At 26.0% G+C, this 55,684-nt stretch overlaps 9 protein-coding genes across 9 annotated transcripts; 4 read left to right on the top strand and 5 right to left on the bottom strand.

Annotated features, from left to right (window-relative positions):
• Positions 1 to 7,139: 7,139 nt before the first annotated feature.
• On the bottom strand, positions 7,140 to 9,098 carry OCT59_010324 (uncharacterized protein; the record flags this gene model as incomplete). Its single annotated transcript, XM_066132936.1, has 3 exons — positions 7,140 to 7,352; positions 7,566 to 8,642; positions 8,787 to 9,098. The coding sequence occupies 3 exons, from the start codon at positions 9,096 to 9,098 to the stop codon at positions 7,140 to 7,142; spliced, it is 1,602 nt and encodes a 533-aa protein (XP_066000531.1).
• Positions 9,099 to 11,003: 1,905 nt separating this feature from the next.
• On the bottom strand, positions 11,004 to 11,787 carry OCT59_010323 (uncharacterized protein; the record flags this gene model as incomplete). Its single annotated transcript, XM_066132934.1, has 2 exons — positions 11,004 to 11,467; positions 11,739 to 11,787. 2 exons carry the CDS (start codon positions 11,785 to 11,787, stop codon positions 11,004 to 11,006), a joined length of 513 nt encoding a protein of 170 aa, XP_066000530.1.
• An 8,368-nt stretch (positions 11,788 to 20,155) lies between these two features.
• Positions 20,156 to 20,789, top strand: OCT59_010322 (uncharacterized protein). The gene is made up of 2 exons (XM_066132933.1): positions 20,156 to 20,335; positions 20,428 to 20,789. The coding sequence occupies exons 1-2, from the start codon at positions 20,245 to 20,247 to the stop codon at positions 20,601 to 20,603; spliced, it is 267 nt and encodes an 88-aa protein (XP_066000529.1). The 5' UTR covers positions 20,156 to 20,244; the 3' UTR covers positions 20,604 to 20,789.
• Positions 20,790 to 22,877: 2,088 nt separating this feature from the next.
• On the bottom strand, positions 22,878 to 24,353 carry OCT59_010321 (uncharacterized protein; the record flags this gene model as incomplete). Its single annotated transcript, XM_025324983.2, has 2 exons — positions 22,878 to 23,810; positions 23,910 to 24,353. The coding sequence occupies 2 exons, from the start codon at positions 24,351 to 24,353 to the stop codon at positions 23,283 to 23,285; spliced, it is 972 nt and encodes a 323-aa protein (XP_025183367.1). The 3' UTR covers positions 22,878 to 23,282.
• Positions 24,354 to 27,931: 3,578 nt separating this feature from the next.
• OCT59_010320 (uncharacterized protein) lies at positions 27,932 to 29,202 on the top strand (the record flags this gene model as incomplete). Its single annotated transcript, XM_025324984.2, has 5 exons — positions 27,932 to 28,135; positions 28,242 to 28,517; positions 28,612 to 28,705; positions 28,940 to 29,000; positions 29,097 to 29,202. 5 exons carry the CDS (start codon positions 27,932 to 27,934, stop codon positions 29,200 to 29,202), a joined length of 741 nt encoding a protein of 246 aa, XP_025183368.2.
• Positions 29,203 to 30,510: 1,308 nt separating this feature from the next.
• On the bottom strand, positions 30,511 to 31,992 carry OCT59_010319 (uncharacterized protein; the record flags this gene model as incomplete). The annotated part of the gene is made up of 2 exons (XM_025315182.2): positions 30,511 to 31,178; positions 31,263 to 31,992. The coding sequence occupies 2 exons, from the start codon at positions 31,990 to 31,992 to the stop codon at positions 30,511 to 30,513; spliced, it is 1,398 nt and encodes a 465-aa protein (XP_025183369.2).
• A 2,592-nt stretch (positions 31,993 to 34,584) lies between these two features.
• On the top strand, positions 34,585 to 37,232 carry OCT59_010318 (uncharacterized protein; the record flags this gene model as incomplete). Its single annotated transcript, XM_025315183.2, has 6 exons — positions 34,585 to 34,773; positions 34,887 to 35,268; positions 35,349 to 35,701; positions 35,774 to 35,926; positions 36,120 to 36,640; positions 36,734 to 37,232. 6 exons carry the CDS (start codon positions 34,585 to 34,587, stop codon positions 37,230 to 37,232), a joined length of 2,097 nt encoding a protein of 698 aa, XP_025183370.1.
• Positions 37,233 to 39,004: 1,772 nt separating this feature from the next.
• On the top strand, positions 39,005 to 41,172 carry OCT59_010317 (uncharacterized protein). Its single transcript, XM_025315184.2, has 3 exons — positions 39,005 to 39,472; positions 39,557 to 40,483; positions 40,566 to 41,172. Exons 1-3 carry the CDS (start codon positions 39,170 to 39,172, stop codon positions 40,899 to 40,901), a joined length of 1,566 nt encoding a protein of 521 aa, XP_025183371.1. The 5' UTR covers positions 39,005 to 39,169; the 3' UTR covers positions 40,902 to 41,172.
• A 12,540-nt stretch (positions 41,173 to 53,712) lies between these two features.
• Positions 53,713 to 54,109, bottom strand: OCT59_010316 (uncharacterized protein; the record flags this gene model as incomplete). Its single annotated transcript, XM_066132932.1, has 2 exons — positions 53,713 to 53,816; positions 53,899 to 54,109. The coding sequence occupies 2 exons, from the start codon at positions 54,107 to 54,109 to the stop codon at positions 53,713 to 53,715; spliced, it is 315 nt and encodes a 104-aa protein (XP_066000528.1).
• Positions 54,110 to 55,684: the final 1,575 nt, after the last annotated feature.

Below are 55,684 nucleotides of genomic sequence, written 5' to 3'. Positions count from 1 at the left end.
TACACAACCCAAAAAGGCAATTTTATTTCTCATAAAAATCGGGAAATGAGTTACACAATATTCCAAAAAAGGCAATTTCTATGTCGATCATTTAATTCCGGCCAAAATTAAAAATCACGTGACACCGGCGATGATCGCCACCGGCGATAAATAGCAAACTCCTAAAATTTATAATTTGCGGTATAATGTATTGATTGTAAAATTTATTAAAAATGTATTTGAAATATTTATTTGACGCATTAGATATTAAAATACGGTCACTTATATATAAAGTTACACACTTTCCTTAAATAGTAAGATGATGAAGGGAGGGGGGGGACAAAAATTCCAAAAATTAAATGACGTCATTTAGGGCCCTCCCTTAACCTTGCAGTGCATTATTTTGTTTTAAAATGGCACTCAACCTGTTTGTGATCATCTTTGTAAAGGTTTTCTGAAAACAATCCAGCAATCAAAGCAATAAGTCAAGTATTCCAAATGTTATATTTAAAGTTGGTGGGCTTAGATATAGGGAGAATTACCGATGTTTTCCATGCCATAAGTACAAGCCCAGTTTGTATTATTAAGTTTCCTAATCTGATTAAGAGGAGGACTAATTCTTTAGGTAATTGTTATATTATTTTGTAGTTAATGCTGAATAACCCTGCAGCAGATTTTTCATTTAAATCTTTAACTATATTATTCCACTCTTTCAGGGTGATATTTTTTGTTGTAACTTCCATAACCTCTTTGAACTTTCCTATAAGTTCGTAAATGTGTTGCCAAAACGGTATCAATGTGTTCAGTTGTGTATTTCTTTTCTTAAACATGTTCGCGAAGTCATTGTCCACTGCTTTTTTAACCTCTTCTGGATTTGTAACCAGTCTCTTAGTCGTGACTCCTGGTTTTTCATCTACTAATACCCTATCTATAACAATATTGGTGTGGATATTTTTATCTAATATGCTGGATAGCCATGTAGTTTGATCGTCTCATATAATCTCTACAGACTTCACTTCTAAGGCTTTATATTTTTTGTAATTGGCTCTTAAACGGCAATTCACTTTTGTTTTAAGTGCGTTAAACCAATCCTTCAAGAAAATATCGTACATGGCTATGTTACACTTATTATTGTCTTCAGTTGAAGTAACATAATCTAGATTATATTTGATAATTTTTCTGGTCCATCTAGATTTGGCATCCTCATTTGTTATTATCTGTTGGTTGCCATGGCAATACTTTACAGAAACCTTAAATTTTTAAACAATACCGAATTGATATAATAATGATGTTAAATAAATATCATGGCGATATCGATTTGCAAATGATATCATTATGATATCGCAATAATATCATTTCAATATTAATTCAATATATCGAAATAATATCATAAAGATATTTGTTTGAAAAAATATCAGATCAATATCATTTCAATATTGTTATAACAACAATGAATTTTTTGAAAAATGGGAAGTAAATACGATATTAATATGATATCGTTCCAACATTAATTCAATATCAATATGATATCGTAAAGATATCACTTTATAATTATCTAATCAACATCATAACGATATTGACAAAACATCAAATCGATATCATTTCGATATTTCGATATTGTTATAACAATAATGAAAAATAGAAAGTAAATACGATATTAATATGATATCGTTCTAACATTAATTCAATATCAATATGATATTGTAAAGATATCACTTTATAATTATCTAATCGACATCATAATGATATTGACAAAACATCAAATTGATATCATTTCGATATTGTTATAACAATAATGAAAAATAGAAAGTAAATACTATATTAATATGATATCGTTTCAACATTAATTCAATATCAATATGATATCGTAAAGATATCACTTTATAATTATCTAATCGACATCATAACGATATTGACGAAACATCAAATCGATATCATTTTGATATTGTTATAACAATAATGAAAAATAGAAAGTAAATACGATATTAATATGATATCATTTTGATATAACGAAACGATATCATTTTGATATTGTTATAACAATAAATGATTTTTTTTTAATAAATGCAATATCAATATAATATTATTTTAATATTAATTCAGTATCAAAATAATATCAAAATGATATTATCTATAAATATTGAATTTACCTTTAAAAATATCAAATCAAATATCGTTAAATTCAATTTTATAATATTTTAATAATTTGTAATCTAATTTAAAAGTTAATTTCAATAGATTTAAGTTACTGGTTATTTATTACAATAACAATTTTAATTACAAATAAAGTATACATTAGTTTAAATATTATATAACAAATAAAAAAAAATATCAATAAATCTATAATAAACTAATTCAATAAATTAGAATTATGAGTTAAATTGGTGATGTAAGTCAAAACATTATGCCTTAATACTCCAGAATCATAACTCATCAACCCAAAGTTGAGAATTAACCGGGTATCTTGCTTTAGATTCAGCGACACTTAGTGTTCCAAAAAAATCTGATATGATTCGTATCCGCGGATCTGATCCGAAATGGATCGGAACGGATCAGCTTTTTTATGATCCGTGATCTGATCCGAATCAAAAAAATTTGATCCGTTTCAGATCGAATCGGATCGGATCAGTTATTCACTCAAATCGGATCGGATCGAATCAGATTCGAATGGCTTCAGATCGGATCCGAATTGGATCCGAATCATAGAAAATAAAAAATGTTTTGCGCAATGTTTTTTATTAAGACAATAAAAAACCGTTGCGAAATGGTTATTTTAGTTAAATAAACCATTTTGCAACGGTTTATATTAAAACAATTTAAAAAACTGTTGTGCACCAGTTTTTTTTAGTTAAATAAATCATTTCGCAACAGTTTATATTAAAATATTTTAAAAAACCGTTGCAAAATGGTTCTTTTTAATTAAACAAACCGTTTTGCAACGGTTTATATTAAAACAATTTAAAAACTGTTATGCAACGGTTCTTTTTAGTTAAATAAACCGTTTCACAACGGTTTATACTAAAACAATTTAAAAAACTGTTGCGAAATGGTTTTTTTAGTTAAATAAACCGTTTCGTAACGGTTTACATTAAAATCATTAAAAAACCATTGCGAAATGGTTTTTTTAGTTAAATAAACCGTTTCGTAACAGTTTATATTAAAATCATTAAAAAAACCATTTGAAACAGTTTTTTTTAATTAAATAAACCGTTGTGAAATGATTCTTTTTAATTAAATAAACCATTTCGCAACGGTTTATATTAAAACAAACAATTAAAAGAACCGTTGCGAAATAGTTCTTTTTAGTTAAATAAACTGTTTCGCAACGGTTTATATTAAAATCGTTAAAAAAACCATTGTGAAACAGTTCTTTTTAATTAAATAAACCGTTTCGCAACGGTTTATATTGAAACAATTAAAAGAACCGTTGCAAAATGGTTCTTTTTAGTTAAATAAACCATTTCGCAACGGTTTATATTGAAACAATTAAAAGAACTGTTGCAAAACGGTTCTTTTTAGTTAAATAAACCGTTTCGCAACGGTTTATATTAAAATCATTAAAAAAACCATTGCGAAATGGTTTTTTTAGTTAAATAAACCATTTCACAACGGTTTATATTGAAACAATTAAAAGAACTGTTACAAAACGGTTCTTTTTAGTTAAATAAACCATTTCGCAACGGTTTATATTAAAATTGTTAAAAAAACCATTGCGAAATGGTTTATATTAAAATCGTTAAAAAAACTGTTGCAAAATAGTTCTTTTTAGTTAAATAAATGTTTTGCAACGGTTTACATTAAAATCATTAAAAAAAACCATTGCGAAATGGTTCTTTTTAATTAAATAAACCATTTCGCAATGGTTCTTTTTAATTAAATAAACCGTTGCGAAACGGTTCTTTTTAGTTAAATAAACCGTTTTGCAACGGTTTATTTTAAAATGATTTAAAAAACCGTTGTGAAACAGTTTTTTTTAGTTAAATAAACCGTTGTGAAACAGTTTTTTTTAGTTAAATAAACCGTTTTGCAACGGTTTATATTAAAATATTTTAAAAAACCGTTTCGCAACAGTTTTTATTAAATTCGTTAAAAAACCGTTTCGCAACGGTTTTTTTTGTTTATATTGAAATAAAAAACATTTCGCAACGTTTTTTATTAAATAAATCTTTAAAAAAACGTTGCGAAACATTTTTTTAACTTCTGATTTGGATCGGATTTGGACCAGATCAGTTTTATCCGAATTGGATTCAGACCAAATCGAATCAAGCTCATTTCGGATTTGGATCAGATCGGATCCAATTATTTTTGATCCGAATTCAGATCGGATCAAATCCAACTTTTTTTGATCCGAATTCAGATCAGATCGGATTCATCTCAAATCCGATCTGATTCGATCCGTTCAGAATACTAGCAACACTGCCCAAGTTGGATGGAGTGTCACAGGTACACTTTAAGAAGACTCGCTATGACTCTATTGCAAAAAGGATAAGTATATTCAAAAACACCAGACATAAATTCACCTCAGAAGTTTGGCGGGAAACCCCTGTAAACAACTGCAGTTTTATCATTACCAAAATCATTGAACTTAGGGATACAATGAAAAAGTTTATGAGAATGACGGCTTTAAAAAAAAATATAAATATATTCTCAACTTTGACAATTCACCCTTATTCTTTGGCCTGGAATTCTCATATGACTGCATTATTGTTGTTTGTAATTTGATCCATTAAATCCACCATAAATTGCCTGGCAAAGCGAACTTTTATTAAACAACCATAGCTTCATCAACAAACATTGCAATGTGTTTGGACGAATGACATCCTGTTTAATAAATTTTAAATGGGCAAACGTGGACCTAAAACCCATTAAAGATAAGCTGCAAGAAGTGCAAAGCAACCTACCAACCCACGAGTGGGTCTAAGGGTTAGGGAATAAAATATACGCCAAACACACACAAGTTGGTATGGAGTTAAAGTCTTACAAACTAAAAATTATTTTTGCCACTTAGTAATTCTCCAATAATCAATGTTATAAAAAAGTTACTTACGACTTAAGCCTACTTAATTATATATAAAACAACACTTCGAACAAACAGAGCTCATGATATATGAGAATATCCCATCATACTTATTTTAACCCTTGATTAAAGGATTTTCATTACGTTAATTATATAAGCTTTACGCCTATATAACATAAGCTTACACCTATATAATTCAAGTCCGCCTTTTCCTATAATACACTATGTACGATGGCAAACGGTATAGGAGGCAAACTCTACTTTCAGAAAGAAAGTTTTTTTTTTAAAAAAAAAAAATGTACAAAATAAATAGTCTTAAATAAAATAGTGGTTAAATTAACTTTTTAGGAATTAATAGGCCTTATAGCCTTATAATATACGCGATCATTTAATATACGCGATTATTTAATCAGACAATTTATTAAATTTGGTATTACATGAACTTGATCAACCTGATAATTGTTTAGTCTTTTATAGGTGGATATTTCTTGAATTATCACCTGAACTTTTCAATTTTTTGCAGAATCAATGATGAAAACTGGAAAAGTATTCTGATTCAGAATTTTTTTAAGAAATGTGTTTGTTATTTTGTAAATTACCAGTCAGAATTGGCTTAAACTTTAAAGTTCTTACTTTACGCAAATGTTACGTAAATGTATTCTTTTTGATCTGTATAAATTCTTTTTGATCTGTATAATAACGTCAAATATATAGAGATATTTAGACCGTATACATTAAAGAAGAAATGTCACATAATAACCATTCCATTTTTAACAAAACAACAATTACTTTTCAAACTTGAAAGTGTTATATCTTAGACAAACATTTTATAGTTTTATACATCCATTTTATTTTATATTATTATCACTCGACATTATGGTATAATGTTTAGAATTATGATGTTTCATACATATTGGTGGATTTATTTTATAATAAATAGCTATTGATTCTATTATATAAAATAAAAAATAACAATTCAAAATTAAATGCTTGGTACAATGTGCATATGAATTTAAAAAAAAATTTCAATTTATCAAAATTTTCATTCCGGCTAGAATTAACGTAATTTCAGCCAGACTTTACATATCACGCGATTAACGTAAAATTTGATAAAAATTTTTTTTTTTTAACATGATACAGTAGTATTAATATTAAATCCAGATATGATCGGATAATCAATTCAATCTGAACAAAAAAAAAATTTTTTTAATAAAAAAAAATTTATTTGGTAAGAACGCCAGCTTTTAACCAATTTGTGAATTTAGTCTAATTGAAGAACAGATGAGAACAGAATACGTATAATTATTTGTTTGTTTGAGAAACATAGTAATGTTTCTTTTTCTTCTTTCTTTTTTGTAGGGATGCCAGCTTTAACGAACTGGACTTAAAATTAACTTAATTGAGAAATGGGCGTGTATGTTTTATAATAGGCGGGATCTTTTTTTTTCTTAAAAATGTAATTACTTCTTTTGTAAGAATGCCCGCTTTAATAACTGGACTTAATGAGAGAGCGAGTGAGTATAAATAGAGGTGATTTATTTTTGTTTAAGAAGTGTATTAACGCTTCTTTCTTCTTTTTTCTTGTAGGAATACTGGCATTAGGAAACCAGACTTGGGGTATTCTAAATGGGTCTATGAAACTAGCATCCCTACGCGCAATTTAGTTAGAGAGGTAACTGGTAGGGATAATGAGATATGGTCTCAACAACAATGATTAATTTTCATGTATTAGTTAAGATTTTCTTTGTTATAGATTTCTTTGTATATTTTTTGTATAGCATCAATGCGTCATTATCTTTATTATAATTTTTCTTTCAAATTAAAAAAAAATTGTATTGGTTTAACTTTACTCTAGTCTGAATTTTTTGGGAGCTTCGAAAAAGTTTGGAGTTTCATTTAATGCAAAATATAACTGCCGATTCTCATGTTCTAACATTTCCAAGATTGCAGATTTTCGTGAATTCTCATGTCCCCCATCTTTTAATGTGTTTTAAAAATAAAGACATACTTGCATATGGTTTTTTTTTTCAACAGCTGAACATGAAAAGGCAGCCAACCCAAATTCCTGATGAATTTCAAGAAATTCTCCTACATGATTTACCAATACGTGAATATATGGTGTAACATCTTGAGTACGATACATTCATCTAACAAAGTTATTCTTGTTAAGGTGGCCTGTGGAAGGGGCTAAGAATTCATCCAACCACGCTTGAGATTCATGGCAAAATGTTTCTTTTGTTGTTGTTTTATCCTGCATTAATAAATACAATTTATAAAACTGGTTCCATAATGCACGAATTTGTTCAGCTCGTGTTTTTGATTGAAAAACAGCTGAAAGATCAAATTCTTTTAAAATCTTTAATTTATCAGGGCCCATTAACAAAGTATATGATAAGTTATTATTAGTTTTTTCACGCCAAAAGTAAAATGATATTTTAAGCCTTTGCATTTCTGATAAAATTTTTATTTTCCAGATTTCTTCATCTCTAGTTTCACGTTGAAGATCTGAAAGCATCAACTCCTATAATCTGTCTGTGATTCGCAAAAAAATGTGCAACTCATCACATACCCAATTTTTTAATGGTATCATATGGAATAATGGTTCTTTTACATGACCGTTAGTTTGATTATAGTTCTTTTTGATATTATCCATTGATTTATTTATTATTTTAGATTTGGTATTTATTTCATCTTTTCTACAATCGCACCATGGACAGAAGTACTGTGCATTAGCAGCCTTTATCCCTAAACAGATTGCCAAAAACTTCCAATCAGAACTAAAGTACAGTTCTACTGGCCAGTGATTACCATCTATTTGATTAAAACCATTTTTTTTTAAATTACAGAGATCAGAGATTAAAGGAACTAAAACATTTTTAAGAGATTCATATGTTTCAGCGCCTAGGTATAGGACTAATGTGTAATAATTTTCCAGTTTTTGTAATCCACTCAAATTATTTAACAATGTCATTACTATCATTACATGCTTTACTTTTCGACCAACGTTCCTTCCATCTCCTGAAATTTGAATGTGTAAAGTTGAAACTTCAGGGATCAAAATTCCTTGCTTTATATATGATGGAACAATATAATTCAAAATATCTGTTACACGTCTCTGCCCTTCCTTTCCAATTGATTCTAGCATATTTGTAATAATTATATTATTAGTGATATCTGGCTCTTCTGTAATTGGATCAAAAACAGTTGGCTGTGATAAATTAACAAGAGTTAGAGAAATCACTTTCTTCATTTCTGAATTTATTCTTTGCCGGGCATCAGATACTGCACCTTCACGTGGAATGTTTGGTTCAATTCGTGCTAAAGATCGATATGCTTCTCTCGAAATATGACCTTTATCCAAAGATTTAACTACTGCTTCAATTTTTTTTCTTTCTTTCATTTTATCCAGCTGTCCAAAGTTAATCTCATATAAACCATTGCAAGTTTTAAATTTTATCTGATTAAGTTCTATTTGATCAGTTGGATGAAATTTGTTTTCCTTTTCCGCTTCAACAATATCTAAAATATGCTGTGATAAACTTAACATTTTACGGCGTTTTGTAAAATAGTTAAGTTCATTAAATGGACGAATCCTAGAATTAATTTCTAAAGGTCTTATTTTACGCTCTTTTTCAATACTAAGTAACTTAAGGCCAAAAAGTAAAGGACCTGATATTTTCCCTTTATTTGTAGTATTTTAATCTTTCATTAATTCCTGATTATTTAATTAATTATTTAAGCATTTAGTATTATGATAAGAGAAAATTAGCCATACTAAAAACAAATATACTTGGTAGTATTTGCAAGCAGCATCTGTTGAGGTTTCTAAAGAATATACTTCTCTTGAAAAATTTGTTCCAAAGCGAATTCTAAATAAAGGTTTTACTTCTACATATTCAATTGAACATTCAACTATATGTTTTTTTGTATGCTGAGTTTCGACGATGTACCCGTGTGGAATGGGATGTTTTGGGTTTTGAGTATAACAAAGTTGTTCAGCAGGAGGATATGTCCCTTCTTTTATAATTTTGTAATTAAAGCTTTTTTTTTCATCAAAAAGTTTAATAAAAGGACTCTTAGGATAATTACTTTCTTCCTTCATTTTAGTGAAATTTATTTGCTTTGTTAAAATTCTGTTCACAGTATAAATATCAACTCGTAATTTAAGTTTTATTGTTTATGGCAGGTACATGGCAAGGTACCTACTATATTACGTAGTATTATAAATAAACAGTACAAAAATAACACGAGACTTACTATTTTTGGAAAATTTTATTTTTAGATGATATTTTTTGTTTACAAAGAATTGCTAGTATGCTACACAAAAAAAAATTAGATAAATAAAAAAAAATGGTAAATTTAAATTTATTTTTTTATTAAATAATTTTTTTGTATAAACATTAGTGGTATACACGATTAAAAAAATTATTTTTTCATTAAATAAATTTTTGTATAAACATAATGCCATACACAATTAAAAAAAGCACATTCTTATTGTTTATTTGATTTTTTTCACTTTTAAAGATGGAGAGGAGAAACTTGTGACAGCATAGAAAAAATTTACAAAGTTTATTAAATACCATATATATTTTTTCATATAGAGTTAAATATTACTAAATAAATATCAACAAACTTTAAATTATCCTCCAAATTCCAATAACTTTCGATTTTTATAGAGCGATTGTTAATTGTTATTATTTATGATTAAGTGGATGTGTAGAAAAATGAAAATTATAATGTAAAAAGTAGAAAATAATGAGTAAAAATTATAATTTAAATAATAATGTAAGGATATTATTCTATTATCAAATCTACAAATCGGGTTTTATTAATTCTAAAATTAATTTATAATTATTAAGGATTTACGAGAAATAAAGGTTTTAATGTGAGAGAATTAGAATATAAGATAAAATTTTTAATGTGGGCGAGTGAAAAGAATATTGTTTAATATCAAAACATTATTATATGACCAAACTTTGGTAATAAACGTGAATAGAGAAATTTTATTTTGAATTTTTTTTGGAGTATATTGTTTTTTGAAATTATCCTATATTCTAGGATTGCATTACCAACTGAAGCAGAAATTCAAAAGTGAAATGCAGGATCGGTAAGCATGAATAACAAGAGATCATTGTTCTTAAATATCAAAAGGCAAAAATCAGAGCTCAAGAAAAGGTATTAATAGTTTTAAATAGAAAGACTACTCAGATTTGGAGGTTGAAATGGGTTAATGAGCGTTAAAATGAAATATTATATATATATGATTTATAAATAATATTAAATTAATGCAGTAACGGTAATAATAATTCTGTTTATTAATGAAAATTTATATGAAAGATGAAAAGTAGTGATGGGACTATGGGAGACAAAAAGGAGTGATGAGAGATGAAAAGAAGTGATGAGAGATGAAAAGAAATGATGAGAGATGAAAAGAAATGATGAGAGATGAAAAGAAGTGATGAGAGATGAAAAGAAGTGATGAGAGATGAAAAGAAGTGATGAGAGATGAAAAGAAGTGATGGGAGACGATGAGGAGTGATGGGAGATAAAAAGAAATGATGGGAGAGATGGAAGATGAAGAGGACGAAAAGAAGTGATAGGTGCAATATGTTTATATTGGTAAATTTTACAATGATAAATTTTTAATGTAGGAAAATTTAGAAAATACTAAATGAAATTTAGATTATTTTTTTTTTAATTAGTTATTTAACTAAAATTAGACGTTTATTTATTTATTAAATTTATTAATAAATTTGTAATTACTTTACGCAAAGCTTCCTAGATAATTAAATTATTATTATCTTAATTTCTTTTTAAAAAGGCAGTAAGTAATAAAAATTTGTTCAATTAAAGAGTTCTATCATTTTAGTAAATTTAGTCTGATTTTTTGATTGTTTTATTATTTAAATTTTGCCATGCGTCCCCAAACATATCTAAAAAAAAAATTCACAAGGAAATCTTGCATAATTTAGTTCTATTATTTTCACATTCCCATATTTAAGATATTTTAAATTTGACATTGATCCAAAAAAAAATGAAATTGAGCAGTACCCGCTTCAAATTTATGATTTTCCTTGTCTACACCACCCATCATCTTCCATGTGATAGTCATCTCGCCATTTTCTGATAACTTTGCTTTAGTTTTCCTCTTGTTACTAATATTTGAATTATCAATTTCAGGTACATGTAGACGAACAAAACTTAATTGTCCTTGTCCATAATTACGTTCCTCCCAGTTCTTATCATTCAGTATTTTTCCAATTTCATCAAATGCATTTTTTCTCTTGAAACTGCAAAAATAATAAGATCCACACGGAGAGTAACGAGTTATATGTGACCTGAAAATGCCAATGAAAGCATCCTCACTACAATGTATTGAAAAAGATTGTTCTCCTATTGCATTATGATGATTCTTGAGTCGCTTTTGTAGCTCTTTAATTATTGCTTTTTTTAAATGTGTAAGTTCTGAATCTGGAACAGGTTGTATATGAGGTGGGAGATTGTTATACGAACTATGTTTTAATGTTTCATGTCATTGCAATCCTGACTTACTTTTAAATCCCTTAGTACGCCTTTTACAGATTGAACAATAGAACCTAACTGAGACTTAGGATCCTGTCATTAAAAACCTAAGAGAAAATAAAAATATGAGAAAAAAATAACTAAAAATAAAAAAAAATAAAAAAAAATAAAAATAATGCAATTTTGCAGCTTCAGAAGAAAAATTGGTCGATATATACACCTAGTTCAGTCGGATGAGAAATCGTAGTGGTGGGATGAGAAAAACGCATTTTTTTTTATTAATTATTTCGATTTGCGACTGGCCAAGGTGATGATAATTTTTTTGATTGATCATCTATTCACCTGACATTTCACCTGATATGAAATTCGTGTATGCGGATCAGTTTTGTGTGAGCAAAAAGACTAATAAAGGAAATTATATTAATGATTCAAATCCGCCCATATAATCCTTTAATCATAGTTATTAATAATAATATTAAATTATATATAGTTATAAATCTTAGCAAACGCTCTAATTTTTTTATAAAATTATGCATTTTATAACGATATTACATTGAATAAATTTAGTAAATTTTACAATATAAAACATCATTATTCTAAACATTATATCATAATGTCGAGTGATAATAATATAAAATAAAACAGATGTATAAAACTATAAAATGTTTGTCTAAGATATAACACTTTCAAGTTTAAAAAGTAATTGTTGTTTTGTTAAAAATGGAATGGTTATTATGTGACGTTTCTTCTTTAATGTATACGGCCTAAATATTTCTATATATTTGACGTTATTATACAGATCAAAAAGAATTTATACAGATCAAAAAGAATACATTTACATAACATTTGTGTAAAATAAGAACTTTAAAGTTTAAGCCAATTCTGACTGGTAATTTACAAAATAACAAACACATTTCTTAAAAAAATTCTGAATCAGAATACTTTTCTGGTTTTCATCTTTGATTCTGCAAAAAATTGAAAAGTTCAGGTGATAATTCAAGAAATATCCACCTATAAAAGACTAAACAATTATCAGGTTGATCAAGTTCGTGTAATACCAAATTTAATAAATTGTCTGATTAAATAATCGCGTATATTAAATGATCGCATATATTAAATGATTGCGTATATTATAAGGCTATTAATTCCTAAAAAGTCAATTTAACCACTATTTTATTTAAGACTATTTATTTTGTACATTTTTTTTTTTAAAAAAAAAACTTTCTTTCTGAAAGTAGAGTCTGCCTTCTATACCGTTTGCCGTCGTGCATAGTGTGTTATAGGAAAAGGCGGACTTGAATTATATAGGTGTAAGCTTATGTTATATAGGCGTAAAGCTTATATAATTAACATAATGAAAATCCTTTAATCAAGGGTTAAAATAGGTATGATGGGATATTCTCATATATCATGAGCTCTGTTTGTTCGAAGTATCATTTTATATATAATTAAGTAGGCTTAAGTTGTAAGTAACTTTTTTATAACATTGATTATTGGAGAATTAAGTGGCAAAAATAATTTTTAGTTTGTAAGACTTTAACTCCATACCAACTTGTGTGTGTTTGGCGTATATTTTATTCCCTAACCCTTAGACCCACTCGTGGGTTGGTAGGTTGCTTTGCACTTCTTGCAGCCTATCTTTAATGGGTTTTAGGTCCACGTTTGCCCATTTAAAATTTATTAAACAGGATGTCATTCGTCCAAATACATTGCAACGTTTGTTGATGAAGCTATGGTTGTCTAATAAAAGTTCACTTTGCCAGGCAATTTATGGTGAATTCAATGGATCAAATTACAAACAACAATAATGCAGTCATATGAGAATTCCAGGCCAAAGAATAAGGGTGAATTGTCAAAGTTGAGAATATATTTGTATTTTTTTTTTAAAGCCGTCATTCTCATGAACTTTTTCATTGTATCCCTAAGTTCAATGATTTTGGTAATGATGAAACTGCAGTTGTTTACAGGGGTTTTCCGCCAAACTTCTGAGGTGAATTTATGTCTGGTGTTTTCAAATATACTTATCCTTTTTGCAATAGAGTCATAGTGAGTCTTCTTAAAGCGTATCTGTGACACCCCATCCAACTTGGGCAGTGTTGCTGAATCTAAAGCAAGGTACCCGGTTAATCCTCAACTTTGATGAGTTATGATTCTGGAGTATTAAGGCATAATGTTTTGACTTACATCACCAATTTAATTCATAATTCTAATTTATTGAATTAGTTTATTATAGATTTATTGATATTTTTTTTTATCTGTTATATAATATTTAAACTAATGTATACTTTATCTGTAATTAAAATTGTTATTGTAATAAATAACCGGTAACTTAAATCTATTGAAATTAACTTTTAAATTAGATTACAAATTATTAAAATATTATAAAATTGAATTTAACGATATTTGATTGATTTGATATTTTTAAAGGTAAATTCAATATTTGTAGATAATATCATTTTAATATTATTTTGATACTAAATTAATATTAAAATAATATTATATTGATATTGCATTTATTAAAAAAAAATCATTATTGTTATAACAATATCAAAATGATATCGTTTCGTTATATCAAAACGATATCATATTAATATCGTATTTACTTTCTATTTTTCATTATTGTTATAACAATATTGAAATAATATCAATTTGATGTTTTGTCAATATCGTTATGATGTCGATTAAATAATTATAAAGTGATATCTTTACGATATCATATTGATATTGAATTAATGTTGAAACGATATCATATTAATATCGTATTTACTTTCTATTTTTCATTATTGTTATAACAATATCGAAATGATATCAATTTGATGTTTCGTCAATATCGTTATGATGTCGATTAGATAATTATAAAGTGATATCTTTACGATATCATATTGATATTGAATTAATGTTGAAACGATATCATATTAATATCGTATTTACTTTTTATTTTTCATTATTGTTATAACAATATCGAAATATCGAAATGATATCGATTTGATGTTTCGTTAATATCGTTATGATGTCGATTAGATAATTATAAAGTGATATCTTTACGATATCATATTGATATTGAAATAATGTTGGAACAATATCATATTAATATCATATTTACTTCCCATTTTTCAAAAAATTCATTGTTGTTATAACAATATCGAAATGATATCGATCTGATATTTTTTCAAACAAATATCTTTACGATATCATTTTGATATATTGAATTAATATTGAAATGATATCATTGCGATATCATAATGATATTATTTGCAAATCGATATCGCCACGATATTTATTTAACATCATTATTATATCAATTCGGTATTGTTTAAAAATTCAAGGTTTCTGTAAAGTTTTTTAAGATCTTTATCATGAAATACAATATATTCAAGTGCCTATTAAATTTAAATTTATAATAATTAATATTTAAAATTATTTAAAATATTAAAAATACAATAAAACTTACAACTTTTAATTGTAAAGCTCTCTTTATCATGTCAAAAGTTGAGTTCCATCTTGTAGGAACATCCAAGATGGGCTTTAAATCATTAATATCATTATTTTTGCAGGCATTACTTAATTTTTCTCTTCTTAAAGAAGAAGCACGAATTTTAACAATTAGTTCTCTAAGCTAAATAACATGAATGAAATTTTATTTTAATTATTAAAAAAATTCAATAAAAAACAAATTAATAAAAATAATTAATAAATTTACCAAAGAAATTTCACCATCCAAACAACTTAATGCTTCTTTTACACTTAAATTGATTGAGTGAGCAAAACACCTAATATGCTGTTTTTTTTTATTAGAATTAACAACATTTTCTGCTGCCCAAATTGATAAAGAAGTCATAAATGTTGAATTATTAGAAGCATTATCTGTTATTATTCCCATAATCTAAATAAAATAAAATAAATAAATATTAATATAATTAATTAATTTATTTTTAATAAAAAAATAAATAAAATAAACATTAATTTACCTTACTTTCAAGTGACATATTACTTATACCTAATAAAAATGCATCCTTTATATTACTTCCTGTATGCGAATCTTGTGTTTGAATAAAATCAATTATAATATTTTGTAAGTTCCATTCTTTATTGATAAAATGTGCAGTTATTGATAAAAATGATTTGGTTGAAGGGCTGGTCCAACAATCCATGGTAAAAGAAACTTTACCAGGAAGATCCTTAAGAAGTGCTTTCATTTTTACTTTATCTTCCTCATAATAAGTCATAATTTTATTTTTTATTGTATCAGCACTAGGAATTTTTGCTGATGGATAAAGGGAATATACAAAATTAATAAAACAATTTTCTTCAACAATTGTAAATGAATGCTGATGAATAACAATCCATCTAATAAGAATCTTCATTATTATAGTATCTTTATCATATAACTACTAGTTACAATATAAATTTGTTATTAAAATTATTAAAATAATTTTTTTATAAAATAAAAAAATGGTGTATTTACCTTTGATTCATTTACATATCTAAAATACTTTTATTGACTTTTTGATTACCTTCAGTTAGTAATTTTGTAACGTGAAACTTCTTTAAATGCTTTGAAATTCCAGAAGTAGTACCAGCAGAACATATATATGTTTTATGGCAGTAATTACAATTAGCTTTTTTATTATTTTTATAGTCTGGATCTTTTGTAAAATGATTTCAAACATAACTTCCTAAACTTTCTGTAATTTCTGACAATTGCAATTCCATGACATCACTTAACCTTCTTGGGGTTGTAGCTTTTGATTGATCTACTTTATTATCTGAAGTATGTTGACTTTCACCATTATCTGAATCCATAATATCTTTAAACGAACAATTAAAAGTATATTTAGAGTCAATTAAAAAAGAATAAAGGATCAAAATGAAAAAAAAATAAAATTTTTTTTTTAAAAATGAGAAAAGATCAATCCGAAAAAAAAAATTTTTTTTTTTTAAAAGATAAAGGGAAAATGAAAAAATATATATAAAGTATATTTTTAAAGATGAGAAAAAAAAATAAAACGAAATGAGAAAAAAAAAATTTTTAAAGGAAAAATGAAAAAAAAAATAAAATATTTTTTTTAATGATACTGATGAGAGAAAGAAAAACGAAATAAAAAAAATGAAATTAAAATAAAAGAAAAAAAATAAAACTTTTTTTTTTTAAGAAAAGGAAAACCCAAAAAAAATATTTTTTTTTTAAGAAAATTTTTTAACGAATGGAGAGGAACTACTGCAAAGGAAAAATAAAAAAAAATAAAAAAAAATAGATATAAATATTTTAAGAATATGATGAAATAAAACCAATTTTTTTTGAAAAAAAGATGGAAGATCAAAATAAAAAAAAATAAATTTTTTTTTTTAAGAATAAGAAAGAGATCAATAAAATGAAAAAAAAAATTTTTTTAAGATGAAAGAAAAAGATAAAACGAAATGAGAAAAAAAAATTATTTTTTAAATTTTTAAAGTATGAAGAGAAAAAATAAAAAAAATAAAAATATTTTTTTAAGAATACTGATAAGAGAAAAAAACAAAACGAAAAAAAATAAGAAAAAAAAATTTTTTTAAAATTTTTTAATGAATAGAGGGAATTATAAAAGGAAAAACAAAATTAAAAAGAAAAAAAAATATTTTTTTTTAAGAAAGGAACTGCAAAGGAAAAAAAATAAAATAAAATATATATATATATATATTTTTTTTAATACTGATGATGAAAGAAAAAAAATAAAATGAAAAAAAAATAAGAAAAAAAATAAAATGAAAAAAAAATAAGAAAAAAAATATTTTTTTTAAAAATTTTTTAACGAATAGAGGAAATTGCAAAGGGAAAAAACGAAATTAAAGTAAAAGGAAAAAAATAAAACTTTTTTAAGAAATAAAGAAAAAACTGAAAAAAAATACATTTTTTTTAAGAAAATTTTTTAACGAATGGAGACTGTAAACTGAAAAAGGAAAAATAAAAAAAACAATATATATTTTTTTAAAAATACCAATATAACTACACTCCAGACTAATAAAAAAAATAATATATAAAATTTCTTTTTAAAAAAAGTTGGTGTTTAGATGAAAAAAAAAACCTGATATATTAGGTAGAGCCCGTGACCAGAAATGAAAGCCATAAAAGCCAAATCTGAGATCTGAATCAGATCTGTCGGATCCGATCTGAACAGATTCAGATTTGAGTAAGTCTAATCTGAATCTGATCTGACATGATCAGATTTGATCTGAAGCTAGTCCGATCTGTTCAGATAAAAAATTTTTTGATGCGAATCGAATTGCAGATCAAATACAATTAATCTGATCTGAGTCGACGAATCTGATTCAGATTAAATCTGATCAGATCAGATTTTTTTCGGAGCACTACTATGAATAAATTTAATTATAGAGGTTTCACAAATTTTGGCAGTTTCGCACGTTTCAGCAGTTTCGCAAGTTTTGGCAGTTTTGCAGTTTCACAGTTTTGCTACTATGTAAGGAGTTTCACCTTTCGGCATTAGGCCAAATAGATTTTGGCAGGCAACCTTAATGATTGTAGTAACTAGATTATATAAAGTGGTAGTTAGACTGTATGATTATATGGTGGTAGTTAGATTATGATACCACTGAGCCAGAATTGGATTTTATACTACTATGGAATATAAATTTTGCTAATTAGCCAATTACACAATCACAATTTAATTTAGGATGAGAAATAACTGGCATTACTTAAAATAAACTATTTATCTGATTAAAAGAGAAAAGAATGGGGGTGATGATTTAATCTAAGTTATTTAACCCAGGCAAGTTAAATTTTTTAATATAACTAAAATATAAAATTTTTTTTATAATGAGAGGTGATTTAACTCAGGGGTAAACTCATAAAATTATATTATATTATAATAAAATACTATTAATTTTTAAAGTTTATTATTAGATTTATCTTTTCATTTGGTTAATCTACTATATAATAATTGTTTTCCTGTGTGACAGTCACGTTTAGATTACATATTTATATCTGTGTTCCCATAACGTTTAGACTACAATTTATACCTGTGTATCCGTAACATTTAGACTACGAATTTATACCTGTGCACCCGAAAGACTGTATAAAATCACGTATAACATTTAACCATCGTACCGATCACATTGTATGTTTATCTGATGTTGCGGAGTAACGGGTTTAATGGCTAGTTACTATATATTTTGTATTGATTACTACCAGTAATAAATAAGAATATATATATTTTTAAAAAACTTTTTAGAAAATTTACATACTGAAAAATTCTTAAAAAATAAAAATAATTTGAACAATTAATAGAATTGGTGCAAAAAAATTTTATTCAGTAGTAACTTTTGCAAAAAATATGGTTTTAGAAAAATATTTACTCATTTTACTACTAATGCAATGTACTTATAAGTGATATTATGAAAATTGATTGGGCTGCAAAAATCATTGCTAATTTGCTAATTGCAAAAAAAATAGTATATATTTTACTCAATTACATATTGTAGGAGAAATTTTAAAAAATTAAAATAGCTAAAAATACAGTAAATTAAAAAAAAATACATTAAAACAAAATGAATAAAGTTTTTAATTGTACAGTTTCAATTATTAAATATGAAAATGTATTAAAGCAAGTAAGTAATTTTTTTAAAATTTTTTTTTAAATTATAATTTTAAACTTTTAAAATATATTATAATTTATTTTATAGATATTGCACATATAATTAGTCAAGAAATTCAATTAATTTTATGATAAAGGGATTTTTTTTAGAAATGTAAAAGATTTAAGAACAATATTATTACCAATAAAAAAAGCTTTAGGTTGTTTTTGAACACAAAACAACATTAGTTTACTGTTTCATTAATCTTATAATTATGGTAGCAGCTATTAAAGAATTACCTGATATCATCGTACAATACTTTTGAATACCAATAGTTTATAAATATTTGATCTAGGTATTTAAACAAATATTCATTGTAAAAAAATTCCATTGTATACAAATAAACTAAATTACAAGTATTTATAATTAATTTATAGTAATAAGTAAAAGTTTAATACACCTAAAGCATGATCTGCATTAGCCATACGACAATATGCGGTATTTACATTGGTTAACGTCACTTCCGTCACTTCCGTCAATTCGTGACGTTAACCAATATGAACAGTATTGAACACAAACAATCCGTACCATGATTCCCTAAAAAGTAGTATTTAAATGGAAAAGAATTTTACTATTGAACAACATATTTGGAATATAAGGTAAATTCAAAAGGTATATCAATTACCAATAAAAATCGGATGCTATCATTCATGTTATTTAGTGGCCTGATAAAAAGATCTGATGATAAGAATTGCCTAAAAAAGTTGATGTTCTTCGCCTCAATATCTTGTTTTAATATAATGAAATATGATGAATATGATGAATATGATGTAAGAGTAAACAGTTAATAATAAAGTCATCAGGACAAGATATAGTCATAAAAACCATTTTATATGTGAGAAACCATGCCACATTTTTTTTTGATCTTATGATTTAAAAAGGCGTATAACTTGTGTATGAGAAATTTTTTTTTAGTTAAAAATTTCTCACAGTTATCGTTGAAATTTCTGGAAATTTCCTAATCATGAAGATATAAAAAGGGACTATCTTTTTAAAAATATTTTTCTCAAGAAAAATATAACATTATTAAAAAGAATATTTTATACCAAAAAATATTATAATTTCTTATTGCCTTTTTTTTAAAAAAAGAAAACAAGATGTCTACAATTAAAAAGATTAACGAATTTAATGATCTCAACGATCCATTTAACGACATTAGATTAAACGCTCCTGAAATTTTCAATTCTTGTAAGTAGAAAAATAAAAATTCCCATCTTAAAAAAATTCCCACCGTAAAAAAAAATAATAATTTTTTTTTTACTCAAATTTTTTCAATTTAGCTCCAAGAACAAGGCGTCGTATGAGCGAATTAATTCCAAACGATCCTCTGAGAGAAATTGAACTTCATGCTCCTGAAATTTTTGAACCAAGAGCTAAAGGAAGACGTATGAGTGAATTAATTCCTAATGATCCATTGAGGATGATTGAATTAAATGCTCCTGAAATATTTCATTAAGTAATTTTTTTACTTTTGAGGAAAATTTAAATTTTTTTGTAATATATGTATCGATTCTTTTATCAAATAGTTTGTAATTTTACATTACTATATTTTATTGTACATAATTTCATGTTATTATCATCATTATTCTTTTTTTTTAAAAAACGTAAATAAAGAAAATATGTAATTACTGCGGCATCCATATGACTTTTTAGTGTTGTCATGTGTTTAAGTATGAATTGGGTCCCTGCATAATAAAAATAAGGGTCTTTCTTAATGTCAATTTTTCTCCATGTGAAAAAAATCCTTTATAAATAACCGGTCAATTCATTACTTCAATGAAAAGAAATTTTTTTTTATGTAGTATTACATCATAATACAGGGGGAATAATCTCTTTTTAGTCACGGACCATTCTACAAACGGTATTATTGACGATACAAAAGATAAGATACTCTCCGGACAATAACGTTGTGTCACCGTGGTAAATTGCTGTGATAATTAATTAACTTTGTGATAGTCGGGGGTTCTTTTTTTTAAAAAAACAATTGAAAAATTTTACAAATACGCTAAAAAAGAAAAACGTAATCGTATAATAATAATGTACAAGTAGTGTTACTTTACACTAAATTCCAATAAAATGATTCGAAAATAAAAGGGAAGTTACACTTGGTACAAAACTTCGACCGGTATGTCCAAATAAGATCCTAACCTATCAGATTAAAGATCACATTATACGTGTCAATTAATTATAGAATCAAAAATTTTTTTTTTTTGACAATGAAAATTTTAAAAATGCAATTATTTAAATATATATATATATATTTTTAACCGGAAAAGAATAAATATCGATTTGGGAAAAAATTTTCATTATCGTTTTTAGTATTTTTAAACTAAATAAAGGTATATTTAATATAAACCACGCGAACATTTAAAATTTATCCGAATAAGCATACATAATTCTTCTTGCAGAAATTAATTAATTAAACATATGTACTGTGTATCAAACTTTATAAATCTGGTAATAAATAATTAGACACAAAAAAAAAATATCTTTGTGGTTTTTTTTTTACTGTTTTTTTTTACAATAAAAAAAGGTAACAAAAAGTGAAATAAAAGAAAATGTTTTTAATTGGATGAATACTGTACTTATTTAAAGTGAGAAAGTAAAATTTTGCATATCCATTTTGATGAATTACTATTAAAGAATAAGAAGTAAAAAAGTGATCAAAAATCTTAGTATTATATACCACTTTTTTATTATTATCAATTTAATTCTTTATTCAGAATAATTGTAAATTGTATACAATACTATAATAAATTACCACTATTTTGTATATTTATTTACATATAAATAATTTTTAGAATTTCAAATATATAACATGATTAATTGCATTTTTAAAAACTACAATTGATTAGGCTTTCAATTAAAAAAAAAAAAATTTGAATGATTTGGAAACTTATGTATTTGAAAATTACCAAGCATTTTTAAAAAAATCTGGTAATTTATTATAAACTTGTAATATATAGAATATAGAAATTGTTCTTTAAAATTGATTTTTGATTTTTGTATCTTATGATCTTAATTTTAAAGATATAAAAAAGAATTTTTTAAATATATATATTATAGAATACAATAAAAATTATTTAAATAATAATGGTATGAATGGTATATAATATTTTTTATGTATTAAGAAAGTAATATAATCTTTTCTAAATTGTTATAAGGTAATATAAGGTAGTAAATTAAATAATTTTTTATATTTTTTATATAAAATTTTTTAATCTTTACTTATTTTAAATATTGTAAAATTTTTTTTTTGAAAAAGTTACCTTTGATTAATAATATTGATTTTTTTTTAAAAAAAAATATAAAAAGTAAATATATACATATATATACTAGTTTTATCTTTTGAAAATATAAACTTGAAAGAAGACTTTGATTTAAAATTAGAAAGTAATCTATTACTGAAATTTTTTTTTTTTCAAGCTAAAAGTATTCTTAATTCATTCTAATCTAAGTAAATTACTTGATTAAAATATATAAGGAAAGTATCATTATTTTTAAATAATATTACTTTTGTGATTTACAAGTAAATCAAGTAAATCAAGAAAATTGAAGAAAATTGGAAATATTTAAAAAATAAATGTAATTTACTATTTCGCAAAGAAACATCTGTAAATTTCAATATATACGTACTAAATTTTAATTAATTATTTTTGCCATTTTACATTTACTTTACAACTTGTAATTTTTAATTACTTTTTTATTATTTCGCATTTATTTTACAGAAAAGAAGGACAGTATGATAAACTGATTTTATTTTTATTTAAAAAAAAAAAAAGAATTTAATTTGAAAAGATACAAAAAAAAATCTTTGTTAAAAAAAACCGCAATTTTTTATCTAAAATAAACCTTTTTTCTTTAAAAAAAGGATTACATATTTTGTTCTAAATAATAATATTTATATATATATATATATACAGTATATACTATATACGTAAAAATTGGTAAAAGAATGAATGAATTTTTTTGTTACCAGTGTTTTTAAAGGAAAGTTTTTTTTTTTAAGGGTTTTTTTAAGGAAAGTCTTTTTATTGGTATCGTAAAAGTTAACGATATTGTGGATGTACAAAATTATTTTACAAGCAAAAAAAAAAGAAGAAATTTTTTAAATAAATTTTTAAAAAAAGAGAATTCAGTAAAAGTTATAATTGTTATTGAAATTATTGTAACTGTAATTGTGAAGATTAAAATTTGTACGAGCTCGCCTACTAATTGGAGATTGAATTCCAAATTCTTTCATAATTCGTTCTTCGCGTTCTTTTTCCTCGGCAAGTATCATTTCAACTTCTGTAACTTCAACCTTACTATTTAAAGCAGCTTTACCTTCGGCTATCATATCAGATAATTTACAATTAAATTTAAGGAAAATATCTTCATCATCATCGACATTATTATCAGAATGAGTGGAAGTATTATTAAAACTATTACTCATATCAACAGAAGAAGATTTACGACGTATAAATCTACGGCCACGACGAACACGGAATTGTCTTCGTCGTGATGAATTTGTTGGAGAGTGTGTTGGTGTTGAAATAATTTTTTGAGAAGTTTGAGTAGTTGGATAATCTTGTTGTGAAGGTGATGTAGAAATTGTAAGTGAAGGTTTAGTTTCAGATGTGGTTGTATTGGAATTTTCAAATGTTGTTGTTGTTGATGATGGCTTTAAATAAAGTAAAGTTAAAAGAGGGGGGGGGTTAATATTTTTTATTATTTAGTTACGAACGATAATAAAATGAAACAATAATAAAGAAGAACATACCATAGACCAAGAATTATCGTAAGGTGGAGGAGGTTCTTCATCTTCAACAGTTTCTACATTTTCACCCCAAGTAGAAACATCTTTTTTCTTTTGATCATAAACATTTTCATCATCATCATCGATTTGTAAGATATCATCATCGTAACCAAAATTTTGTCTCGTTGAATGACCTCCAGTATTTAAAGTATTTCCGGTTAATGTATTTATGGTATCAGTGGCAAAAGCGGAAGTATAGGTAGCAAGTTCTACAACTTTATAAAATAAGTTTGCGGCAATTCCAGGACGATGTTTTTTAAATGGAGGTTCTTGTATATTATAATCAGAAATTTCTTGTTGTTGTTGTTGTTGTTGTTGGAATTGTTGGTATTGTAAGTTATGTTGGTTTTGTAATTCAAGACGTCGCTTAGAATTTGGCGGGAAATCTTGTATTGAAGTTGACTGCATTTTTGTTTTGATATTTTTTTTTTAAAAAAAAAATTTGGGTATAAAGTAATATATATAAAAGGGTTTATTGGAAGAAAAAGGTAAAGTAAAAGAGCAACAAAAAAATAAAAATAAAAATAAAAAATATTTTTAAATAAATAATAATAAAAAAATCGATTTTTGTTGCTCCGTGCGAGGTATTTTTTTTTTATATATTTTTCGTGTACGAGAGTAACGGGTATTAATACTGTATCGGTAGTATCGGTAAGAAAAAAAAAAATTTTTTTTTTAAGGGATGATGGGGTAAAAAAAAAAAATGTCAATACAATTTTGTAATAGTTTTTATAGTTATTTTTTTTTTTCGGGGGGATTGGGGAAAAATACTTTGTACAATTGTAACAATAAAGGATATAACTTAAAATAATACAATATATTTTCTTTATTTATCCGTATTTTTAAAATTTATATGTATATAATTTTTATTATACATGTTTAAGGAATGACTTAAAAGGATGACTCAATATTTTTTTTTTTTAAGTGGCTCAAATGAATTCACTTGTGACTTTTTAATTGAAAAATGTTACACACTTTTGATACGATGATAAATTTCATACAATTATCACATACAGAAATTTGAATTTATGTAAACATCCAACATCCGATGAAAAAAACAGTATCGTAAATGATCGGAACTAAACTTAAGCGGAGAATCTGATGAGTAAGTAATATGAGTAATAATAATTAATTAGATAATTAAAATAATATTTTATTTGTAATAATGTGATATAAAAAGATATATGATAAATAATATACATATAAGTAATAAATATATATATATATATATATATATTATATATTATATATTATATAATATATAATATAAATGTGATTGTAACATATTGTAACATGTATTAACTAATTATGATTATGGTACGACAATCAATTTTAGGTTTAACCTAAAATAAACTCAAGTTTACGCCGTTAACGATATGCAAGTCATTGCAGACGGTAAAACAATTGTCACATAGAAACACATTGTTTCAATTACTCTAGTCGTAAGGAAAAATAATTGACAAATTGGTAACAGGTTTATCGTAACCCTATGTATCGTACAGATAAATTATGACAAAATTTTGATTCCCTTTTTTTTTCTTTTAACACCAATACCGATAAGAAAATCATAATAAAAAGAAAGAAAGAAAAAAAAGGATCTTTTATAGTAAATTGTACAACATATCACAAAAATGCAAAGTTTTGTATTTATTTTTGTATTATTTTCTTTATATAATCCTATGCATTCCTTTGTACAAAGAAGTAATATATTAATTAAAACGAACATAATTTTGCATAAATTTATAATTTACCTATCTATGCGTTGTTGATTCACATGTTAAATCTCTATGATTTGTTTACAATTTAAATTAAATTTTTTATTTTAGTTTTAAGTTTAAGGATTTTTTGAGAATCTGAAGAGAAAGAAATAATAATAATAATAATTTTTTTAATAATTTTAATTTCTGCAATTTGTTAATCTTTTCGAATTAGTTTGAGAAATTTGTCACGTTATCTGCATAATTATATAAATAATTATTAATGTGATGATTAATGCGGTAATATTTAAGCAAACAAGTTTATTTCATTGTCAATTTTGTCATAAGTTTAATAACACGTCTAGATTTTCTAAAATTTTTTTTTTAGTATACGTAATAATAAATATACGAGAAAATCATTTGAAATAATTTTAACCCATATTTTTTTTTTATTATTTTCTCAATGGTTTTTTTTGTCCATTGTCGAAAAAAAAATATATATATATATTTTTTTAACGTTCAGTAAATCCCGAACAAAAAAAAATAACAAAAAAAAAAATCTTTTAATACATGTACGTTCATGCAATGCGGTAAGAAGAATAATGTAAAATTATTGGCACATTATATAATTAGAAACTCGCGAACAATGCACTTCTTCTCTTCAATTATCTTACCGATTTGGTGAATTACAAACGTCAGTTCTCAAAAAAAGAAAGGTCCTTTACGTCAATTTGAAAAAAAATTCTTTATCTTTTTGGCGCTACTCATTCTACTTATTCGATATTATCACATACAGTAACCCCAAAATTTTTATTATCTATCACAAAAGATGGCCTTTATCTTTTGAAGAAAAAGATTAGATATCATAAAGATATCAAATTTAAAATGAGTGTATGTAAATCATGATACTTGAATGAATCAAATTTCTCGTATTAGTCAGAATAAGGAGCAAATGAAAAAAAAAAATTGTTATTATTGAAGATTAAAATCTTTCTGTAGGTTTATATCAATAAGTCGCGGTTAAAATAAACCAATATTGGTATATAATAATGTATTTGAGTACTACACTTTCAATTAAGGGGGACTCAAAAAATCGCGGTTAAAACTTTAATTATACTGCATGTAATAAATGTATATAATTTCGTACTATAATAGGTTTATAATGATAACGACTATGCGATATAACGAATTTCACGATAAAGCGAGGTATCAAGATTTTTTATCTTTGTATATGAAACATTTAATCAAACTCATAAATTTGGGTTCGTTATACTTGTAATGTATTGTATGTAACGTACATAATTTATGCAGATAATAGTTTCCTGCTGCGTTTTTTGCGGTTTTATTTAATATAATTGTTTTTTATAAGTCATTGGTTTATATCAAAGTCGCGGTTAAAACTTAGCCAATATCGGTATTTTACATAGTCAATTAATAGATATCTTGCTGTATTGCTGTAGAAATCGTGGTTAAAACTTCTGAATTTACTGTAATAAATGAACAATATCGGTGTTATAAAATTTTTAAAGTATTTCTAACGCAGTCAATTAATATATTATATAAACATTAAACTTGCTGTGGAAATCGCGGTTAAACTTGTAATAGGTAAATGAACCAATATCAGTGTTATAATAAAATTTTCGAGGTACAATTTTTACACAGTCAATTAATTGGTATAAAGAGCAACAATTATTTAAATCTTGCTGTAGGAGTCGCGGTTAAAAGCTGTTGTACTACACTGTCTACAGTACATATTGAATTCGATATACTGGATCAATTCTTTCAAGTTCCATTTACAAAGTTTAGAATTTCTAAATCTCTATTTTGTCCCCAAAATCAATAAAAAGCGACGTGGACTACCTCATATTAACTTCACCTGATTTACATTCCATATTATCTTCCAATTTTTTTCATGCTATTCAACCTATTCTGAAACGACTACGTAAAAATTACTTTATATTGCGAAATCTGATGAATAGTTTTATTATAGACCATTAATAATCTCAATTCCTAAGTATTGCATATGAATTTTCGGGTATATTCGTTATATTTTCATTCAAATTAATAATTTTATAAACTTTTTTTTTTTGTTTTCTGGCTCAAAAATCACGTTTATCGTTCAATTCGTTTACATCATTATGATTGGTCATCGGATATTTCCATTTTAATTTGATACTGAAATTTTGTAACACAAAAAAAAAATATGTAACTGAAATAACTAACGAGTTTGATCTCATTCAAGGTAATTTTAATTTTTTTTTTCTCTCTTTCTAAATATCCGTTCAAAGAATGTCAACTTCTTTAAATCAAGAATATAATCAATATTCACAACCTTCTTCTACAATTATATTACCTATATCAAATAATCCTTATTTCTTATGTAACATTCTTGCGGATAATGCGAGAGAATATATTATGTTATCAAATCATTCATTTTTCGGTTTATTTGATGTAATATATGCATTCATTTTAGCAATTGTATTAGGGTTTATGGTAATATTACCTTAATAATAAAAGAATACATAAAAAATATTATAAAAAAAAATTAATTTTAATTTTTTTCATCAAAACAATTTTTTTTTTTTTTTTTATTTTCTAGAATCAAACAACAATAACTTATTCAATATCTATAGCCATGATAATAATATGGATTTGGTTAAAACTTAATATAGTAAAAGAAGAAAGTATTTTATCAATTAGAGATGTTGGTATACAAGTAAAAACTATTTATATGAATGGTAGAAGTGTATCTAAATTTATTGATAAATCAAAAATTTCTGATATTATAATTAATGAAGGTATAACTATGTTACAAGTTAAATTTTATATGGCTATAATTGTTGATGGTCAAGATAGAATGGTGGTTGTTTTTGAGGTATTTAATTTTCTTAAGAGTTTAATATTATTTTTTTTAAATGAGTTTCTAATTGATTAATTAAAAAATTTTTTTTTTTTCTTCTTTTTAATAGCATTTATTACCAAAATTAAATATTTTATTACAAGTATATAGAGGTACTAGATATGTAATATTTAATGAGATTGAAGAAAATTCTGATATTGATGGTTATTCTCATTCTATTCATTCTTATGATATTAATTCATGAGATTGAAAAAAAAACCCCCGTATTTATGTAAATAATCTTACCAAATGTTATGGATTAACTTTCGTATTTTATATTCACGAATGTATTGTACAGTTTTATTTTAATACGAGAGAATGGGAAGAAACATATATCTGGCGAGATAATTTACGAGATGACAAATAAGCAATATCTCAGCAACCCTCTAATTGTATAGATTATCGTTTATGGAGGGAATTATCACCGACAATATTTGTGGATTATGGCTCTATTTTATGGTATGGGCTCTCGAATTCTTTTTAAATTGCATAGATTTTCGTTTATTAAAACCACATCAAAGAAATAGCGACGATAAAATGATTTTTTTTTTTTAGTGCAAGAGAATTTTTCGACCGATTTTTTGGTCATATAAATGACGTAAGAAAGATAGAAAGAATGAAATTAAAAGTTAATAAAAATATGCCGAAATCCGTGGATTAATTAATAAATAATTAACGTTGCGAAAGAGAGCTTTAAAAATTTAAATTATTTTATAAAAAAATCTTAATTGGTGGTGCTACCGATGAAATTGGGGCATGAATTCTCAGATATAGAAACATTAGATTAATAATGATTAAATTCAACATTATATTTGTAGTGAAGGAATATTCGGTTTAAATATCATTAAAGATGAAAAAGGAAGGAAATATTAGTTTGAAGGGCTCTCAATTCTAGAATTTAATTTATTTACTCGATTTTAATACATCCAAACTGGTCGTTATTATTATATTAGAATAGCAAAGTAGAAAATCTTATTATTGATCAAAATAAAAGCAGAGAATGTGAAGGAGGTGATGAGGAAATTGTATATATAGTAAGTCATAGTACTTTTTTCTTAAAGAAAGCTCTCTCGATTTAATACACCCGAACTGGTCCAAAAGGAACATCTTATTATTGGTCAAAAATAAAAGCAGAGAGGATGTGAAAAAATTGTATATATAGTAGTCATATTACTTTTTTTCTTAAAGAGAGCTCTTGATTCTAGGATTTTATTTATTCGCTCGATTTAATACATCCAATCTGGTCCGTTATTATTATATTCGAATAACAAAGGAGAAAATCTTATTATTGATCAAAATAAAAGCAGAGAGGATATGATGGAGGCGATGAAGATATAGTAAGTCGTAGTACTTTTTTCTTAAAGAAAGCTCCTCACAATAAATTCTTATATCTTTTTCTGTTAACCAAATATCTTTCTTATATTTTTCATTATTTCTTAAGAAAGATCAGATAGATCAATGTACTGTAGATTCAAATAAGAAAGTTCATTGAAATAACCAATTAGATTGGTGTACGATCAAATGTGTTCGTTCATCGAAAAGACATTTAGATCATTGTATATTTAATAGAATATAAGTAGGCACTACAAGTAGACACTACAAGTAGTAGATACTACAAATAAACGCTTTTTCCAAAAATAAAATAACAGAAATGGTTTGTCTATTGATGATTTTATTTTAATTATCGTGATATTTGTATATTTACAATAACAAAATAATCTTGTTCATTTTGATGCAAGCTAGTATATGCAAAATATATATATATGTGTATATGTTTAGAAAAAAAAAATATATCTATAGATTTCTATGTTCCAGCAAAGTATGCCATAAAAGAAAAACCAGCAAAAGAAAATAAGCAAATAAAATTTTTGTCTATTCTAAATCAAAACATCTATACAATAAATAGCCGTTACTACTTGTTACCACTTGTTACTACATGTTACTACTCGTGACTCTTCGTTACTTCTCATTACTTTACATGATTTCGTTTAATATCATCGAAATTTAAAACTCTTTCATTCTCTTTACCTCGACTAATATGACGTTCATTTATTCTTATTATTCGTTCCATCTCTTCAATATTTAACATCTTCAAAGATTTTATAAATTCATTTATTCTCTCCCGATTATGTGGAAGAAAATACGCGAATCTTACATCCAATCCAGGTCCACAGATAGCTTGCATATGAGAATGTAAGAATCTTAACCATTGCTTAAAAGAATTTTCTTTTATAAAGATATTATAATCAACCATTCTTAAAAAATCGCGTTCAAAAACGTTTAGTTGTTCAATGGTATATCCGGTAAAGGATGTCCAATGATTAGTTTTGTAATTTTCATCTTGAAAAAATTTCCATGCTATAATTAATGATGAAATCAACGCGGGCAAAGGTTTTATGGATTCTTGATTTTCAGGGCAAGGCTCTGTCGAAACGGTAAATCTTGAATAATTAATAATATATGATAATTCAACTTTTGAACGATCCAAGCATCTCTTGAATCGTAAGAGATAATACAACGCTAGCTCAATAATTCTACAATTTGTTCCAGACATTTGTAAAACTTGTCGCATCCAATAATGGAATTCACTATCGTATAATGTACCCCAAATTGATAATATAGTATATCTGATAGTATCTAGTGAAAAAGTGGAAAAAAAAGAAATATGTGAGTAAATTTATAATATTAGTATACATATATATTTTTTTAATTTATTACTACCCAGGTAATTTTGGTGCATATTTTCCGATGGACTGAATTTTTGCGTTACTAAATAAATGTCATACAAAGAAGTGACCCAATATTGAGATATTTCTCTTTTAGCATTTTCTTCGGTAGTTGATGATACATAATTTGTACGTTGGTTTCTGTTGTTTCTATTTTCGGGAACATTATGTAACTCTTGATCACCTATACAAGAACTTTGTGTGCTTGTGGATGAATAACTAGATGAATATTTTGTCGATTCTATCTGTCCTGCAGACTGACATTGAGGTGAATAATAAGAGGTGGGTGATTCATCATAATTATAAAAAAAATTAACACAATCAGGTTCATTCCATTCATTCCAAAAGATTTCCTTTGTTCTCAAAACTTTTTTGCACGCGTTATTAGCGTCAGTGTCCATTAAAGTTAGATTAGAACTTGATACAGGCGTCAAGGTAGAATTATCTTCGGCCTTTTTATTATATCTAATTTTTACAAACCGTGAATTATTATAATTTTTGTTATTATGATTCTTAGAAAGGTGTTCTCTACCAACTTGTTGTTTATTCTCGTGTTCAATTTTTTGAGTTTGCTTGTTCTGTGATGAAATACATATAAACGTAGTTTTAGATACTTCAATTTTGGCGTTTTGTACATAATCATAATTCTTCTTTTTATTATCAGGACGTGACGAAGGTTGAATAGATTTAGGTTTTATATCTAACCAAGTTGACACAATAGGCATCATTAGATAATTTCTTTTTTTTAAAAAAAAGAAAGAAAGAAAGAAAGAAAGAAAGAAAGAACAAATTGGTGGGGCTGGAAAAAAAGAAAAATGACGGTTTAGCATATTATTTATACACTTAAAAATCTTTGATCAGGCACAGGGAGTTACACACTATAAATAATTTTAGCCTATTTTGGCATCCAAAGTGTTGGGGGACTTGGGGGTAGTTAAGGAGTAGATTATTTCGACAAAATTAAAGTTCTTCGATTATTGTTGTATCACTGAATTCAAAAAAAAACTTACCAATAACCAATAAATTATTATTAATAAAAAAAAGGGACCTGAAGAAAAAAGTTAAATTATTTGAAAGAACAATTGTTTAGATTTTAAAATTTTTGAGATGACGTAAATTTTTTTGTGTAATGACGCACTGATTTTTTATGATTTTCGGTAGCTTCAGCATAAGTAAATATTTTAAATATTTTGTATGAAAATTAATCTAATTAATCCCCCTATATAATAGTATAGTATAATATTTTATGAAAATATAAAAATAAATAAATTTGAACTAAACTAAATTACTTTGATCTATTTTAAACTTAAAGCAACTTTACTTTAGTAGATTTAGATTCATATTTTAATATATTGGTTTGTTTTACCATTATCTGTTATTCCATGTTGCAGAATAAATCCAACTTTACCAATATATCACTATTAAATTGTATCTATTTTTGATCCACTTACATATTGGGGTATTTCTAACACTTCTTTTCTTCATTTTGTAGGCTTTCTTGTACGAATCGGATTTAATGTTGTAGGGGTCATAACTCATAAGTATCCTACCCCTCGTAATTTCTAAAGTCAGGTAATAACACCCATTAAAATTTTTTAAAATTAAATACAATACTAACCTTGATAATATGTAAATTTATAGGCTTATATAATATGTAGATCAGGAAGTTAGATGATCGGTAAATTTTATGTCCAAAAATATCCTTTTATGTAAATATTTCCATTCCTTATGCCTTAACCCTTTAGATATATAACTTTTTTTTAAATATATTGATTTTCAAGAGTCACTGCACATTTCCTTTAGAATTTTTACCAAGTAAAATATAAAGCTAGGGAATTTCAATTATACTATATTTTTCCTCTTTTTTTCATAATAATATTTGAATGGTGTTTGGAATTATTAACTTTGTCCAGAATTCATATTAAGTTATCTTGACTAAAAATCTTATAGGAATAAGCCAAGAGATCTCTTTCGCAGATAATATACAAAAAATGAGTATCTGAAAGCAAATTGGTTTACTCAACTTCAGAGCTGAAAAAATCATTGCAATATGGACTTTGCAAATGATATGACTTTTTTTTCTTTATTTAAGACTTTATTTTAATGACATTTTTGGCCCAATAAACTACTATAATCTTAACTATAATGAATGTAAGTAACTATATTTTCAAATTTCACTATAGTTCTATTGAATATTTACGCACAAAAACATAAAAACAATTTTATATCAAATATTAGAAAAGATCGGCATTTTGCAGCCGATCATCTAAATTATGTATTATAATTCTTATCAAGGTTATATTTAAACCCAAAATGGGTGTTATTACTTGGCTTTAGAAATTATGAGGGGAGGATACTTATGATCCCTACTGTAAATTTAAAATTATAATTGACATACGTAAAACATTACTAAAATTTGTCAGTAATTCCAATTATCCAATTAACAAATTTTATCATACTGTGTTGAGAAAAAATTTTGACTAGATACCTCATTCGCTTATAATATAAAAATTTGCATGAACTGTATCTATGCTTTCTGCGTAATTAACAGAACGAAAAATTATTAGCAAGCACGTGAAATTTAACCAATCAAGTACGTCGAACATCCACTTGTGCCGAATTACCAATCAAAATCTCACGTTATACAATTCTACCAATCAATTCTTGTAACGACAATTTCACTTACCGTAATTTATGAACTTCGGAAATTATTAACAAAACAAGAAACGTTAGCTGAGCAATGATGTACATGGAAGATTCCAATTCCACTTCTAAAACACGGTTATTGTTATATATATATATATATATATCTGGGAATTTGGAAGTTTCCTTTGGAATTTGAAGATTTGAAAATCCCAAATTTTACTACTGTTTTTGTTGGTGCATTATTTAATACAATAACATTAAACATATATATACATATATATACATATTTGGTCTTGGCATCACGCCAATGCTTTTGTATGTTTTTTTTTTTGACGTAAATATGAATAATATTAATATTTATTCCGTGATAAATTTTGATAACAAAATCATTGAACTGCGGTTCTGATAATTGTTTCCGAGAAAGTAAATTTTATTCAAAAATAATTAAACAAGACGTGAACGGGGTTTCAAAACAATTGTTTCGAATATAATAAATAGACATGATTTTATAATTTTTTTCTTTTCATTCCTTTTTATTTTTTTAAAAAAAAACAAAAATAAATTCGTAAGAAATTTAATATTCTTTTTTTAAAAAACTTTTTTATTCTTTTATCAAAATATTTTTATTACAAACGAAACATTTAGTTACTTCTTTTCATCTTAAAAAAAAAATGAGTGATTTCCTACCCCTCACTATTGGAGATAGCTCTTATGCTAAAAATGCAGTTAAATACATTGAAATTTTAAATAAATTGCGTCGTATGGGAGCGCAATCCGCCGTTGACTTACCAACCGTGGTTTTTTGTGGAAATCAATCAGCTGGAAAAAGTAGTTTATTGGAAGCAATTTCCGGAATCCAGGTAAAAAAAAAAAAGAAAATTTTTTGACTTTACGAGAAATGAACGTTTTTATTTTTTCAAAATTAATACGTCATACTCTGCTTTTGACATTAACAATTTTTTTTTTTTTGTAGTTACCCCGTTCAGATGGCACATGTACAAGATGTGTTATGGAAATACGTTTAATTAAGTCTTCTAGCGAATGGTCATGTCAGGTTTCTTTACGTAAAGAGTATGATAATTTTGATGAAAAACTTATTCGTCCTGAAGAAACAAAATTCGGCAGAATTATTACCCATCCGAATGAAGTAGAAATAGTTGCTCGTCGGGCTCAAAAAGCACTTTTAAATCCTAATTGTAAACCTGAAGATTATTTTGAATGGGATTTTGAAAGTTTAAGTTATGAAGAGGATGCAGATAAGAACGCTTTGAAATTTACGAAAAATGTTGTTTGTTTGGAAATAAAAGGACCAAATGTTCCAAATCTTAGTTTAATAGATTTGCCCGGAATTATTCGTAAGTATTTATACTATATTAATCTACTAAAAATTTTTTGTCAAAATTTTAACATTATATAATTTAAATCATTCTTAAAGGTCATGTTGAAAAAGTAGAAGATGAAAGGTTCATAAGATTAATCGAAGAATTAGTCGAAAATTATATTTCAAAAGAAAAGTCTATTATCGTGGCAACTATTAGTTGTAAGGACGAAATAGATAATCAAGCTATTATAACTCTTGCAAAGAAAGCTGATAAGCAAGGTCTTCGTACTCTCGGAGTTTTAACAAAACCAGATACAATCGAGGAAGGCACTCATGATACTTGGATGAAAATTATGAGAGGTGATGCACATAGATTGGCCCTTGGATATTATGTTGTAAGAAACCCAAAACCAAAGGAATTAAAAGAAGGAATTACATTTAAAGAAGCTCGGAAAAATGAAAAGAATGTTAGTAAAAATTTAAATTGCATAAATTGATTATTTATACAAATTAATTTTATTTCTAATTTTGTTAAATAGTTCTTTGATAACGAAGAACCTTGGAGAAGTTTTTATATAAGAGATCGTTTGGGTGTTGAACATTTACAAAAGAAATTATCTGATTTATTAATCGATGCGATTAAGCGTACCCTTCCATCAATTAAAAAAGAAATTGAAGATAAACTTGAAAAGGTACGTATATTTTAATATATAATGGGACAGAATTTTTGCTAATTTTGTGCACATGACCGTGATCAGCAAAGTGAGCCAATAAAAAAATTTTGACCAAAATTTGAATTCCCCCCCTCTTTCTATTGACTTCCACCCAATATTGTATTTATTTATTATTTTGATTTATTTGTTTATTCTTTGATAAATTTTCCAGATTCGCGAAGAACTTGAACAAGTTCCTGAACAACTTGGAGAAAATCCACGACTTGAACTTTTCCGAATGATAAAAAAATGCGCCAACTCCATTCGAGATTTAATCTCGTGTTCTAATGATCATACGGATTTATGGCAAGAAATTAATGAGGAATTAGGAAAGTTTAAGCATAATCTGTGCTCTACTCGTCCAATTTTTGAAATTGGTGATGAGAGATTTGATACTTTAAAAGAATTCCTAAAACCTATAAATGAAGATGTAATAATAGCGGAGAATAATGATGAATTACATATAGTTAAAGAGATTGATGTATCTGATAGTGTAAATAAAGCACGTGGACGTTTGTTACCTGGCTTTATCCCTTATAGTTCCGTGGTCAGTCTCATAAAGAAACATCAAAAAAGATGGAAATCGCCAGCTTTTGATTGTTTACATGAAATTAACGAAATTATGACGAAACATGTAAATGAATCTGCTGATAAAATATTTTCACGTTTTCCGGCCTTGGTTGGTAGAATTAAGTATGTGTTATATAAGATTTTATTTATCTTTTAATAATGTAATTTTTTTTTTTAACCATAATTATTTTTAAAATTCTCCATTTTTTTCTAAAGATTTCGTGCAATGGAATATCTTCAAGAATGTAAACAGGATACTGAGAGACATATTAATTTTATAAATGACATAGAGGGAAACAATTTTCCTTTTACTTTAGACGAGGGCTCAATGAATCTCTCAAAGGCTGAATATTTAAAAAATATTCAAGAAGTAATTGAAAAAAATAATAGGTCAATGTTATCGAGACGTGTAATAAATGGAAATCAGGATACGTTTGAGATAATGGCATCTGCTATGTCATATTTTAAAATTGCATTCAAAAGATACGCAGATATGATTTCTATGACAATAATTCATGCATTTATTGACAACTTCGCAAAAGATATTGAAGAAAAATTCCTTGATGCATGTGAACCTATGGAAGGGGAAGAAGATTTTGAAATTACCGAATTAATTAAGGAAGATGAAAATATAAGTAAAAGAAGAGATAATTTGTTAGAAACTGAAAAACACTTACGTTCTATGTTATATAGTCTTGTAAGGTTTGGATGTTAAAAATAAACAAGTTTTTTACAATTCATGATCTGTTTTAATCTTAGATAATCAGATTTTTTTGATGAACACAATAAAAAAAAGTAATGTAATTTTTTATTATTTGTAAAACGAAATATTACTTAAAATACGAGTTTGTGGTTCGTAAAAAAATAAGTCCGATACTTTTAGACTCGGGGTTAATATTGTCCGACTTGGTGGGAAAAAATTTAAATAAAAAATACCTTATATAAAAAATACAAATAGGCCAATCAAATGAATAAAATATGAGGTGATTGAAACGGAACGGAACGGAAAAACATTTTTTATTTATTCCATTCATTACTGGATACAAAGAATCAGATAAAACTTAAAAATAATAGCAAATCCTTAAATTGGTTTCATAATGCATTAAAAATTCTCCGGCACATAGTTTTTAAATGCAAGTATATGAGCACAAGTAAAGTTTACAATTCTAGAAATCTCCCCCAGAACTCTTCGGAAACCCTACTAACTATTATTATAATTATGTGCCATAGGTAGGCTAATGATTTTCTCAAGCCAATGAAAGAATTTTTTTTCTTTAGAAAGTTGGCAAATTTCAACACGCCATTACTCAAAAATGGAACCTATTGTTTTTTTTCCTTTTTATCAAATAGATTTCAGAAAATCCAAGTAATTATGGGAAAATCTTTAAACTATAATCAGCTAATCAACTAATCGACTTGTAATCGTTTGGCTGTTTTAATGTAAAAAAACGCTTACTAATTAATTGATGGTTTTTTTTTGACGTATTTTTTGTAACTTTTTTTAATTGTAACAAATATTGTAACTTTGTACACAATCAAAATCCTGTTAACCCTGATAATCTTTTTAAGATCATTGTAAAAATTAGACAGCATGACCCCATGTCCATCATTTTTTTTGGCAATAAACAATATAAAATCCGGATATAAATTATATCAATTGTATCTTATATCGAAATTGTACTCGGATTACTCCGTTAAACGATAAAGTTTGGCGTACATAAATATTCTCATTCAACTAAACGACTAATATAGTAAATCAATAATATATGTCTCCTATATGATAATTTCTTTGTTTCCCTAACATCTTATTGGAAAATTTTATTACCTTAATGAACGCCATTTTTTTTTTTTTTTTTTTAACAAAGAATTTATATAATTTTTATATATATTTTTTTTAAAAAAATAATATAATAATAAAATTATTTTGATTATCATAATAAAAATTATTAGTTAAAAAAATAAATATATCGGCGGGTTAAGGGCAAAGGCATTTCGATGAAGAAAAAAAAATATTCCGAAATAAAAGTGCAGCTTGAAATCATATATATAAATTCCCATTTTCTATTTAGAACATGCTGTATTTCAATAATATTTGGTTGATCATACTCAAGTTTTGATGTTGGTTAAACATATTAAGTTAAAATTACAAATTCAACTATCGGAAAATTAAAAATTCATCGTTTATTATAGGAATATATTAAAAATTCTTTCAATTCATGGTTTAGCGCACTTAAAATTTTATTTTTCATTTTTGGTTAGATTCATTATGGATAAATTATTCATCCAGGTCAAATCTTCCCCTATTAATTTTAGTATTACTAAATTTGTATTACCGAAACACCGAAACCGGATTAAAAACCGGATCAATAATTAGATTCTGTCTCCAGAACTAAGATTAGCGCCTATTGCCTGTTCCAGTTCATAATAATTAATTATATAATTAGAATCAAATTTTTATTAATATAAAGCTCTCAATTTTCTCCCTTCATGAATTCATGTCCATTGCTTAATGATAATTAATTTTATTAGCATATGAGTATATAATAGAATCGATCTTGCCATTAAATATAAATATAATATATATATATATAATTAGTTTCCAAAAAAAAAAAGGAAAAATAAAACCTTTAAACCTTTAATTCCTTTATCATAATGTCTTCGAACGATAGAGTAACAATTGATGTCGATAAACGTAGAGCGGCTCTCAAAGAGATTGATGATGCAAAATTTGGCTGGCAACATATTCGTGCGTGTTTGGTAGCTGGTACCGGCTTTTTTATGGACGCGTACGATCTTTTTGCTATCAATTTTGCCTCTACTATGATAGGGTACGTCTATTATGGTGGTAAAACTCCTGCAAATATCGACTTGGGTTTGAAAGTGTCAGGTTCTATTGGCACTTTACTTGGTCAATTATTTTTCGGTTATTTGGCAGATCGTCTTGGGAGAAAGAAGGTAAATATTTTAATATGAAAAAAATTTAATTTTAATTTAATTAAATAATTATTAACTTTAAAAATTTATAATTTACTTTTATAGATGTATGGTGTTGAATTAATGATCATTATTGTTGCGACAGTTGCTTCATCGTTGGCCGGTCAAAGTCGTGCTGTTACAGTAGTCGGTATTATCATGTTTTGGCGTGTTGTAATGGGTGTCGGTATTGGAGGAGATTATCCTCTTTCCGCAATTATTACATCTGAATTCGCCACAAAAAAAAGAAGAGGTGCTATGATGGCCTCAGTATTTGCTATGCAAGGATTTGGAATTTTAGGCTCTGCTATTGTAGCACTTATCGTTTTGGCAGCTTTTAGAAGTGCAATTATCGCCGATGTTTCTGCTGTTGATTATTGTTGGCGTATAGTGCTCGGTTGTGGTGCTATTCCCGGTATTGCGGCTCTATACTTCCGTCTCACAATTCCAGAAACCCCACGATATACTATGGACGTAGAACACGATGTCAACAAAGCAACTTCGGACGTCGCCAACTATTTGCAAAAAACTGACACAACAGATGAAAATGATGGACCAGGCAATCATGTCGGTGTACCAAAAGCAAGCTGGTCGGATTTCACAAGTTATTTTGGAAAATGGAAAAATGGAAAAGTTTTACTAGGAACCTCTATGTCATGGTTCGCGTTGGATATTGCTTTTTATGGAATCGGTCTTAATAACGGAATTATTTTGAGTGCTATTGGCTACGCTGACACACATGATGCAGATTTTAATCTAAGGGCTTATAATTCACTCAAAAATATGGCTCTTGGTAATATTATTATCACTATTATGGGAACCGTTCCTGGTTATTGGGTTACTGTAGCTTTTGTTGATAAATGGGGTAGAAAACCTATTCAAATAATGGGTTTCGCTGTCCTCACTGTACTATTTATTGTCATGGGTGCTGCCTTTAATCCACTCAAAGAACATTCTATTCCAGCTTTTATCGTCTTATTCACATTGTTGCAGGTAATTAAACTTCATTTTCCTTATTTCTTTTCACATCTTAATGTAAATTATTTATCACTAAATTATATTACCTTAATTCCAGTTCTTCCAAAATTTTGGTCCCAACACAACAACATTCATCGTTCCAGGGGAAGTTTTCCCAACACGTTACAGATCAACTGGTCATGGTATATCAGCTGCATCCGGAAAACTTGGAGCTATTGTTGCTCAAGTTGGTTTCTCAAAACTAAAAGACATTGGTGGACCAAACGCATTTGTTGGACAATTGCTTTTAATCTTTGCCGCATGGATGTTTATTGGGGGTTTATTCTCAATACTCATTCCTGAAACAAAAGGTTTGTCTCTTGAAGAATTAGCAAATGAAGACCATGATTTCAACGTTGAAGAAAGGAAAGAAAGAGTAAAGGCGGAAGCATAATAAAATCTACACATAATATATCTAATATAAACACACATTCAACATATAAAATTTTTTTATTCTTTTACATTACGATAAATTGGGAGAATATAAAAATCCCTGTAAATTCTTTAATGTATCAAAACATTATTATTATTATTATGTATTTATAAAAAAAATATTTCAATCATATAAATATGAAAATAATCTAAAATTTTTTCTTTTTTCCTAAAAAAAAAAAAAAAAATAATATTAATAAAGTTCAAACATTTTTAATAATTAATATTTTTAAATGTTAACAAAATTTTCAAAAATATAATTTGTTATTGTATGTTATATTTTGCAAGCTTCTTACAAATTTCGTTGACAATACTTTTTGCTTGATGCTATTACTTCGGCATGACATTTCATCCCTCCTATAACCGGGTTTTTTTCCGAAATCGCCCCCTATAAAATTAATTTTGATGATGATAATCTTGCAAAAAAATAGAAACAATAGATCGACATTGCATGTGAAACCCCACAATTTGACAACCATTTCTGTTATATCTTTAATTATTTTCTTTGTAGTTTTAACGATAACGTAATACAATATCCATACTCACAAGTTTAAAATATTGTTGTTTGTTGATCGACCATCTCTGATCCAGAAAGGTTTCTCACGTGGTGATCAATGTTTGAAAGAAATTTCGTTTAAGAACATTCTTTTAAAAAGGGGAGATCATAATGCCGCAATTCATTTAATACTTTATTTCTTAAAAGATAATTAAATTTTTTCTTTACTACTTATTATTAAATTTAAACAATTCGAGCAAAATCTGTATTTATTATAAATTTGTGTACTAATGTTAACGTTTATTATAAATCTTTTTCGCATGAATCGCAATAGATTAGCTTTTAATAAATCTATTCTAAATGGTAAAAAATAAACCCGCATAATACATCATATTGACAAAAGTATTACGTATGACAGTTGAAGCTTACCCATTCATATATAGTAGATTAACACACAATGGGTCAAATTTCTATAAAAGATTTATTTTCGTTACTTTTAAAAAACCTTTTTTTATTATTTTCTTTGTAGTTTTAACAAATAACAATAATGTAATACAATATCCATACTCACAGTTTAAAAATATTGTTTGTTGATCGACCATCTCTGATCCAGAAAAGTCTCTCACGTGGTGATCAATGTTTGAAAGAAATTTCGTTTAAGAACATTCTCTTTAAAAGGGGTCATAATTCTGCAATTCATTAATATTTTATAAAAGATAATTAAATTTTTTTTCTTTACAACTAAAACTAAAAAAAAAAGGAGATCTACTAATTCTACTTATTATTAAATTTAAACAATTTGAGCAAAATCCGTATTTATTATAAATTTGTGTACTGACATAACGTTTATTATAATTCTAAGTTATTTAATTTTCGCATGAATCGGCAATAGATTAGCTTTTAATAAATCTTATTCAAGAAAATTTGATCTTCGAATTTGAATCTGATAATATCTGATCCAGATAAGTCAAAATGGTAAAAAAAACCCCTGCAAAATACATCATAAATGCTAGTACTTGAAAAAAATTCTTTGACGCAAAAGCATATATAGCAGATTAACATGGTTAAAATTCTATAAAAATTTATTCCGTTACTTTTATTATTATTTTCGTTGTAGTTTTAACAATAATGTAATACAATATCATACTCAGTTTAAAATATTGTTTGTTGATCGACTATCTCTGATCCAGAAAAGTCTCTCACGTGGTGATCAATGTTTGAAAGAAATTTCGTTTAAGAACATTCTTTTTAAGGGGATCATAATGCTGCAATTCATTAATATTTTATTTTTTTTTAAAAGATAATTAAATTTTTTCCTTACAAACTAAAAAAAAGAAGATCTACTAATTTTACTTATTATTAAGTTCAAACAATTTGAGCAAAATTCGTTGATGCAACGTTTATTATAAATCTAAGTTATTTAATTTTCGCATAAATCGGCAATAGATTAGCTTTTAATAAATCTTATTAAGAAAATTTGATCTTCGAATTTGAATCTGATAATTCTGATCCAGATAAGTCAAAATGGTAAAAAAAACCCCGCATAATACATCATAAATGCTTGTACTTGAAAAAAGATTCTTTGACGCAAAAGTATTACGTATGACAGTAGTAGATTAACACACAATGAGTCAAAATTCTATAAAAGATTTATTTCGTTACTTTTAAAAAAACTTTTTTTTATTATTTTCTTTGTAGTTTTAACAACAATGTAATACAATATCCATACTCAGTTTAAAAATATTGTTTGTTGATCGATCCAGAAAAGTCTCTCACGTGGTGATCAATGTTGAAATGAAAAGTCTTTTTTAAGGGGGTCATAATGTTGCAATTCATTAATATTTTATTTCTTTTAAAAGATAATTAATTTTTTTCTTTATAACTAAAAGAAAAAAGGAAATCTGCTAATTCTACTCATTATTAAATTCAAACAATTAGAGCAAAATTCGTATTAATTATAAATTTGTGTACTGATGCAACGTTTATTATAATTCTAAGTTATTTAATTTTTGCATGAATCGGCAATAGATAAGCTTTTAATAAATCTTATTCAAGAAAATTTGATCTTCGAATTTTGAATCTGATAATTCTGATCCAGATAAGTCAAAATGGTAAAAAAAAAACCCCCGCATAAATGCTAGTACTTGAAAAAAATTCTTTGACGCAAAAGTATTACGTATGACAGTTGATCCATATATAGTAGATTAACACACAATGGGTCAAAATTCTATAAAAAATTTATTCCGTTACTTTTAAAACCTTTTTTTATTATTTTCGTTGTAGTTTTAATAATAATGTAATACAATATCCATACTCAGTTTAAAAATATTGTTTGTTGATCGACCATCTCTAATCCAGAAAAGTCTCTCACGTGGTGATCAATGTTGGAAATTTCGTTTAACATTCTTTTTAAAGGGGATCATAATGCTGCGATTCATTAATATTTTATTTCTTTTAAAAGATAATTAAATTTTTTCTTTATAACTAAAAGAAAATTAAATTTCTTCTTTATAACTAAAAGAAAAAAGGAAATCTACTAATTCTACTTATTAAATTCAAACAATTCGTATTAATTATAAATTTGTGCACTGATGCAACGTTTATTATAATTCTAAGTTATTTAATTTTCGCATGAATTGGCAATAGATTAGCTTCTAATAAATCTTATTCAAGAAAATTTGATCTTCGAATTTGAATCTGATAATATCTGATCCAGATAAGTCAAAATGGTAAAAAAAACCCCCGCATAATACATCATAAATGCTAGTACTTGAAAAAATTTTTTAACGCAAAAGTATTACGTATGACAGTTGACCCATATATAGTAGATTAACACACAATGGGTCAAAATTCTATAAAAAATTTATTCCGTGTTTTATGTATAATATTTATATTTACGGATAAATTTTTAAAGATTCTTACTTTTGCCTCTTTGGCTACATTAATATCATTTTTTATAATACATTTTACAATTTCTAATACTAGAAAATTATGGAATACAATTGCATTTCGTAGCAAACTTTATTTTTATATATTTTATATGATCAAGTTAATTAACATTTATAACATTTACAAAAGTAATAATATCACTATAAAGTATTAAATAGTAATAATAATTTTTCATTAATAAAAATGCATGTGATAAATAATATTATTTATTAATTAATCACTTTTTTTTGAATTTAGAAGGTTGTATTAATCTATAATATTTTTAAATGAAATAAATCATTGTACAACCTGTTTATATGGTGCAGGAAATCTATACTTAACAATAAAATCCTTATAAATTTTTCTACACTTTATAAAATTTTAAAGAAATAATCTGATAACTTTATTTTATGACAAGTACTATTAAATTACCAATTAAATTTTCAAAGAATGACTGATATAAAAAGTTATAAGCATTTAAAATATGGTAATTTTTATATAATTAGCCTTATTTTTGAAACAAAAGAATCATATGGTTGCGAAAAAAACTCTCTTCCCTTTCTCTCACTTTTCTTAATGGAAATAATATTTCACTCATTTTAAAATACTTGTATTTAAAGAAGTTGCCCTAAATACCTGGTTAAAACACCAACTTGGTTTCCACTACTTGTCTCTATTGGGTCTAGCAGCACTTATTCATATAGTTTGAATGACTTTAGTTATAAGATTGAAGATTCCAAGCTGGAAGGAAGAAATTTCCATTTCGCTCAGTGGTGAAAGTTCATTTTCTTAATAATAAGGTGTTATTCCTTGTAATAGTTTGGTGAAGTTTCCCTCTTTACCTAGGTTTTTACTCCTTCAGGTGGTTTTCCTAGAGTTATGAATTTTTCTTATTTTTTTGGTGAATTTTTCTCATCTTTCTTTTTTGCCTTCTGCTTTTTGGAGTTTTTCTGGGGTAGGGAGGTATCCCAAAATTGATCGATATCAGGTGGTTTGTAGATCTTTTCTTTTGAGAGAGTTGGGCGTAATTTAAGGCAGTATTGTCAAATGACACTGAAATGACATTGAAATGACATCAAATGATATTAAATGACATCAATTTTATTATGAAAAAGTATGAAAAATGATAAATGTCATTTGAAAAATAGGCAAATAATATGGCAATTTAACAACACTGATTTAAGGGGGTGCAGATCTTAATGATTAGTTTTTGGTCAGGTGAGGTCAAGGTGGCACATGTTTGGACTATCATGGGTTTTTTACTGCAGTTTAGTTTAGATTAGAGGGATTGTTCGAATGAGATGGGTGTCCTTTTGGGAATTGCATAACACTAAAAAGTTCTCCTTTAGTTTACTATTAGGTAGTTTATTAACTCTGGTAATATAGTCACTTGGAGAATTTATTTTTATTAACAAGTGCTGGAGTTTTTATCGGCCAAAGGGCTCAAGGCTTTAGGTTTTTCGGGTGGAAGTAATCTGTGAAGTATAGGCTTCATTTCATCTGGTCTCATTAGCTGGCGTGTCAGAGGTAGTAGTCTAGTTGGGTTGTTGTGCTATGAGGTGGATTTTTCTGTATACTTCACAATTGTGCCTTCTTCCTGGCTAAGCCCACCAGTTTGAGTAGATTATAGGTGATGTAGTTTGTTAGTATTTTGTCAATTTTGACTTATATATTTATAATTTCTACTTAAATTCACGTCTATATTAGATATCTGACTGGAACCCATTAATAAAAAAATCATATGATTGCAATTTTACAGAGGGCGATTAAAATTATCTAGCCACTTTTCAAGTTGGAAAAACTTATATATATATATATAGTAATAATAAAATTTTAAGTTAAACAAATTCATTATCACAATTTAATAAAATATACCATTAATAGATTTTTATAATATTCTGAAAGAATACCTTTCAATGCATTTTTAACATAGTACTTTTCAAGTACTAGTTTTATCAGAAAATTTAATAAGATATGCAAGCATAATATTGAAAAAGTATTATGCTATAATATTGCATATTAATTACAGGGTATTATGCAAGTGTAATACTATGTAAATTATAAAATTTTTCAAGTTTGCGAAATTTGCAAATTTTAAAATTTAAAATTGTATGTTAAGGTTATTTCAAAATCTAGTAATTGAAATATTGTAATTTTGGGTTTATCAGATTTGTCTTACTGAGAGGAATTCATCACATGATTACACTCTAAAAACCTAAATGTTACCTATAATATTTTCTGATCCTGTAATTAAAATTTTATGATTTATACCTCTTTTAATCTATCTCATTGAGATGATTTGAATGGTGGTAAGTACAGGTTCATTAGATTAATATTGGCGGAATTATGATATTTTTAAGATTTTTAAGTTTGTTTACACAAAATTGTAAAATTTAAAAATTCATACAATAGATGATTTTATATTTTCAAAAATATGAAGTATTGGAATTTGTTTATTGTGATTATAAATACAAAATTATATTTATTTATTAAAATTTTAGCAAAATAAACTGACCAGATAATTTTGATCACCTTCTGTATTTAGCCAATATTTTGGTATTGTTAAATATTACCAGTAATACGTGATAGTTATTAGCAGTGATAAATTTATGATGTAATGCCAGTCAGTATTTTATTAGATTTTTAATTCTGCCTAAAAATACATTATAATGCTAATATAATAATTTTTTTAATTTAAATTAATATTTAGTTATTAAATATTATTTCAAAGTTTAAAATTTTAAATTTATTTTTTTATTTGATTTTTTAAAATAAATGGTAAAACTGTTGCAATTTTAAATTTACTTTTTTTTATATTTAATTATTATTTTTTTTATACAAAATTATGAATTCATTTTTTAAGTAATTGCTAAAAAAAATATAAAAATACCTGCATTTATATTTACTATTCAAATATTAATTGTAAATCAAATAATTATAATAAACAATAAGTATTAATTAATTATATTGGTTGTATAAATTATTATAAATTAACAGAAATTTGCAAAAATAAATATTATTATTAAATTTAAGATATATAAAATCTGTATTATAAAGTTAAAATATTACTTAATATTATTATAATTTATCTAGTAGTAAATATACTATAATATAATAAATATAATGTATATATATATATTGTTTTTTGATTTTTATATATCTATTATACATTAATTTACCATTTTTTTAAATATATATTTATTATATGGATAAACTTATTTGTAACAGCCTGTTATATGGCTTATTTGTAACAGCTTCCTTTTTTAGAAATTTATATATAAGTATTTCTTTATTAATTTATTTAATAACAAAGGAAAAGTTAAAATGTACTATAAAATTGTTGCAAAAAAAATTAAAAAAAACATCATAAAAATTGTAAAAAAAAAATACTATAAGAGTTATAAATACCAAAAAAACCATAAGAATTAAAGAAAAAAATATCATGAGTTGTAAAAAAATATCATAAAAGTTGCAAAGAAAATACCAAAAAGTCATCATAAAAATTAAAGAAAAGTACTATAAAGTTGCAAAAAAAGCACCAAAAAAACCCACTATAAAAGTTAGAGAAAACATTATAAGAGTTATAAAAAAGCATCACAAAAGTTGCAAAGAAAATACCAAAAAGACACCATAAAAGTTAAAGAAAAAGCATCATAAGAGTTGTAAAAAAGCATCATAAAAATTGCAAAGAAAACACCAAAAAGATACCATAAAAGTCAAAGAGAAAGTACAATAAATTTGCAAAGAAAACACCAAAAAAAAAAAATGCCATAAAAGTTAGAGAAAACACCATAAAGTTGCAAAGAAAGCACAAAAAAAAACATCATAAAAGTTAGAGAAAATGTTATGAGAGTTGTAAAGAAGCACCACAAAAGTTGCAAAAAAAAATACCATAAAAATTAAAATTAAAGAAAAAACATCATGAGAGTTATAAAGAAGCACTATAAAAGTTGTAAAGAAAAACACCAAAAAGACATCATAAAAAGTTAAAGAAAAAATGCCATGAGAGTAAGATTGCTGGAGAAACTAGAGGGTTTTGGCAAGTTGGCGAAATGCCAAAATAGCGAAACTTTGCCAAAACTATATGAAAGTCTTATTAAAAAGTTGGTGAAACTCTGGAAAAAAGTGAAATTTAACGAAATCTATTATAAATGCTGAAACTGCTGAAACCTTACCGAAACTATAATAAAACTATAGTAAAATTTTGGAGAAACTAATCATAGAATTTTGGAGAGGTTTAGGCAGGTAACCTTATATGAGAGTTGTTGTATTAGTATTATTTTTCCTAGGAAAAAAAAAGAAAAAAAACAATAAAGAAATAACTTACAGTATTCAAGTTTTCATTTTTCAGGTTATTTTAAATCATTTCAAAAGCAAAACTAAAAAAAAGAAAAGAAAAGAAATGGGGTTTATGTGACGATTAAAAAAAATGATCTAATAAACAAATAAATATTAAACTGGCCAATAATTTTTACATGATATATATAAAAATTTTAATTTTTACTAAAATTATTAATTCCAGCCAGAATTAACTGATGCGCATGTAAAATTTCCTTTTTTTGGATACTTGTGTAATACAATCCTCCAATTTTAATGGAAAATAAAATTTCCTTTTATGGAAATTCATATAACATTACATAATATATGCGAAGTTGTTACAAATAAGACATGTAATAGAATGTTACATATACATTTTTTTTAATTTTAATATTTATATTTACTTATATATATATATATATATATATTGCTAGTATTGTACAATAATAAATGCGTTAATATAATAGTGTTGAATAACAATATATAATGTGTTAAACTATACATTAGAGGGGGAATCTTACTACACTACTCTTATTTTCACATATACTGTGTCTTAATAATAAAATTTTTAACTAAATGGCAAATTTACAAATCCCTTCACACTTTATTCTGACTCAAAATAAAAAGAACAATTACATTCTCTTCCAATTTCTGAATTTACTGACGTGAAATAGGCATCTCAAAATAGTGCTATTTCTTTTTTAAAAGAACATAATCTTTTACTTAAAATATTCAACCAGAAAATAAATGAAAATATGTTGTAGCATTAAAACTAAAGGAATTTATATTTTACAATGTTGTTATGGAAGTGACATGAGTTTAAAAAAATGGAAGTCAGGACAAATATACAAATTTGTTGAATGTCTTGTGTATGCATATATTAAAAAAGATAAAAAAACAATTATATAAGTATCTTTGGTTATCTTAAACATGTAGAAAATTGTCAATGTTGTTTGCCACATCAATCTCCTCCACTTTACCTTAATGAAATGATAAAAAGAATGGCACAAAATTTATTACAAAATCATGCTAGCTCTTCACATATTCTTAACAATAATATGAATTTTATAGCAAATTATTTAAATGGAAGAGTTATAATTGATAATAAAAGGTTTCTATTATCAAATCAGGATTTAATAAATATATGTAATTCAATGACAAAGGATATCTGGGGTTTGGATAAACGCAAAGCAGAAGAAATTAATATAGCCAAATTTTTTGGATTAAATAATAGAGATCATGAATTAATAGAAGCAACTGTTTATTATAAACCAAGAAGAGAATTAAATGACCGATTTATATTAGTTCTTGCAACAAAAAATCAAAGAGATTTAGCTTGGAAATTTGGGCATCAAAAAATCTTACATATGGATGGAACATTTGGTATATCAAATAAAAAAATTCTTTTATTTACATTACTAATATTAGACAATCAAAAAAGAGGAATTCCAATAGGATATTTATTATTTTCAGCTGCTGGAGATGCACAAAGAACTAGTAGTAGTTATAATAATTTAATATTAAAAGAATTGTTATTACATTATAAAAATAAGTTAGAACAAGAAAATGGTTGTAAATTCACTCCAAAGGTAATAATTTTTTATTTGTTATTATTTTCCTTTATTTTTAAAAAATTAATTTATTTAATGAATTATTAGGTTGCTATAACAGATTGTGATCATAAAGAAAGACATACCTTAATTGAAGTTTGGCCAAATATTCATTTAATTTTATGCTTATTTCATGTATTACAAAATTGGGAAAATAAACTAAAAACCGTTCTTGGACATTTTAAAGGCCATGAAATTGTTCGTTTAGAAAAGAAGTACATCAATTTTTAAAAAATTTTACAGATAAATTAAAAAACACTATTGAACCAACCACTGTTTTTACTCAAATAATAATAGATGCAGAAGCTTTTTTAAAGGTATATTTATAAATTTAATATTTATAAAACTTAATATTATGTTTCTTAATTCTTACTAATTATTTTTATTTTAAAGAATAAGCTAAATCAAGAAACGGAATCTAAAAAAATATTAATAATTCAAGATGCATTAGATTTTATTTATTACATTCGTGATTATTGGTGTGAAGATTTAGCTATTGGATGGTGCAAGTATGGAAGAATTATTGCGGCTAATTTATTACAAGTTCCATTAGAACAAATTCCAACAACAAACAATCATCTCGAATCTTTTAATAGTGAATTAAAGGTTCATCAATTACAAAAATTTCAAAATAATGGCCATCTTTTACGCTTTGATTTTTTAAGTGTAATTTTAATTAAAGTATTATACCAAATATTCTTTTAAAAAGAAGTCTGAAAAGTAAATTGCAAATATAATTAAAGGAGCGATATGAATCTTATGCATCATTTTCGCTTAAAGAAAGAATTCAGCTTGAAAACTATTATAACCAACTAGTTTGAAATGAAGCTGCTAAACGCATCTGTAAAGAAAAAAAAATAATTCAGATAGAATTTAATGGTAATACCTTATATCTTTGGGTGATTTCTGACACCTCAACTCATTTTGAACCAAAAATATATATTGTTCAATTACTTCCTAATATTACATGTCAATGTATAGATTTTTTATTTCGTAGTTGTGCATGTAAACATTTTAGAGCATCAATTCTTTGGATTAATTGGTTGCGATTACAACCACCTCATCCAAAATATTACAACACTCTTGATCATCAAAATTTACTATATATTTCTTTACCTACAAGAGATGAAGCAGTAAAAAATTTGAAATAAATCAAGGTAATTAATGATAATTAAATTATTAAAATAATAATTAAACTTTTTTTATTAACATTACATTTTTAAAGTACATTCTTATTATAACGCTGAAATACCTTCACTATTACTATTACCACAAGATTCTCTTCATAATCCTGAAACAACACAAGAATATGAAAAAACATTTCATAATCCTGAAACACCACCACCATCATCTTAAGATCCCGAAAAACTCTCTTTATCACTTTATGACCAAGAAAATCAAAATCAAAGTAGAGAACCTGTACATTCATCATTAAACCATAATGTGGCAATCTGGAAACAAGAACATATTACATTAGCTACAAATTGCTTGCTAATTTAAATGAACTAGAATTGATTGCAAAAAGTATAAAACAATTCTCCGTCAATGTGCCTGATGGAATAAAAGAAGACGCTAAACAATTAAATATAGAAATGGCGTTTATTTTAGAAAAAATTGATGAGAATGAAGATATCAAAAAGTTAAGAGATATTTCAAATAAGATCTGGAAAGAACGAAATACTCAAGAAAAAAGGAACAAACACATGTTAAAAGAGAATATATATCCTTTATCACCTTCAAAAAAACAACGCCACCATGATTCACATTCAATATAATACTATTCTTTGTTATTACATTTCTAACGTGTAATGTATTAAATTTAAATATATGTATTTGCTTTTTATATATTTTAAAAATAAAGTTTATATTGAAGTGATTATAATATAAATGTTTGAAGTTTTGAATATATAGATATTTGAATTGCGTAAAAAAATTTTCAGTCGTCGCGTACTTGGAAAAAAATCCCTGCATCCAAGGGTAGTGTGGTAAGATTCCCCCCTTAAGTTGTACCCTTACCTATCCGGCTATCCCCTAGTTAGTAGATCGTAATTATTTATTACGTGATTTCGTGAATAATGTTAACGCTATTACGTGATTACTGCGCTACATCTATCATTAACATTTCGCTTAACAATTGGAAGTGGTGATGATATTGGTGACATGGTGTACGAAAATGATCTGATTAGTCATTGTGTGAATTATGAGTGAACTGTGTTCAAACAATAGAAGTGATGATGATATCGGTCTGACACGGCGTAAGATTAAGATTTCACAAAAAAAAATGCCTCATACGATATCTGATAATTTCATACGGTCTTATACGATATCTGATGATTTCGCTCTCATACGATATCTGACGATTTCATACGTCTTTTGTAGCAAAAAAAAGATATAAAAAACTCTCGATTAACATTGCTTAGATATATTGTCCAAGTTTAATAAAAAAAAAGAAGCAATATCACATTACTTGGATATATTGTCAAGGATCATTATTGTTACGCCTTGTAAAATACTCTATTTTCATATACTTTTGTGTTTCCTAAATGTCTATAAATATTATGAAACCTATATTTTTCCTTGTTTTATTATTTCCCTTTGTTATAGCATTCCCACTATCCCCATTTTACAAATGTGTTATGTCTGGTTGTCATGGTAAAATCCCTTGCCAGGTTGATTGCGGACTCAGTATCTGTGATATCACGACTTGCACTTTTGGTGGACCCAAAACTATTTGTGATGGAATTTGTTCCTATCTTTCAACACAGAGTTTAGATTTTGAATGTATTTTTAGATGTGGTCCTACATGCACATATGCCTGTCCAACTTGTACTAATACCGGTTTTGGAACCTTTAGTTGTACTGGTGGATGTAAATAAATTAGGAGGCCTTAGTTTGAAAAACTAAAGTGCAGAAAATATATGAAGGCTAAAAAAATTACAAATTTTTTATAAACATAATGTATTGCAATCAGAGTTAGTATTAATATTGTAGTATTTTTTTATCCTATATTCTTAAATTGAATCAAATAGTAAAGCCTACATCGGGCATTGTATTTTTAACGTGTATATGCTAAAGTATATGTGGGTGGTGTTGATATCGGAGTAATAAAAAAAAGTTATATGCCGATTTATTGTACATAAACGTATTTACTTTATTGCAGTATATAAATGACAATGTGTACTAACTCTCACAATTCAAAGTAGTGGCACGATTCCATTTGTGTCTGAACCTTTAAACCTTTATTAACATAAATGTTACAGTGACAATGATATACAAATAAAAATATAAAAACTGGCTGGCCCAAATTTCGAAGCCAGAGAATAATTTTATAAAATAATATTTATCCATCATATCCCAGATATGAATATTATGTGTGGATGATCTTTACAATTGGTCTAACATATTTTGCTATTGACCAGGATTCATATCGTCATTGTTATCATGCTTCTAATTTTTCTCTTCCAGTAATCGTCTCTCTCAATATAATCGCTATTATCTCTAAAGGCGGGCTTATAGGTCGAATTATCTGATTTAAAGCATAGACGTTAGACTGAAAAGTTAGTATTCATTTGAAGCGTCCCTTTTTTCTCTTAGATTATGCTACTTACTATTTCTCTTTTCCATTGGCTTAGGAGGAGGTACTGACCAGCAAAGATTTTTCGGAGCAAGGAATAAATTGAGATCATCAAAATCATCAACTTTAAGCGCGTTGAGAACATCTGTCTTAGGAGTATTGGAATTAGTGTTGGGCATATTTGAGGGTATATTTGAAACATCAGTCTTGGGAGTATTAGTCTTAGAATAGTTAGTATTGCTCATTTTTGCGACTCTTAAATATAATGTAGGCAATGTTAATGCTAACTCACCTTATGGGCCAAAACTCTCCTATTTATAGTGTTTTATTCACTTGGCCAGGAACCTTACTAAAGTAAACACTTTTTGGTTAACTTTACTTAACAAATCTCCAATTCTCTGCTTCATAATGCCAAGCAAACCCCTTTAGCCTAATGATCTCTCAAGCAGGTGTAATCTCAGATGGCAGAGATTTCAACTTTACTATATATTATTATAACTATAAAAATATTATGCATGACAACATGGATATTAATATGATATTTAACAAGGTTAGCTATAACATTAATGTTATATTTCATTACAAAAGAATGGTTGTTATGCATTACATAATTATTAATTTTCCTTTTAAATTAAATTGATTGTAAATAAAATATGAAATATCTTTACAATATTCATATTCAAATTTACATTACAATAAAGTATTACATAATAAGTATTATGCTAAGCTAAATATACTCACCACCTGTATTAACAACTTTTTATAAATGCGTAGCGCGTCTTTTACTTTCCTGTTTTTCCTTTAAATAAGCTTTTTTTTACTTTTTTTTATCTTTTGCTTCCCTTTTACTTTTCTTTTTCTTCTTATTTCCTTTTCTCCTCCACTTTTATTTTCCTTTTTTCCTTCTTCTTTTCCACCTTTTTTGTTTCTTTTCTTTCTTCTTTTTCGTCTCCTTTCTTTCTCTCTTTTCACTCTTTGCCTCATTTTCCTTTTTTACTTATATAAATCGTCTAGCTAATTATTGTGTATAGTAGTACAGCCTTCTTCCACTTCTTTTTAGGCATGAGATAACTCCATTTTGGCTTTAAGGTGTATTTTTTTTTTCTTTTTTTTGCTCTTGTTTTTATTAATTTCATTATATTTTTTTTCGAGACGTTATTATCTTCAGTTTTTTCTTTAAGATAGTTTCTGTTTCGATAGAATTTAGGTAAATTCCTATATTTCTTTTTTTCTTTTTTGCTTCCTTTACTTTTGCTAATTCATTTTCTCTTCTCTCTCTTCTTTTTGTCTCTTTCTCTTTTTTTTCATCTTTCTCTTCTTTCCTTTCCATTTTCTTCACTCATTCTTTTTTATCTCTTTCTCTTCTCTTTTTCATCTTCCTATTTCTTCCTTTGTTTTCTTTTTCTTTCTTTTTCATCTTTTTAACTCCTTTCTTTTGTCCTTATTTCTTCCTTTTTACATCTCTCCTTCTTTCCTTTTTATCTTCCTCCTTTTTTATTCCCTTTTCACTTTTTCTTATTTTTTCCTCCCTTATATTGCTGATCGATTAATTAAAATTTATTTAGTATGACAATTTTTTTAATTTTATTCCAGATTTCATATAATCAGCTATCTATCCATAATACTTTAACAATTACTGTCTACAACACTCAGACTTAGTGATCATATATGATATTTAGTATAATTTCATTTTTATATTGACACTCCAGCAGCACAGAAACTTTCAACTTGATGAGTCATCATCATTCTTGAACATTTCTAGAAGAATACTAACCAATGACTTGAACGTTACAATATGGATTATTATGGACATTTAGTAG

Source organism: Rhizophagus irregularis, chromosome 18, assembly GCF_026210795.1.
Source record: "Rhizophagus irregularis chromosome 18, complete sequence".
NCBI classification, from domain to species: Eukaryota; Fungi; Glomeromycota; class Glomeromycetes; order Glomerales; family Glomeraceae; genus Rhizophagus; species Rhizophagus irregularis.
The sequence above is the reverse complement of the archived record's forward strand: the minus strand, read 5'-3'. Positions and strand labels throughout refer to the sequence as shown.

Coding starts and splice junctions, on each gene's coding strand:
- OCT59_010322 (XM_066132933.1), top strand. CDS start 20,245: ATGTCTACAATTAAAAAGATTAACGAATTTAATGATCTCAACGATCCA. Junction 20,336..20,427: donor TCCTGAAATTTTCAATTCTT/GTAAGTAGAAAA, acceptor TTTTCAATTTAG/CTCCAAGAACAAGGCGTCGT.
- OCT59_010317 (XM_025315184.2), top strand. CDS start 39,170: ATGTCTTCGAACGATAGAGTAACAATTGATGTCGATAAACGTAGAGCG. Junction 39,473..39,556: donor ATCGTCTTGGGAGAAAGAAG/GTAAATATTTTA, acceptor TTACTTTTATAG/ATGTATGGTGTTGAATTAAT. Junction 40,484..40,565: donor TCTTATTCACATTGTTGCAG/GTAATTAAACTT, acceptor CCTTAATTCCAG/TTCTTCCAAAATTTTGGTCC.